The 72089-nt window shown below is 42.4% G+C and overlaps 1 protein-coding gene across 2 annotated transcripts; it reads right to left on the bottom strand.

Annotated features, from left to right (window-relative positions):
- Positions 1-33276: 33276 nt before the first annotated feature.
- Positions 33277-69265, bottom strand: ATP6V1H (ATPase H+ transporting V1 subunit H). Of its 2 annotated transcripts, none has more exons than XM_066623982.1 (14): positions 69162-69265; positions 62132-62254; positions 58410-58512; positions 55545-55634; positions 53338-53451; positions 52607-52711; positions 51280-51318; positions 46316-46413; positions 43787-43979; positions 42492-42670; positions 39766-39891; positions 37789-37890; positions 36980-37093; positions 33277-33649 (listed from the first exon to the last, which is right to left on the bottom strand). In XM_066623982.1, exons 2-14 carry the CDS (start codon positions 62233-62235, stop codon positions 33589-33591), a joined length of 1428 nt encoding a protein of 475 aa, XP_066480079.1. In that variant the 5' UTR covers positions 62236-62254; positions 69162-69265; the 3' UTR covers positions 33277-33588. The 2 variants fall into 2 exon arrangements, with proteins under 2 accessions (XP_066480079.1, XP_066480081.1); XM_066623984.1 differs by having other exon boundaries at positions 37030-37093.
- Between the last annotated feature and the right edge of the window lie 2824 nt (positions 69266-72089).

Below are 72089 nucleotides of genomic sequence, written 5' to 3'. Positions count from 1 at the left end.
TGGAGATAAGCCATTCAGAGGCCAGCGTGGTGAGCAGAGCAATGCTGTGGACTCTCCTTCCTACTGCTGCTTCTGATTGATCTGAAACTACAAGGGCCTGAATCTGGGATCTTCTTCATGCAAAGCATCTACCACTGACCTACGGCCCTATTTCCACATATGTCCTTGAAGTTCTTCCATCTGCTTAATTAGTAGCCATATGCCATAACTTTCACAAGCAACTTTGGCTGCTTTATGGCTACAGTACAGACTCACACTGTTCCTAGAGTCATTCCCTCTCCCCAAGGCATCTCCAAACTGTCATTTTGTAAGAGGCACTAAGGATTTCTAAGAGAAAAATCATCATTATTCAGTAGCATCACCAAGATACAGCATTCACAATCCCATTTGGAGGTACCAGTTAATCCAAATGATTCAAAACCCACCGGGAACTTCCCAGCATAAGCCCTAATTGAAATGAATGGGAGCTGCACAAGAAAACCTGAGCACAGGGATCTGCACAGGAGAACCCCCAGGTGGATTATCTATGACACAACTGACGGCCTGATCCTATTTGGCCCTTGCTCACATTCCAGCAGCTCATTCCATTTGCAGCAGCATGAAAGCCTGGCCACCATCTGGAGATCTCAAATTCTTACACAAGAGAGAAAATGATGCCTCCAAGGCCGGACAGCTATTATGGTGTAATGGTTAGAGTCTTGGATTAGGACTGTGGAAATGCATTGGATGACCTTGAGCCAGGCGCTATCTCTCAATCTAATCTATCTTGCAAGATTGTTGGGAGAATTAAATGGACTGGGGAGGGGGGGAGAGCCCTTTATTCTGTTTCCCAGAAAGAGTTTCCCAGAATGTCTTAGGAAGGACAGGCTATAAAGAACTATAGGGCTTTAAAAGCAAGAATCAGAATTTTTAGTAGAGCCTTGAACTGCAGTAAGCTCCTCTGTGTCAGAATAACTGATAAATGAGAATGTTGGTCTGTACCTGTCAGACAGGCAAACCTTGGCATTCTCCTCTGGGGGAAGTTTCCAAGCCTCACTCTTTATTTGTAGAATGTGAGTACCCTGACAGATCTGATGCTACAGAATCATTTGTTGTTGCTGTTCTGTAATATTAAACCTGCAGTAAAGAGCCCTGTCATCAAAACTGATAGCTGAAAAATTACCAAAAGAAAGTTTTAACTTCTCAGAATGACAGGTTTCCTATGGCCCCGTTCCTGGAAATAAGAAAGTTCAGGTCTTTTGTCAGTTAAAAATTTTCATGGGCTCATCTGCTTCCATGGAGACTGTGAAAGAGGATGCTCTTAGTAACAACAGGAAAGTAAGAACTCTCATTCATTCCTTCTGTTACAATCAGCTAAGAGGGGAGCATCTTCTAGTCTATGGAGGTCTCTAGCTTTCCAAACCCTGCATGGTTCTGCTTGGAATGTACGTATTTGACCAAAACAACCTGGGCCAATCCACCACTAGCTTTGTTGGACTTGACCAGGGTTTCAGGAAACCTGGAATTTCCTAGCAGAGTTTGTGAGCTTTTTTATTCTCACACGGAGTAGTCCAAGGAAAGGCCAGCAGGGATAGTGAAGCGCTCAAGCAGTCTGCTAGTATATTGTTGCTTCCAGAAATATGGATGGAAGGATGGAGCCCATTTTTGAGGACTGCTTTTGCCTTTGATCTCAGATGCTTTGAATCTGACTGCAGTTATGCAGTAGGAAGGATAAACACTTTGCCATGGTTATCATGCCTTGATCATATCTTGGTTGAATTATTGCAGTGCACTGTATTTTGAGGCTTCCCCTGAAAAGCCTTGGGAAACTGCAATTGCTTCAGCATACTGCAGACAGGTTGTTGCAGGGGGTCTCAGCAGCAGAACTTATTACAATGAGGGCATTCCATTGGCTTGAGCTGTGGCTGGGGGCCAGCAGGGGATACAGGCAGCTGATTCACTGATTAGCAGTGACTTCATTGGAAGGCATTGGAATTCCCCCTGATGCTAGCAGCCTCACAGTGGATGGCAAGGTAGGGTACCTCACCTGTGAAAAGGTGAGGCCAACAAAGGTGGGGAGGTTTAAATGAGAGTAAGGAAGATTAGCGAGGGGAAGAGCACAGAGCTGAGGTGGATGGTAGAAGGTGGATGGAGCTAAAGGGAACTGAAGGGTGGAAAGAGGAGGACCTAAGAGGCAAAAAGAAAAAAGCAGTAAGGAGGTGAAAAATATGGAAAGAGGAAGGGAGACAAGGATTGTTGGACAGAGCCAGAGGAGCAAGGGAGAGAAGAAAGAGAGAGCAAGGGAAGAAAACAGAAAAAAGCAAGCAGCAGGGGTAAGAAACAAGAATTCAGAAAGCAGATGAATGCTGGGAAATTAGGAGTGAAGAACAGTGTATCTCAGTGTATCTCAATTAACCCCTGCTAATTGGATAAGAGGCACTTTTTCAAGTGGGTGCTCCTTTTTTTTAGCAGGGGGAGAGTAACTGGCCCACCTCACCCCAGCACTGTCTGTTCTAGTGGCTGTCTGCTGGTATTCATTTGAATCTTTTTAGATTGTGAGCCCTTTTGGGACAGGGAGCCATTTAGTTATTTGATTTTTCTCTGTAAACCGCTTTGTGAACTTTTAGTTGAAAAGCGGTATATAAATACTGTTAATATAATAATAATAATAATAATAATAATAATAATAATATCCTAGATATGAGGGTACCCTCCCCAACCAACAGATTGGCTGGGGACAGGTGAAAAGTGGATCCCTTACTATTCTCAGGCATCCCTGAGCTGGTGCTGGGACCCAGAATGCCACCTGCATGCTGGGAATGTCAGGTGTCCAGGAGATATGTGCTTTGGGGCATGGTCTCCCTTCTCCCTGTCTAACAAAAAGTTGTATTGTTGTACAACCCCCCCCCCCCCATGGACAACTGTAAATAAAAACCCTTGCACTGGAAATCTTGGAGCTCTGCACATTATTTTTGGTGCATGATTAGGCAATGAAATCATTCCCTAACCCAACAACATAGAGGAACCCCACAGGATGAGACAGTAGGGAGGGGAGCCAGGAATGCTACAGGTTCACAATTTGTTTCTTTGTTCAAGGTGCTGGTAGTTACTTTCCTATACTGTTTTGGCTACGGATATCTCAGGCATTTCTTTCTGTCATATGACTCTACCCATCAGTTAAGATTATTAGGGGAGGTTCTGCTCTCTATGCTGTTCCTGAGTAAGATTCAGCTGGCATGTGTTTGGGCCAGAATATTGATTGTGGTGACCCTCCAGTTTTGGAATTTCCCAATACAGAAGGCTAGATGCCTCTTCTTCCCAGATTTTATAAGGTTCCTGAAGGCACGCTTAGTTCTTTCTTTAGCCACCAGGCCCAGTAGGTTCCCCAATTTAATTAAAGTGGGCATTACCAAGACACTATGCCATGTCTTAATATATTTTTGGCTGCTGGTGAAGCTGCCTTGCCTAGATAAATAATTATAAGAAACAGATTAGCTGGAGGATGGCTTGCACACACATTCACACTAATTCATAACTCCGTGTAAAGAATAACATTACCTGTCATAGCCTTAAAAAAAAAGGGAAAGGAAAAAAGAAAAGGAAACCAGTCTTCTTATAACTTCCTGTGTGCCTGGGCAAAGTCCTGAGCTATGCTGGCTCAAATTGAGCCCATTGTATGAGCTTCCAGAAATAAGTTCCCAAAGGTAAAAAATTAATCTCAAAAAATAGTGATAGCCAGTGGTAATTTTCCTGTGAGTAGAAGAAAGGAGGTTGGAGCACAGTATTACTTATGTTTACAGCAAAAGGGACTTTGCTTTTCTTCTGCTGCTTGTTAGGAGCTTCTTTTGGTAATGGTTTGCTGATTAAAAGCTCATTTGTCCAGCTCTCATTATTACATTTTTACTGTAATTTAATCAGGACGTCAGAAGTGCCATGTCCCTATTCCCATACTATTATTGATTCAGAGACACTGGTATCCAAGAGATAAATCTTGACGCCTGCAGGTTGCCTAGGGATCTAGCTTACACTGCTAAATTAAGATAGGAGAGATCTTTTTTTTTAATTGTACAATTATTTCCTTCTTTGTCTGACAAACCTTTTTATAAGTCTCCAAAGAGTCCAACAGAGATGCTGTGGTGCATGAGATGACAAAACTGATACACAGAGTCATCCTATACATGGCTATCCAGAGGAAAGCGCTACTAAGCTCAGTGAGAGTTCCTCCCAGGTGCGCATGCAATTGTAGTCACAGTTTTACAATGAGATAATGTTTTACTAGGGGTGGGGCCTCCATGGATCTGGCTCAGCACAGGACCCCAGACCCATCTGGACCCAGACTAGGCCTCACCTAAGCCCTCCGGAAGCAACCACAGCTGTGCTGCGGTCGCCTCTGGAGGGCTTTCTGAAGCCTGTTTCAACAGGATTCAGAATGACTGAAAAGGCCAAGAAAAGGCAACTTCCAGGTTCCCAAGGGAAATCAGAAGTGACTTTTTATGTCTTGTAAGGCATTCTGAGGCCCTCCAAGGGCTTCTTCAGGCCTCAGAATGCCTTATATGGCATTAAAATGACACTTCTGGTTTTCCAAGGGAAACTGTAAGTTGCATTTTCTCTGCCTTTTCGGTCATTCTGAAGCCTGCAGAGGCAGTGGCCAAATGTGCACTGCCTCTATGGTCTTCAGAAAGCTCTCTGGAGGGGACTGGAGCACAGCTCCATGCAATTATATCATTCCTACTACCTAAACTGAGGCTACACTTTTAAAAAAACAACTTTAAAAATGGCTGAGGCAGATTAAAATACAAACAAACAGATCACTGCCCCCCCCACTAAGTACAAAGTACTTTAAAATACTATAGGAATGGTTTTCCAAATTTATTCAATCTGATACTTTATTTATTTATATAATATTAATTACAATTAATTACAATTACAATGTAATATTAATATTATTTATTAATATTAATATAATAATATTAATAAATATTTATTTATTTATTTCAGATACAGGTAAGGAAAATAGGTCATACTTAGGGCTGGTACTACACAGGTTACACATGAGGGTATTGGCCCTAGATCACAACCTGCAATAGGTTTTTATGAAGAAGATATAAGTTTTGATAAAATATTTTTGATTGATGAGGGGAAGTATATAAAAAGAAATGTACAATTTTCTCCTTGAGATAAGAATGATGAGACAGTTAAAGATGCAATGGTGCGCTGAGCAAAAAAATTTGGATACAATATATCGATGGATGACTGGAAGCAAATTTGGAATATAAATATTAAGATAACTAAAGCAGTGTCTTTTAAAGAGAATTTATATAAAATGTTTTCTAGATGGTATCTAACTCCAGAGAAATTAGCAAAAATGTATTCTGGGTCATCAGGTAAGTGTTGGAAATGTAAAGAGGTTGAAGGAACCTTTTATCATATGTGGTGGACATGTGAAAAAGCAAAGAAATACTGGAAAATGATACATAAATTGTTGCAAGATATATTGAATTGTGTATTACCATTCAAACCAGAAATATTCCTCCTAAATGTGACATCAGAAATTAAAGACCAGTGTAAGAAATACCTTACTGTACATATTGCTACAGCAGCAAGAATATTGTTTGCGCAAAAATGAAAATCTACAGACTTGCCAACTAGAGAAAATTTAATAGACAAAATTTATGAAATAGCAGAAGTGGAAGTTTTAACAGAAAGAATGAAAGAGAGAGATTTAGATAGAGTAAGAAAATATTGGAAGCCTTTTTATGACTGGACAGATAATTTTAGTTAAACAATATTGAGTGTTTCAATAAATCTAAATTTTTATACTGATAAATATGATAGCCTTTGTATTGATGATTATTGTGTGTTTTTTCCAGTCATTCTGGTTGCTTTTTTTTTTTTTTTTTTGAATGATGCATGTCAACCTGATACTTTAAATCCACTTTGCAAAGGATGATTTGTATTGTAGTCAATAAGCAGATTTATAGAAAACAAATTCCTGGAAATACTATACGTAAATTCCAGCTCTGTTGTGCCTTGATTTTTTTTTTTCCTTATGTATTTCCCGTTTGTTAACTTTGTGAAGCAACTCTTTTCTAATCAATGGAAAAGCCTGTGCAGCTCCTGAGCAGAAATGTCAATGTCCGGCTTTGCATTCAGAATGCTTCCTCGAGCTGCTTACCAAGTGAGAGTCCCAATAGTGTTGCTGCAGTAAAGAGAGCGATTCCTTTGGGCTCTACTTAGCTACCTTCATTAAGGATGTGCGTGACTTGACAGCAATTATCTTAAAAGGATAATTTCGATTTCTGAAGACTTGCGTTATTTCTATTCTCTGATGGCATGGCCTCACTAAAAGTAGGGGCAGAGATATTAATATTCTGCAATAGTGCAATAATTATGATAAATGCTGTTGATGGTTCTTCGTCATCCCAGAGCAAATGTAATTTTCTGTCAAGGAGAGAGCATGAGAATCTTCTGAGGTTTGTATGAAGACCTGCTTTTGTACAGTTTCCAAGTAACCTTGTCAAGGAGTGCTCTTTCTGAGGTGGAACAAGTGCAGGATCTAGCATTAGTTCACGCAATATTACCATATCTACATTCAGAATAGCTGTTCCCGAGCTCCATTGCCAATACATTGTCTTTATGTATTTGATCCCCAAGGCCCATAACTTCTGGTGCAGCATTATTCCAGAGCTATACAGGGAGCATTGTGAGGGAATTAAAGTGGCCACATCAACTACACTAGTACTGACAACTGCACAGGGATTAGGAAGAAAAAATATAAAGGGGTTGCCAGTGGCACTGCAGATGGATCCTCTCTAAATGCTGGAACCCCAGCAATGTGCCCAAGGATATTATTATTATTATTATTAACAGTATTTATATACCGCTTTTCAACTAAAAGTTCACAAAGCGGTTTACAGAGAAAAATCAAATAACTAAATGGCTCCCTGTCCCAAAAGGGCTCACAATCTAAAAAGATGCAAATGAATACCAGCAGACAGCCACTAGAACAGACAGTGCTGGGGTGAGGTGGGCCAGTTACTCTCCCCCTACTAAAAAAAAGGAGCACCCACTTGAAAAAGTGCCTCTTACCCAATTAGCAGGGGTAGCACATCCTGACACTGGGATTGCCTTATATTTGTACTGATACTAATGATAATTCTGCCTAGGTTTAAACAAGTGGTTGAAAGCAGCTTCAGTTCCTCTTAATTATGCTGAAGAGACTAGAAAACATTATGATTGCATTGGGCCATAGTAACTTGTCCAAGGCTACTCGTAAGTTTCATAGGGATTTGAACTCAAGTCTTCTCCGGTTAGCTCTCCTCCCTGTGTATCTCATGTGAACAGATGAACAAATCAGACTTTTGGGTTAGGAGACTGAGCCAGCCATAGAAATATGTTATATATTATTTTAAAGAGACCATTCCATCACAAGCGTAAGAGTTCATATAATTTTTAAGCTCCATACCAAGCCCAATTAGTCTTGGCAGAAACGTCATCTTTGGTATGATATTTACAGTTTTTGTGAAATGAAGCAGAAGACAACTGTGTTCATACAGCTTAAGTTTCTTTAATATTCTTGTCCTTTGTAGCCATTTTCACTATGATTTTGTGATAATGTTGAAAACTGTGGCATCGCTTATCAAGCAAGCCACTTTAGCCCCCAGACAAGGTAACCATACAAACCAGTATGCACATGGTCCTGCAAAAGTTTGCACACTGTCACATCTTCAGCTCCTATGGTCTCCCTTATGAACATCCCAGTCATTGGTGGCTTGTTTCCTTTCTAATCCTTTTCCAACCAACAATGCTGTTCAAGTGCGCTGTTTTGCTGTACCAAAGTGTCCTCAAACTGCTGCCAGGGGCTGATGCTGCTGCAATAGCACAAACTGGATAAAATGTGCAGCTGGTAACAACTGCTTACACACCACACCAGCACATCAGTGAATTTAGCATCAGTAGTGACAGGATAGACATTGAATTTGTGCCATTGTAAAAGAATATTGGCAAAAATATTACTATGGAAGAATTAGGACTCTGAATGTGAAAAACCAGCTAGAGTAACATTGAGAAACAGGCCCAATCCTATACCCTGCCAGCACACAGGATGGCGGGCCATTGACACAGCATTAGCTACATCCTGCGCACCAGCAGAAGACCAGGCTGGCTGGGAGATACAAGTAAAGAAAAAATTTATTTACCTCTCCAGCCACTGCCTGGTCCCTTATAAGACTACTCAGATCTATGCCAGCTATTTTGCTGGCTGTAAAGGGCCCCAAGAACGAGAGGTCTTGGTTTCCTATTTACCACTGGGACAGGGGTTTCAGAAACGGCAGCTGCCATTGCCATCAATATCTGCCCCATCCTGGCCCAATCACCCTCCTGCCACCAGCAGAACTTGGCCAGCAGCCAATCTGAGTGGCGGTGCTGATGGCATGTGGCCTTCCTGCTCTTGCACTGGGAACAATACACTGCAGACTAGTGGAGTGGCTTCTGCAATGGTGAGGCCCACATAATGCTGGCATACCTAATGGCAAGCTGGCATTACATGATGATGCAATCAGTCCATCAGTGTCTATTTACCTTCAGATATTTAACACTACACTAATCATGGATATGGTGGGGGAACAGGTCAATATTTGTATTTTAGATATACAACAACGTGGCCCTGTGGAAAATGTGTATTTGAGAAAACCAAAATGCAAGACCCGCTCACCAGTAGAGTTGGTGAGCAATTGCTATTCAATAAATAGCACTTTCAAAACCCCTAACATCTGGAATTGATGGAGTACCTGGTCTGCAGCTTCCTCAGTTTTTGTAGCTCCTATACCTCAAGACTTGTGGTTTTTCATCACGGTATCAGGCTTCTGCTAGTGGAAAATTCAGATATTGCAAGAAAAAAAACCACCACTTTTCATTTTCTTCAGGTTCTAATGTGGTTCTCCCTCATAACAATATTTCAGTTCAGGAGACCCATTAAAAGCTGCTGTTACCACAGCTGAACATCAGACACAATAAGTAATTTTTACAAATTCTGCAGTTATCTGCCAAACATAAAATTTGGCAGTTCCTTTTTCCTAATGTGCATGGCACTGACTGATGCCAAGATACCTTTTATATTCCCTGCAATGCCCTTGTAATTTCACAGGTGGTCTTGTAGACCCTTCATTCCTCCAGCAGGTTTTTTTTTCATTCAACAGAATGAGTATGAAACAAATGCACAGCAGATTTTCCTCCTTGACCAGCTTCCTGTTCATTTGCTTATTTATTAATCCTGATGTATATATCTGTATATAACAGATCACAATTTTCAGTTCTTTCTCATGGCTTCATTTTCAGTCATTTGAAACAAATTCACAATGCATGAGCATTGCCATGTTAACCATATTCTTTTTCAGTCTCCTTACCTCTTCTTTTGCTTAATTGGACAGATTTGCTTTCCCATATGCCAGTGATTGGCAAACTGGGACCTGTGAGTCCCCGGGGAGCCACATAAACCAGCAGGGGAGCCATGAAAGCCTTATGAAAAACGTGCTGTCCTATACAATGTATAGGATTGTAGCCCTAATGGGGAGCTACAGCCAATGGCCCAGCATTTCAAGGGAGCCACCAGTCAAAAAAAATTGGGAACCACTGCCTTATGCTATGGAAAACCCCATGACACTACTTGTGAACAGTAAAACGGCTCAGCTTGGCCTCACTGAAGTCAGTGAGGACAAATCAGGCTTCTAATACTTTATGTTAACCAGGCTGCAGAATGGATTGTTAATTAATACCCATGCTTAATTTTTGGTTGGTTTATTGTGTTCTTCTTTAATATTTTAAGATATGGTGCTTGCATTTATATACTACCTCTTTTACAGAGTATGCTGAAGTCAGGCGGAAATCCACAACTCAATCCAATTGAAATCTGAGAATGCATTAAAAAAAACAAAACACAATTAGGAAGATGTACTGATGTCATAAAATCCGGAACAGTGAGTTGAGAAGAGCCACAGAAGATTCACCAGCAGTTTACTCAAGCTACAAATGAGGCACCAGGTAAGGCTGCTGCAGCAATTTTCAGTTCTGCCACAGAAATTTACTTGAGAACCCTTCCGGGATCATTGGCATATTTGGAAAACAAAATTTCTTATGAAAACAAAACAAACCAAAAGAAAGGTTGCTAAGAAAGACAACATGGAGGACAAGAGAGAGAAGAGAAGAGAAAATATGCCGAGGAACTGAGGGTCCAAACCCAACTTTCCAGTACTGATGCAGCCATGCTAAAGGAATGTGCACTGCATCCTGAGGTAGGCCTCCTCAAGGAAAGGGGCTGCATTGTGGCTGCATTGGTGCTGGAAGTTGGATAGAACTGGGCCCTCGGTTTACTGACTCTACACATTACATGGGAATTTGGTGATTCAAACTCCCAGCATAAAATTCTTATTACAAGAGCATCTGAGGAAGGAATAATAAGCTTGGACTGGGACAAAGCATGGGGGAAGGGGCTGTCCATTCTTTCCCCTCTACAGTACAGTTCCAATCCAAAGCCCTCCCCCCCCCCCAAGTTATCATTAGCTGCAAAGGGTGAGGGGAGGATAATTGTGCAGGAACATTTTCCTCTCCACAGTTAACTGCAGTTTCAAGGGACAATTTAATTTAGGACATTGAGCACCAGAACCCACTTTATAGAAAGAGTATCTGTCAGGACCCACCGGAAGTGATGTCATGACTGGAAGCGACATCATCAAGCAGGAAAATTTTTAACAATCCTAGACTGCAATCCTACCCACACTTACCCAGGAGTAAGTCTCATTAGCTGTCATTGTTAAAAGAATATACACAGTAGCTTGTTAAAAGTACAGTCTGCAGTCACATACCATGGGAGCATCAAGTTTACTCAAAAATAAAAATAAAAGTTTTATTAAAAATAAAATATTGAAATGAGTGGGGAGCCATCTGAAATTGCCTTATGACCCACCTAGTGGGTCCCAACCCACAGTTAAACACTGATAAAATCAGGAGGAAAGGCTGAGCCACTCTCCTCCCTGATGCAGCCCCACTCCAGATGTGGTGTCCCTGTGGCTGCTTTTACAAGAAAAAATTGCACTGGGAATGCCAGTTATGGAGCTCCAATATAACATGTTGCTTTGCCCTTCCTTATGACAGGTCTGAAGGCAAACAAGCCCTTGTTATGGACACAGATTGTAAAAAAAAAAAAGTCTACATTATACATTATAACGCTGTATATGTCACAGCAAGAAAAACCTTGTTGGAAAGAATCATCATGGGTCTCTTTACTCCCACCTTTATCACTTCTGAGTGTGGCCCTAAGAAAACAGAAATGAAGGGAAGAAGGAGCAGTCTCGGAACAGTTAAAAAGTTTGGTGTGCTGTGGCTAGGAATTAAGTCAGATAGAGGTTAAAAGAGATTTTTCAGACCTCATTGGTTAATTAAAGATCAATAAGTCACCGGGCCCTGATGGCATCCACCCTAGAGTTATTAAGGAATTTAAGAATGAAGTTGCTGATCTCTTGACTAAAATATGCAACTTGTCCCTCAAAACGGCCACAGTGCCAGAGAATTGGAGGATAGCAAATGCCACGCCGATCTTTAAAAAGGGAAAGAGGGGGGACCCGGGAAACTATAAGCCGGTCAGCCTAACATCTATACTGGGTAAGATGGTGGAATGCCTCATCAAAGATAGAATCTCAAGACACATAAACAAACAAGCCTTGCTGAGGGAGAATCAGCATGGCTTCTGTAAGGGTAAGTCTTGCCTCACAAACCTTTTAGAATTCTTTGAAAAGGTCAACAGGCATGTGGATGCAGGGGAACCCATGGACATTATATATCTGGATTTTCAGAAGGCGTTCGACACGGTCCCTCACCAAAGGCTACTGAAAAAACTCCACAGTCAGGGAATTAGAGGGCAGGTCCTCTCCTGGATTGAGATCTGGTTGAAGACCAGGAAACAGAGAATGGGTGTCAATGGGCAATTTTCACAATGGAGAGAGGTGAAAAGCGGTGTGCCCCAAGGAACTGCCCTGGGACTGGTGCTTTTCAACCTCTTCATAAATGACCTGGAGACAGGGTTGAGCAGTGAGGTTGCAAAGTTTGCAGATGGCACCCAACTTTTCAGAGTGGTGAAGACCAGAAGTGATTGTGAGGAGCTCCAGAAGGATCTCTCCAAACTGGCAGAATGGGCAGCAAAATGGCAGGTGCATTTCAATGTAAGTAAGTGTAAAGTCATGCACATTGGGGCAAAAAATCAAAACTTTACATATAGGCTAATGGGTTCTGAGCTGTCTGTGGGCAGGAGGTCTGGTCTAGAGAGTAGAGCCTCCGTTTGCCTGAAGATAACATCCAAAGGTCGCCAGTTCGAGGCCACCGGCACCGTGAATGGCAAGACCTTGAAGCAGCTGACAAGCCTAGCCGAGTTATTCCACCTGCTCTTTGGTCACCCTTCAAGTGAGATATGAAGGAGCTGCTGTCAGCCTGCATGGGAGGAAACTGGAGGCCAGAATGTGATGCCAGATCATAAAAGATCCATCTGAAATGTTGTGGTTCTTGAAAGACAGAACCTTCTTCAATTGTAAAAATCCCTACAGGGATTTAGTACAGCCTGCCTATGTAAACCAACTTGAATTAAAGTCTGAGGAGAAATCTGATGACCAAGGAAGGCGGTATATAAATACCTGTATTATTATTATCATCATCATCTTGGGGTGGTAGTGGACAAGTCGATGAAAGTGTCGACCCAACGTGTGGCGGCAGTAATGAAGGCCAATTCTATGCTTGGGATCATTAGAAAAGGTTCATTGTTGGCAACTTTCAGTTTTGAAAGACTATGGTATCGCGCTCTGAATGGTGGTTCTGGAACAGCGTCTAGTGTGGCTGAAAAGGCCGATTCGGGAGTGACAATCCCTTCCACACCAGGAGCAAGTGCAGTCTGTCCCTGGTCTGTCTCCCTGGCTATGGGCCTTCCTTCTTTGCCTGTTTGCCTTAGACTGTTGGCCAAGTGTCTCTTCAAACTGGGAAAGGCCATGCTGCACAGCCTGCCTCCAAGCGGGCCACTCAGAGGCCAGTGTTTCCCACCTGTTGAGGTCCACTCCTAAGGCCTTCAGATCCCTCTTGCAGATGTCCTTGTATCGCAGCTGTGGTCTACCTGTAGGGCGCTTTCCTTGCACAAGTTCTCCATAGAGGAGATCCTTTGGGATCCGGCCATCATCCATTCTCACGACATGACCGAGCCAACGCAGGCGTCTCTGTTTCAGCAGTGCATGCATGCTAGGGATTCCAGCTCGTTCCAGGACTGTGTTGTTTGGAACTTTGTCCTGCCAGGTGATGCCGAGGATGCATCGGAGGCAGCGCATGTGGAAAGCGTTCAGTTTCCTCTCCTGTTGTGAGCGAAGAGTCCATGACTTGCTGCAGTACAGAAGTGTACTCAGGACACAAGCTCTGTAGACCTGGATCTTGGTATGATCTGTCAGCTTCTTGTTGGACCAGACTCTCTTTGTGAGTCTGGAAAACGTGGTAGCTGCTTTACCGATGCGCTTGTTTAGCTCGGTATCCAGAAAAAGAGTGTCGGAGATCGTTGAGCCAAGGTACACAAAGTCATGGAAACTTCCAGTTCATGCGCAGAGATTGTAATGCAGGGAGGCGAGTCCACATCCTGAACCATGACCTGTGTTTTCTTATTGAGAACAAAACAGCTAATATTATAATGCTGTTGTACAAATCAATGGTAAGGCCACACCTGGAGTATTGTGTCTAGTCCTGGTTGCCGCCTCTCAAAAAGGATATAGTGGAAATGGAAAAGGTGCAAAAGAGAGTGACTAAAATGATTACTGGGCTGGGGCACCTTCCTTATGAGGAAAGGCTACGGCATTTGGGCCTCTTCAGCCTAGAAAAGAGACGCCTGAGGGGGGACATGATTGAGACATACAAAATTATGCATGAGAAGGATAAAGTGGATAGAGAGATGCTCTTTACACTCTCACATAATACCAGAACCAGGGGACATCCACTAAAATTGAGTGTTGGGAGAGTTAGGACAGACAAAAGAAAATATTTCTTTACTCAGCATGTGGTTGGTCTATGGAACTCCTTGACGCAGGATGTGGTGACGGCATCTGGCCTGGATGCCTTTAAAAGGGGATTGGACAAGTTTCTGGAGGAAAAATCCATTACAGGTTACAAGCCATGATGTGTATGTGCAACCTCCTGATTTTAGAAATGGGCTATGGCAGAATGCCAGATGCAAGGGAGGGCATCAGGATGCAGGTCTCTTGTTATCTGGTGTGCTCCCTGGGGCATTTGGTGGGACTGCTGTGACATACAGGAAACTGGACTAGATGGGCCTATGCCCTGATCCAGTGGGGCTGTTCTTATGTTTTTATCCATCACTGTGTTCTGTAAATATCTCCCAGAGTACATGTTTTCTAAGCAGTAAGAAAGGCCCTCCACAAATATGCTGACATAAAATTCCTAGAGATGACTTAGGAAAGAAAAATAATAATAATAAAAACATTTCACCAGAATGTGCTTAATACCTCTGCTGCTCACCTTCAGTGATTCACATGAACAAACTATTCAGTATGCAGTTATCAGATTCCAGACTATTGGTCAAGCAACAGTTATGGTAAGGCATGAATGACTCATGGAAATTAAGAGAACAACATTTATGGAATAATTTTAATTATCCATAGTGTGACCAGAAATCCAAGTGTGACCAGAAACCATGTGATTTCTGACCACAATTTATTGCTAATTTCCATGTTTATTTATTTGCAAGTTTATATTCTGCATTTCCCCAGGTAACAAAACCTGGTGTCCAGGGTGGTTGACAACACAAAGAACAATACGTAATGACATGACAAAACAGCAGTAGCCATAAAATATAAAGCAGCAGTCATAACAATGTAAAATCTTCCAGTAATAAAAAGTCCAGCAGTTCCCTCTCAATATTCCTTACCTACCAAATTTCCCCCAACCACCAAAAGGCAGTAAAAATTTTTAAAAGTCTTCAAACCGCATCAGAGTCTAGGGAGGAGACCATTCATAATTCATCTTAATGGAATTTCCACATTTTGGGGGCAGGGGTCACCACCGAAAAGGCTCTTGGTCTCAGCTGCTAGTGATACAAAACTGCTATTGTAGTTGCTTTGATAAAAGATAAATCATTTGGGACCCTATACAAATATATCAAAACAGCAAATGATGCCAATGATATACTTGCTGTCAATTAAAAAAAAAAATGATGATGACATATCTATATGAGATTTTTCAGATTATCAAGATGCTTCTTTTATAAAGTGAGCATGATGAATTACTTGTTTTCTGGATCAGACCATCAGCGCATACAGACAACCTTTTTATCATTAGAGACATACTGCTCAAAGGAATCTCATGAGTCATCACATCTAGTATCCTATCAAAAGCAGAAATACCATCTGGCAATCAACAAATCTATCTTATTCTCTTGCAAAAAAATATGAAAATATTCCCTCTCCTCTCAGCCAAATACATTTTTTGATAATTAGGATAGCCACATTTATATGCTATCATTATTCTGTTAATACTGTATACTTACACATTTTCAAACTGTGGTGAATTCCAACAAAAGTATTTCTGCATTTAACCATTTACTTATCTGATCTCATGATGATATCAATACAGTACCCTCACTTTCACTGGAGGGTACCCAAAGGGTACTTGTTATCCAGATTCAGCAGAGAAATACAGAACAATTTTGTTGAATTGCAGAGATGTGAAATCTTCCATTTGCATTTTGGTTCCAGTATACACTGATAATAATCTACCAGAGCCAGCCCATCCAATAGCCCAATCCTGTGCATGTCTATTCAGAAGTAGGTCTCATTCAGTTCAGTGGGATTTGCTACAAGTAAGTGTGTATAGAGAATCAGAGCCTAAGGTAGTTACCACAGGTGGTGAATTGACTGGGAGGAAACCTCCACATGACCACCTCTGCTACTCCTTACCTTCTTCTCACTCCCTGGAATAAAAATGGAAGAAGGCATGATTATATCCTGTTCCCTTCTTGAATGCAGGTAGCCCAAGATGTGGCAGAAGTGCAGTGCTGGGTAAGGGAGAGAGCAGCATTTAACACAACACCAGTGGTGTAGCTAATGATTATGTAGCCCGGTGCCGAGCTCAAAATGATGTCCCGGAAGTGATCGCACACTCAGGCTTTTAAAAAAGTGAAAATGAGGGAAAGTCCGCCTCCTCCCCCGAGCAACTCACCATCCACTTGCTCTACTGCCTGGCCAGGCTCTCCCCCCATACTAACACCTTATTGGTTCCCTGCTGTATCATAACACCTAATTGGCTCTTGGAATAATCAGTCTCATTGGTCAGTTTTGAGTCAGCAAAATACCGTTTTTGTTACACAATGTAGTTGTGTTTTTATTTTCTGATTATTTGGCTATACCTTTTGATAGAATAGAGATATTTTGTTGCTATTTGTTTCATTACATTCTGCATTAAATTCCACATCAAATGGTATATAGCATGATAGTATTATTCAAAAATACCAAGGTTTTCACAATTTTGGCCACTGGTTGCCCCCTAAAGCTTGTTGCCCGGTGCAATTGCTACCCCCTGCACCCCCCTAGCTACACCATTGCACACTGGGGACTCTAAAGCCAATCTTCTAACTTGGGGGATTGGGATTTCCCCCAAGGGGATTGGGGATTCAATTGTGCCTCTTTCTCTATGTGAGATACTGGACATGCATAGCTCACCACATGTTGTAGTATCCACTGAAGGTATTAGGCTAAGGTGTATGTTGTGTTTTTTTAAATTCACATGCATTTTCAAAAGTCTCACATCTGCATGTCTTAGCATTTCATTATCCAGCATAACAAATCCATCAATCCAAAGGAATATAATTTTAGGATTCAGCAAGGCTTTCAATGAATGATGTATCTTAAGTAATGCAGATGTGATTATGAATGAGCCATGCATAATTATTGAAAGAAATATGAAAGTGCTCTGTTATTTAGTTGTTTGGATGACTCAATCACTCTGCATGTATAATTGAAAGCAATAATTGTTTTCATATATTGCTTGCATCACAGAAATGTTAATTAAAATGTTAGACATGTCCTTGGTGATAGCAATCTTTGAAATGAATGAGGCTCTTAAGTCTATTATTTCTGGAACTGTAAAAGTCTATATAAACTGATTTTTTAAAAGTTTGTATTTTAAGCAGTGGATAACAGATAAAACTTGTTAGTCTTCAGACTGGTTTTGTAATGCTGGTGACAAGAATAGGAGCCATAGTGTTCCACAAGTGGTTGTACATAAGGAACATCATGTAAAGAAAACAAACTAGCAGAGCAGCCACCAGACAATCTGTACTCCGCAAAAACATAGCAGAGATCTCATAAGGGAGGGAGCCTATGCACAGGGGCAACCCAAGCCGACATGCCACCTAAAACAAGACGGCTTCTCCACTTCTGCCAGTGCACACTGCGTATTTCATCATCACCGTCCTCTCCAGCCACTGCTTTTTGAAAAGTGCCTGGTGGGAAGAATCCTGGCCTGGAACTTTCCATTCCCAGCATCCTCTCCTGTCTACATGACAAGGTGACTGGGAAGGAAAAGAGCTGCTGCCTCTGGCTCTGACCCCGATCCCCCTTCCAGTACTCTTCTGAGAGCATACAGGAATAGATGATGCTCGGGGCAGAGCTGGAGGATGATAATGCAGATCCCCCCCCCCCCCATCTCCAAAGAGAGTGCACAAGAGGAGGATGGTATAATAAAGTAGAGCGGGTAAGTAAACCCTGCAAACCAGGGGAACTCGCTGGCAGGCTGGTGGGTAGCTTAGCAGAGTGTAGGGCAGTCCCACAGTTGCCTCAAGCAAGAGGATGATCAGCCCAGCTTCTGGCTGGGCCACCTCTGCCTCTGCACATTTCACTTATATCCACATGAACTCTGTGGAGAACAAGAGGGGCTAAGGCAGATGCTGCTGCTTAAGAAGCAAGAACTATCTTCCTAGATCTTTGTCCCCTCTGACATATATTTATAATCTCAGTGGGTTATTTATTTATTTGCAAATTTATATTCTGCTCTATTTCCCTAGCGGGCATTCAAAGCAGCTGCACTAACACAAAGTATTGGCTGGGGGCAAAGAAGGTGCTAGAGGACAGCCCCTCATGTGAGCTGCTGACAGGAAAGCATCAAGAGCTCATTTGAAAGGGTTTATTATAATAAACAGTTTCACCTCCAGTTTCCTGGCTATAAATATTTCAAACAGCCCACTTTCAAAGTTCGTGCTATTTTGTGAAGGTTTAAAAGTGGGAAGAGCAGAGCAATTTCACATGTATAAAATTTCAAAAACTTGCCCTTATTTCATTTGAAGTGTTGGCTCTGCTTTCAAGGCTTGTTTCATCCATCTGCCCTGCTCAACTCCTAGCAATAGTTCACTGCTGCTGGAGGCAAATGGGTGGAACTGAGTTCAGGAGCTATTTACCTGCTGGCAAGCCCGTAGTGCTCACATTAGGCAAGTTTTGATATTTGTACTGTTTTATGGGTCCAGCAGCACAGGGTAATGTACAATTGATATCTTCTGCGTACCACTGTGAAACATCTGTGTGCTAGAGCAGACACACTCATTGAAAATGCAAAGCGACATGAAAAGTCAACAAATTGCCATTGAATTACATTGAAAGTCAAGCCTCAAGAAGGCCCTGCGTGAGGAACAACTTAATTTAAGCTGTATCTGTGCTTCATCTTTCTCTGCTTTGTAGGTATCGGCAAATGTCGCCATAAGGAGACAGAGTGGGTACTAGGAAGGAGAAAAATCAAAGCCTATAATGGGGCATAGAATGGATGATGTTGGTCTTAAAAATAATGAGACAAAAAGCAAATCAGTAGCTGATAGAATAAATAAATGTTTTTCCCTGTGCGCTGGTGAATTAAAACTTTTAACAGTTGAACTTCTTTGTGCATTACAGAAAAGCCCGAGTGGCCGGTTGTGATAAAAAATTTTTGGTCTGTTAAGACATGGACATCCTTGCAGAAGATGCAAAAAGTAGTTCTAAGAATCTAGTCAGCCCTTCCAAGTGTATGTAGATTGGACTCTAAATGCACTACATGCAGTGGTTCTCAAACTTTTAGCGCCAGGACCCACTTTTTAGAATGAGAATCTGTCAGGACCCACCAGAAGTGATGTCATGACTGGAAGTGACATCATCAAGCATGAAAATTTTTAACAATTGTAGGCTGCAATCCTACCCACACTTACCCAGGAGTAAGTTCTATTTACTGTCATTGTTAAAAGCATATACATAGTAGCCTGTTAAAAGTACAGAGATGTAACATTTCCCCAGATACAGTCACATACCATGGGAGCATCAAGTCTAATAGAGTAAAAATAAAATATTGAAATGAATGGGGACCCACCTGAAATTGGCTCATGACCCACCTAGTGGGTCCCGACCCACACTTTGAGAAACACTGCACTACAGCATCATTTTACAGGACAAGTATGATTTGTATGCAAGATAATTAAATAATTCTCGGTGACTTTTCATCTTGAGTCAAAATTATATGCCCAGCTTCAGACCTACCTAGATGGCTGGAAAGGATTCACAAGGTCAGCAGCTGAAAAGTCTGCAGGCCTGAAGCAAAACTGAGCAGGCACTGGACTAGTCTTCCTCAGCTGATGCAAATCAGCCCTCAGGGGAACATCTGAGAGACCAGGAAGGAGGCAGGAAGGGGAGGGGAAAGCCAACTACAAAAGAGTCTGTATGTGTGTGATGAGGAATCTTTGGAAGCAGCTAGGGGTGGCAAAGCTTGCTGGGCTCCAGGCAGGCCTCCTGATCCTCCATGGTGGAGAAACACAGGGTGCCTCAAACCTGTTACCACTCCAGATCTGAGGTGGCACTGAGGGTTCTGCCTGCTCCCTAGTGGTTTACCACCCCCACAAGTGCTCGGTCCTGAATGGGGCACATTCCCCAGCAGCATGGGCCTCTTGCTGTGGTATCTCAGGGTGGCAACAATCCCTGCTGGTGGCAGAGTAGCAGCAATATGCCCTTACATTATACTTGATTCAGGCTATGGATAAAACATTTATTTTTGTGGGTCATGAACTAGCAGAAGAGAGTAGTGAGCTGGGCTATCAGAAATGGAGACTCTCTGGCCATCACTCTCCACTTTTCCACATGGCTCCGTTTACTTATTATTTTTTGAATCCAGGAAGCAAGAGGAGGTAGACGTAGGCAGGTACCTCTTGCAAATCCACTACCTGAGGCAACTGCTTCAGGGCCCAATCCTATCCAACTTTCCAACTCTGGTGTAGCCGCAATGCAGCCCTGTGGTAAGGGAACATATGTTACCATACCTTGAGGAAGGTCCCAGTGACTGCCCCTCCACCACAGGATACAGTGCACACCTCACTGGCACAACTACACCAGCACTGGAAAATTGGATAGGATTGGGCCTTCAGTTGGCTTTAGACTTACAAACCATGGCACTGCAAACTGGATGTTACCTTGGAATTCCCTGACAGACAAACGCATGGGGATTTCCATTTTCCAACAGCAGGCTGTTTGGCCTCACAATGCTAAGGATTTCTTGGCCTTCCGTATTGATCCCACAGCTTAAATATCCCTGGTCCGCAAATCTGCTATTAGTCATGGATCAGAAACAGGCATGTGTTTTTACACTGTGGTGCAAAATGAAGGAACCAGTTGTGTTATTAGTGGATATTCATAATAAACTACTTATAAAATATTGATCAGCTATTCCTCAACCCTCTTCTGAATATTAAGAACACTCTGGGTCAAATATATAGCCTTTCCTCCAAAAATGAGTTCCAGTTGTCAATTTCTCCATTGAGTATTCTCTCATCAAAATGAACAGGCCACAGAAAAGCCAAATTAAATACCTTCCCCCACACTCAAAAATCCTTGAGAAATCAAGACCGCTTTGTCGGCATCTTTGTTTAACATGGCACTTTGCTGTTTCAGCATATGCTTAATACAATTACATACATATTTCTAATTTCTGATAGTAGACTGTTGACGCCTAGTGTGGCACAGCCTGGAGAATCCTGTCAATCACTTTCTATTCTGTCTTTTATTCCAGGACTATGACCTTTCAAAAGCTTAGGCAGTTAATAATACTCCAACAGCAAATATATGTTTAATACCCATAGGCCCACTCTTAAAGTTCACACCATTTTGGAAACATACAAGGAAAAGGGCAGGTAATGTTACATATATAATTTCCAAAGCTGCCTTCATCCTTATTTCATTTCAAATGTTGGGTCTCTTTCGTACAGCTCGTTTTGCTGACCTGTCCTATATAGTTCTTAGAAATGAGTTCCGGTGTAACATGTCTGTTTTTTTAATATCTGGTAGGTAGTAGCGCAAATGCACGCATGTGTATGCTCCACTGCCTGCCCGTCCATGAGGTGGATTGCCTCAGCAGCGAGCTGGGAGGGGTTGGAGGGCGCAGCAGGTCTGGGATGTGCTTCAGCTCAAGTTTGCTGCTGCCTCCCTCTAGCCTGCCTCTGCTGCAAGCAGCAGTGATGCACTTCCCACTTGCCCATGTGAGAAGCAATTTATCTGCCTCTTTACCTTGCTTCCAGTGCAGGTGACTTAGTGTGCAGTCCTAACCAACTTTCCAGCACTGACATAGCTGCGCCAATGTGCTGTGCACTGCATCCTGCAGTGGGGAGGTAGTCAAGACGCCCTCCTCAAGCTAAGGGCATGTTTGTTGCCTTACCTTGGGGGCTGCATAGTGGCTACGTCAGTGCCGGAAAGTTGGTTAGAATTGCGCCCCTAATGTTGGAAATGCAGAATAGCGTATGCCATCCCATGAAATAAAACCAGAAGTCACACTTCTGGGTTTCACAAAACCACATGAGAAGCCCAGTAAGGAACTTTCTTGTCTACAGTGCCATGGCAGAGGGAGCAGCTGTGGTATCAGCCTGGGACAGTGCTCCAAGTTGTGCTGCTCTGGTATGCACTACCATTTGACACGTTTTTCCTGGCAGTACTCCTATGCTTCCAACAGTTGCATGAATGAGGGAAACTTTATGTGTTGAATTCCTGCCAATCACACTACTCTTAGGGTACAATCCTAACCAACTTTCCAGCACCAAGGTAAGGGAACGAACAGTGCCTTGCCTTGAGGAGGCCTCCGTGACTGCCCCCCAACTGGCACATCCCCCACTGGCACAGCTATGCCAGCTATCTTTTATCCCCAAAAGATAATCTTACCTGCTGTAACCGTAAACTTTTTGACTTATACAACATATACTCTGGGATGTGGCACCAGGTTACTTGAAAGATCACCTTCAGCCATATGAGCCCACCTTATCTCATTGATTGGCTACAGAGGTCGTCCTGCTGTCAGGTCTGTGAGCGTTGACAAGTTGGCAAGTGCTGACAGCAGGGCCTTGTCATTGGTGGCTCCACAACTGTGGAATCCCCACACTGATGTGATCCACTCCTTGCCTACCAGATTGTTCAAACATGTTTATTTGGAGAGCCTTTATTATTAGGCTGCTTTTACCATTGTTTTGTTGCTTTTTATTGTTAATTCTAAGGACTGCGTATTTAATTAATTTACTAAATGTTTGTATTATTTTGAACTTGCAAGCTGCTGAAAGGCAGCTTATAAATAATGTGAAAAAGTAAAGAATACTTTAATAAATAAAAGTAGTATAATTATTTTATAAATAATAAAACTTTATATGGAGCTATTTGCTCAGTAAGTTTTGTGCAACATAGATCTGTACTCTGCTGTAGCATCAAAATAGACTGAAAAAGATAGTCAAAGTCTTACGAGTTTATCTAGCCATTGGTGGACTGTGTTTAGCTTGGTTTCCCACAAGTTATACCTACTGTATGGCATACTGGGCAGGATCTGAAATTCCAGTAAGGTCAATAGTACTCACAGAAAACTGATGTCAAAATATGTAACCCAATTAAATAGAGAGGTAGCGTTGGATATTAAGTGGGCTACCTTCCTGTGAACTTGGACGCATGACACTGCTATCTACTGAACCAAATTTCTGGTCTCTCTCTAGGTCATAAGAACATAAGACCAGCCCCACTGGATCAGGCCATAGGCCCATCTAGTCCAGCTTCCTGTATCTCACATCCGCCCACCAAATGCCCCAGGGAGCACACCAGATAACAAGAGACCTCATTCTGGTGCCCTCCCTTGCATCTGGCATTCTGCCATAGCCCATTTCTAAAATCAGGAGGTTGCACATACACATCATGGCTTGTAACTCGTAATGGATTTTTCCTCCAGAAACTTGTCCAATCCCCTTTTAAAGGCATCCAGACCAGATGCCATCACCATATCCTGCAGCAAGGAGTTCCACAGACCGACCACACGCTGAATAAAGAAATATTTTCTGTTGTCTGTCCTAACTCTCCCAACACTCAATTTTAGTGGAGGTCTCCTGGTTCTGGTGTTATGTGAGAGTGTAAAGAGCATCTCTCTATCCACTCTATCCTTTCCTTCCATAATTCTGTATGTCTCAATCATGTCCCCCCTCAGGCGTCTCTTTTCTAGGCTGAAGAGGCCCAAACGCCGTAGCCTTTCCTCACAAGGAAGGTGCCCCAGCCCCGTAATCATCTTAGTCGCTCTCTTTTGCACCTTTTCCATTTCCACTATGTCCTTTTTGAGATGTGGTGACCAGAACTGGACACAATACTCCAGGTCAACATTGTCTACATCAGTAGGCAGCGGTTGCCCAGCACTTACTATGCAATTGGGATCATTCTGAGGTGGCAGGGACTGAAGCAAGGACCAGGAAGCAAACTAGGTGCTCTGCCACTGAACTGCAGCCCTCGCCATCTTGTTAATCTGATGTCATCAGGATTCCCATCTGCAAGAGGGATCTGAAGGCCTTAGGGATGGACCTCAACAAGTGGGAAACCCTGGCCTCTGAGCGGCCCGCTTGGAGGCAGGCTGTGCAGCATGGCCTTTCCCAGTTTGAAGAGACACTTTGCCAACAGTCTGAGGCTAAGAGGCAAAGAAGGAAGGCCCATAGCCAGGGAGACAGACCAGGGACAGACTGCACTTGCTCCCGGTGTGGAAGGGATTGTCACTCCCGGATTGGCCTTTTCAGCCACACTAGACGCTGTGCCAGAACCACCTTTCAGAGCGTGATACCATAGTCTTTCGAGACTGAAGGTTGCCAATACTATCAGGATTCCTGACCGTCTTTCTTTAGCACATGTTTGTTTGGTAACCTACATGCTATATAATGTGACCCTCTTTGGAGAATGGCAGAACTATGTGACTAATGCTCAGCAGCAAGCAGATATTTCAGCCCGACCTCACACATTGCAGAATGTCAACAACTTGGCTACCACAGTTTGGTCCTGGATGAATTGGCAGTTCTGAAAAACATCCACCATTGGTGCCAATGCTCAATCAATAGCTCTCCCAGGGGCCTTTCTGTTATGCCCTTTTCCCAGCTGAACACCTTATCAGCGGCATAGCTGTCATTTACTTCCAGGAGGCTGAAATCAAATGAGAATGCCTTTGCGAGGCTTGGCTCACACAAACCAAAATGCAATTAATTCAGGGGTCTGAGACAAGCTGTTCAAATCTGAGGAATTGAAAACAGAGTGCATGTCTGGATCATCTCCCAGTTTGCAATGGAATTCGTCGCTACCATCCTTGAATCAACAATTCTGTCTATAGGCAAAGAAAACCAAATTGTCTTTATAGATAGTAAAATTAATGACCAACTGGGGGAAAACAAAAAACAATCCACATAACACAGCAGGCACAAACTGCGGGCATCTGGCAGTATCTCTGAGAATACAAGGGGAATAACTGGGTTTTGATTTGATTTTCAAACACCCTTCACTCTGACTTTTGACAAAGAACAACCCATTAAGTAGAACTCAAGGGGTACTCCGAGAACCATTTGGCAGCCGCAACCATTATATGACAATAAGGAAAATCAGAGAGCCTGCTGAGCCTGCCTCCTCCCCCCCCCTCATTAAAGTTATATTTGCATAAAAGTGATGGAATTTCTTGGGCAAACTGATGCTTTGTTTGGTTTAATTTTTGGTTTCAGAGCCATTTCAACAGCCTACAGTAGGGGTGGTACCATGGTGATAAAAGCTCGAGGTTCCAGAAGAGAACTGATTGTGCATGGCCTGAGACACAGGTCACAGAGGTATTCTCCCCCACATCTGGTCCCTCTTCACCACCTAGGAAGATATACTATAGAATTAACAAGCTGCACAGGAAGCTGAGGGCATAATTCTTGCATCGCCAGCACCAGGTGTCACAAAAGTGTTGTAAAGTGCTTTACTGCAACATGCAGTGCTGGCACTGAGGCTGCCAGTTGACGCTGGGTTTCAGTTCCGGGCAGTGCTTTTTTTGTAAAAAAAAAAAAAAAAAGGTGCAGGAACTCACGACTTGTTAATCTTTTATTTATTTATTTATTTTTAAATTTATTTAAAATAAAATATTTTATTTAATATATATATAAATATATAATATGTATATATAAATATATAAAATATTTTTTATTTAAAATAAAATAAATCTTTTATTTATTTATTTATTTATTCATTCATTCATTCATTCATCTCATTTCTCGATACCATAGTCTTTCGAGACTGAAGGTTGCCAATACAATACATTTCTCTCTCTTTAAATCCCCATTCCCCAACTACTTAAGAACTAGAAAATGAGGGGAGATCTTCAAGAGAGAAGAACAAAAAGAGATGTCGGGAGCGCACACCAAGGATTATATCACGGCTTGTTGCATGTATTTGCAAATATGTAACAACCAAAAAATTTAAACATTTAATAAATATTGGTTAAAACAATTGATGAAGGCAAAATATAAAAAATGATTACATTACATCACTCTACAGATTTGTTTGAACCCAAATCAATTGGCACACAGGGGAGAGGGGGCACAAAAGATGGGTTAATTAATTGATTAATAAACAAGTTATGGATCAAAAATCATGTGGTCACATACCCCCTATTGGCTCAAGACACTGAAACATGATTGGTGCAAAAAAAAAAAGAGAAATATGTGATCAGATAACAATGAATGCGCAATATAAGCACACAAGGGGGGGAGCAGAAGAATAAACACAAAAGATGAATTGTAAAATAGATAAATTATATAATACCGGAATATAATCTATTTTACAACTCATCTTGAACCAATAGAGGGTGTGTGACCACATGATTTTTGATTCATAACTTAATCAATTCATTAACCCCTCTTTTGTGGTTCCCCCCTTTCCCCTGTGTACTATGTCCCCATTCCCCATTATAATAGTGATTATTAAATATAGTCTAAAAAAACCAAAAATTAATAGACAACAATGATCTGACCTACTGCACAGAGGAATACATATTTCCTAAGTGTTATTATAATGCAGCAAAGACACTTAAGCTTCCCCATTTATAGTTAAAAACCTAAATCTCCTGTTGATGACATTACAAAGCTACTAAATTATTAGTAATAATTTTTGTTTAATTAATTTAGATCAGCCAAGCCTTATATTAATAACTATAAAAATGAATGAATTACTTGCTTCTGAGTAGACCTGCATAGGCTTGGACTGCAATCCCATCCACATTTTCCTGGGAGTAAGCCCCACTGAACACAAGGGGACTTACTTCTCAGTAAACCTGCATAGGCTTGGGCTGCAATCCCATCCACATTTTCCTGGGAGTAAGCCCCACTGAACACAAGGGGACTTACTTCTCAGTAGACCTGCATAGGCTTGGGCTGCAATCCCATCCACATTTTCCTGGGAGTAAGCCCCACTGAACACAAGGGGACTTACCATGCCTAGGCTGTCTCAGGTGCAGGGGCTGCACTAGCCAGCTTCCTTCCCCCCCTCCTCTTGCCAAGCCAGTACCTGGGTGCTGCAACCCGTCTCCCTGGCTTGCTGTCCCTCGTCGTCGTCGTCGTCGTCGTCCTGCTCCACACATGTCCCCGCGCCCTCCACCGCTTGGAAGCAGAGCGGGGAGAGGAAAGGCGGGCTGGGCTCAGGCGGTGAGTGAGTGCAGGGAGGCCGGGGCAGTGCTTTTTGTGTAAAAAAAAATAAAAGGTGCAGGAACCCACTTACAAGAACAAGTTTAAGATTAACAAGTGTAATCTTTTATTTATTTACCTCCCCACCTAAAAAAAAAAGAAGAAAAAAAAAATTATTCCTTACAGGGATTTGAACCCCCAACCTCTGGCTCCACAGACCAGCACTTTAGTAACTGAGCCACTGGAAGTCTTATGCTCAAAGTGTTTGGAACTAATACTTGAGGCACTGATGGCCACCAGCTGGGCTCAGGACCTTATATATTAGTTCTGAACACTTTGACAATAGGCTTTCCTATAGCCCAATGGAGAGAGAGTGCTGGGCTGTGGAGCACAAGGTTGGAGGTTCGAATCCCTCCTTAGCCAGCAGTGCAGGGGAAAAAGGTGGGGGCCAGGCGGAGGGGGAAAAAGGTGCCGGTTCGAATCCCTCCCTAGCCAGCAGTGCTGCAGGGAGGGGGAAAAAAGGTGGGGGCCAGGAGGAGGGGGAAAAAAGGTGCTGGAATGCTGTTCCATTACATGGAACGTTCCTATTGGTGCGTTCCATTACAAAAAAAGCCCTGGTTCCCGGAGGACCTGGTGCAGGAGCAGCCAGCAGTAAGTTTCTTCACTGGCCGACAGAGCAGCTTTTTGGTGTGTGAGGGGGAGGCCAGAGGAAGGCAGGTGGATGGTGGAACTGGGCAGAGGGAGGATCATGCCCAGGAAGGGTCGGAGACAGCAGCAGATTCTGCAGCAGCACCCTATACCCCCTCCCAAGCCAAGAGACACTACATGGGCCTCCTCAGTTCTGCACCAGCAAAACAGTGTCCTAGAAGACCCATTGGGGCCACCAGAGCTTTACACGTTCCCTTATCCTGAGGAGACTCCGGCAGTTACCCCAGGCCCACAGGATATAGTAGCAACTATTTTGGTGCTGCCTGATCAAATATAGTGTAACCACACTTATTCTAGTTTATTTGGAAGCACCCTTTCAACATACCAGACCTAAGCTCCTAGATTCTCATGATAAGCAATACAACTTCTTTTGAGATAAAAATGTCTCTCTGGACACACCTCACTCTCTTCCCCTCTTTTTTCTTTTTTTTTCTTTTTTTGTACCATCTCTGGCTCACACCACCTTTGGTGGACAGTTGCCCCCCTTGTACTATAATTCATGGAGACCTTCTTTTGCCATTGCTTTAACCAAAACATTTCTACCAGCACCATCAACCAATAGGTGACTAATGACATAATGCACCCCACTGAGCTCCTCTTGAGTTGCTACTTAGTGCCAAATTAGAAGAGATGCTCAAATGCTGCGAGGTAGGGGGTAGGCATGTGCTTGCACATACAGCTGGGGGAGGGAACAGGAATGAGAAATCCACCTAAGGAAGTGGAGCTGGAGGGAAGAGATATGCAAATCTGTGGCTGAGCTATTTTTCCAATTTAAAATGGCACACCCCCATATAGCACCTGTAGGGCAGGTGGCAACTTCAGGACTTTGATTATCTCCATCAATATTTGTTCTGCTATTTTAGTGCTTTTCCATCCTTTTAGCATATTTTAATTGTACCCATTTTATCGTCCTTTATGAATTGTTATTTTAAAGGGTTTTTTTTCTGTAAGTCACTTTGGGACCTTTGCTTTATGAAAATAAGCACCCAGATTATAATGTTTAATAAACACACATTTAAATTAGGCAAATAGGGTGGGGGGCATAAATATCCCCCAGGTTAGCTCTGAACAAAAAAGAAGTCTGCAAGAGTTCCAGGCGCAAGGCTCTTACCTAGTCTGGCCCTTCCTCTTTGAGAGAAGCCTTCTGGGCTGTAGAGTGATGTGCAAATACTTCTGCAAAAGGATTTAATAGGTTTATTGGTTGCTGCTGAAGGCCAACCAGAATATCTAGCAGGTGGGTAGACCTTAGCACTAGAAGGAAGCACTCTAGGAAACTTAAAGCATAGGTGGCTGCGATAGCATCCCTGACAAGTAGTTTTTCAGCTTCTGCTTGAAAACCTCCAAGGAGGAAAGTCCACTACTATACAAGGCAGATTGCTGCAGATTTAGATAGCTCTACTTGGGAAATTTTTCCTCATATCTAGCCTAAATCTACTCCCCTGTCATTTCAGCCCATTGGGTTCTCGTAGTCCTGCCTTTAGGAGTCAGAGACCGTGAGTCCTCCCCTTCTTTTGTATGACAGCCCTTCAGATACTTGAGGATTGATCTTATGGTCCCTCTTAGTTTTGTCTTCCCCAGGCTAAACTAACAAGTTATTCAAGTGGTACAGATCAATTTTAGATAATTATACAATATGGAAGTGGAGGGTGGCACCGTAATGTAGAGGAATGCTATCATATACCAGACATCTGTTCCAGGCAGCAGTACATTTACTAATATAAGTACCCAGAGGAAAACATTTTAAATTGGTTCTGCCCTGAGTATTCTGACACCTGTTCTGTGAACACTCTTCAAAATCATTTAGGTCCTATCTACATATGATGAATTCCAGTAATACTTAAAATTTTGCCTTAGTTTTGCCTCTTCCAAGTTGAATAATCTTATCTTTAACAGTATCAGCTCTGCATGCATGACATAATCTGAAACAAAATGGTAAACTGACATTTTATATTGACACAATACGTAGCATTGCAATGAGTGGCATCTCAAGTCACTTTACTTCAGTGAAAGGGCCACTCTAGATCCATCCCACTGTCTCCCATGGCAATGCATTCTCTTCTGATAATTGCATAAGTTGCATTTGCAACTACCTAATGTTGCAAATGTAAAACAAGGATCTTTTTCCATTTTTCTTATACCAGCTTCTCAGTCAATGATTTTACTCTGGTTGAGAAAGTTAGCCTAGCCTGATGTACTAGCTTTCCACAAGCAGAGAGTTTGTTTTGTCATGGAGAGAACTTAGAGCCCAATTCTATGGGCTCCAGCACTGGTGGTACAAGCACACCACCTGCGCTGGGTACTCACTGGCGCAATGCTCTCTAACTGGTGCTGGACCATAGCCTGCCCTCCCTCCTCTCCTCGTTCTGCAAAGGTGCTCTACCAAGAAGGGGGCCTCCTCTGCCAGATCCTAAAATCCTAAAGGGTGTTTAGTGTGTGCCAGCAAAATAGCACAGACTTGAGAAGCCCCATTGGGAGGCCTAGGGCTTTACTCGGAAGGGGACAAGAGTCCCCTATCCCCGAGAAGACTTCCAGTGGATTCCCTGCGCCCACAGGATACAATAGTCACCATTTTGGTGCCACTGTTCCTCCAGGCCCTGGGAAGCTTAGGAGGGGGCTGTCAGTCACCTCAAAGTGAGTATGTCAGAGTTAGGAATGCAGCAGGCTAAACTGTAGGTGATTTGTGAGTCTCTTATCTTTGCTTCATCCAGATACCCAATCCTTCTTCCTGAGGGGAAATACATGTTACAACCTTTGTTTCACCCCATCCAATGTTTTAAAGCAGGTTTTGCCATTTTGTCAATTTTGCATGCAAGTTCCTAAAATGTACAACCAAGTCTCACAGATCTTTGCAATGAGTTAGCAAGAAGCTCTGTTCCCTGAATTCCATGTTGCATATTCTTCTTGGACAGCAGATTGTAACTCTATACCCCAACCAGATCTCTCCTCCTGAAACAAGGAAGAATTTCTTACTCTTTAACTCAGTAGGTGAGACAGGTATGGGTATTTGGATATTTTAGGGTGGATCTAGTCCCATTGGTACTGCTAGAGTAGCTAGATACCTGACTAAGCTGGTTTACCAGTAACCCCTTAGAAGATGGGTAAAGAACGTCTGAAGAGCCCCAGGGACAGCAGGCTGCACTACAGTCTTTATGCACATATTAAAAGCAATTTAATTGCAACATCATTGCCCAAATGGTGTCTTGAGCTACTTGCAAGTACACAAAATATGACTGGCATTCAAAAGGGGTGGTGAGGGGTGGTGGTTATGGTTGTGCAGCATGTTATGTGTAGATCAGATCTAAAAAGATACCAAAACAAGACATGAGAAAAAGTAGACAATAATTTGGAAATCACTGGACCCCCATGACTAGATTTGGAAATCACTAGACTCCCAGATTAGAACAGCCATTTTCAACCTTTTTCAGCTCACGGCACACTGTCAAGGCACTAAAATTAAGGCACATTCCCAGTTTTTTTACTTATATTAAATTACTACATTACAATTAATTTTTAATTAATATAATTAATACAATTAAATCATTACATGACAAAGGGCACAATCCTAACCAAGTCTACTCAGAAGTAAGTCCTATTTTGTCCAATGGGGGTTACTCTCAGGAAAGTGTGATTAGGATTGCAGCCAAAGACTAGGGGGGACATTGGAGGGGAATGTGCCTGTGGGTCTTACTTCTGAGTAGACATGCCTAGGATTGGGCTTTTAATTGCACTCTTCTTTCTCAAATACAGGAGCAGGCAGTTGGCACTTCTCTCTCCTCCTCTCCCCTACCCCACCCCCTCCCACAGGCACATTTCCCCCATCTCATAATTGCAGTTAGCACCTCTCTTATTGTCCTTCCCCTCACTCATCCCCACCTTCCAAAGGTCCAGAATCACTTGCCTCACATTCTCTCCCTCCCTGCCAATTGCCTGCTCCTGTATTTCAGAAAAAAGTGTTACCAAAAGCCCAATCCCAAGCATGTCTACTCAGAAGTAAGTCCCCTTATAGTCAATGGGGCTTACTCCCAGGAAAGTGTGGATAGGATTGTGGCCCAGCACCCTTCCTCTGAAAGGCAAAAGAAAGGCAGGGAGGGTCGCTTTGGGGAGCTGCAGGCAACTGTGGCAAGGAAAAGGGACTTTTGTGGACCCTGAGCCAAGCCATCCCATTCTTAGGCTGGTGGCCTCAGCAGGCTCCCTGGCTTCCTACCTGCTTGCCTGCCCCTGGCTCCCTCCTTCTCACTCACTCCGCCCAGACCTCCAGGCTCCTTTGGCTGCCCAATCAGGCAGGCAACAAGGGACTTAATACCCAATCCCAGGCTTGTCTACTCAGAAGTAAGCCCCATAATAGTCAATGGGACTTACTTCCAGGTAAATGAGGATTGGGTTGCAGCCTTCCTCTTGCAGGAGATGCAAAGCAGCCGCTGCTGCTGCTGCTCCTCCTGCTCCTCCTTTTTCCGCTGCTGCTGAGTGAGGGTTGCATAAGGGTCGGGCTTGGCTGCTGCCTGCCTAATCTGGCCCCGCGGCACACCTGAGGCTGCCTCACGGCAGTTGAAAACCACTGCATTAGAACCATGAAGTTTTTAAGGTCCTAAAGCAATGTGGGAATGAAGAAAAGAAGTGGATTGAAATTCATTTGAAATAGTAAAACTTAGACCAGCCTTGTGGCTCTCTCAAATTAGTATTTATAAACTGTCAGGCTGGACATGGGCAATCCATCTATTTTATATTAGGTATTGGCAATCCCTAAGGTTCTTTACAGCAGTATTAAACTTCCAGGCTGTTCATCTGGGCACCAACCACTGTTGCCATGTGTACTCAAAAATCTCAAAAGTGCTAGTTTTTCCTCCACATGTGACCTGCACATTTGGAAACATGTACTCACATACTAGGCAGTTGTTAACTCCAAAATTAATTATCTACAATATTGGGTTCAACAGGAACTTTTGTTTGTCTAATTTACAATTTTGTTTTATGTCTTTAAATTGTTCTTATTGCAAACCCTCTTGTATCTTGGAATAAGAGCAGAATATAATTTTTTTAATAGGCATAAAACATAGTCCCATAAGCTTTCAAACTGCAAAAATTAATCTATCAAAAGTTCTAGGATAAAAGATCCAGAAAATTATAAAACAAATGCACCCTGTTTGTTGCCAAATTCTGTGAAGTTGATAGAATTAAGTATTATTGTATCTGCTATTTTGCCACATATGTGATCAGCTAACAAGACAGCACTGTATGAAGTATTATTCTAATAAAACCAAAACAGATTAAGCCTGAACTAGAGCACAAATCTCATTTTACTTTTTATTACATTAAATCACATGCTTGTTAAGTAATTAGTAGCAAAGTGTAGGAAGAACCACAATGTATAACATATAACTTACTATAGTAAAAAAAGAAACAAGTTCTTGTTTGCTAGTTTACTACTGAATCCTATAGTTTACAATTCTGAAGAATCCAGTGAGGTTTATAAATTTGTTTTATAGCTTACTATATTCATAGAGCTTTACTCTATTAGAGAGTGTTTGAATACTGATTTCCCTCAGTGAGTACCATTAATGGCAAGTAGAGAACAAGCAACAGTGAGACAATTACAATATGGAATGACTATTCTTTAATGCTTTTTCATATTTGGAGACAATAAATACATAAAATAAAAGGCAGCACATATCAGCTATATTTCTTGGATATTTTCACAATACAGAAAGATGCCAGCTAGCAAACGGACATAAACTGTTTACTAGACATTAAGTTTTACTCCAGACAACAACAGTGGAAGAGTAATTGGAAAGAAATCTACACCATAGCAGGAGAGACTGTGAGAATCGTAACCACATTATTTTCTTGCTCACACTTCTGGTTCTCTCTTCGCTGCTCCAATTACATCCATCAAAACGAGAGTCTCAGCTTCGTGCTGTGGCTGTTTGAGGTTGCTCTGACTGAAGCTGCTTCCCAAGATACTCCCTGAAAGAAAGCAGGGGAAAGGACTTTTTTTAAAAGGTTGAAGAATGTTTAAGGAGGCTTTCAGAGTTTTTTTTAAAAAGGAGTGGTTACCATTTCCTTTGGAAAGAAGTATGCACAGTGCCTAACAGTTCAAGGACATGCCAATCTTATTAATGCAGTACTGTATAAGCAATGTACTCGTAACACTGATCCCTTCAATAGGCAGTCCGCAATGGCTAGATGTCTACATGTCTAGGCTTATTTCTGACATAAAGGGTTGTAAAATAATGCCAATTACACAGAAACCAGTGTTGTAGTTTTATGAATTTTATCAGTTTAATGAAAAAGGAATTTGAATAAAGGGCTCCTGTTTAAGCAGAATGTAAGCATGTTTATAAATATTCCATTCATTTCAGGAAGAGAGTACGCAGGAAGAGAAAGTGTATTGTATTTTATGTCCCACTGATTTAAAGCAAGGGTCTCCAAACCCTGGGCCGGGGGCCAGATGTGGCCCACAGCAAGCCTATATCCGGCCCGTGGCCAGCCTCTTCTCCCCTGAAAGCCTCTGGCCCACTTGACTGAACATGACCAGAGCTGTGCTCTGATTGCATCTGCAGTGTGTTCAGAGGGCCGGAGAGGCTGAGTGAATGAACCCACTCATTCATTTATTCATTCATCCAAGTTCCATCTCTAATTTATTTATTTGAATTTTATATTTAAATTTTTTTCCGGCCCTCAGCACTGAGCCAGATATTTCATGCGGCCCTCTGGCCAAAAAGTTTGGAGACCCCTGATTTAAAGGGTAGGTTCAGTTAAAGTGGCTGAATCATGCCCAGTTATTTTTTACTTGTCTGGTATTGTGTAGGTTTTCACTTATACTTCAAGCATTGCAGGAGTCCCAGAAGGTCCCAGGTTCAAATCCCAACATCTCCAGGTAGAGTTGGGAAAGATCCTTCTTTGAAACCCTAGAGCAGGGGTGTCAAATTCATTTCATATAGTGGGCCAAACAACATTCATGCTGCCTGCTGAAGGTCAGAAGTGATGTCAGTAAGCAGTTGATAACCAGCAATAAGCAATTTTTTTGCTTAGGAACTCATTAGCTGTAAATGACAGAAGACAAAATATGCAAAGCTTGATCATATTTTCAAGATATAGGAGAGCCCAATTATTATGTGAGCTGCCTTTTCAGCAGCACCACTTCTGCTGATGCATCACTTCACAGCTCAGCAGCTGAGAGGAGCTGATGGTAGTGCTGGGAAAGTCCAAATATCATGGGAGCTAGATAAAGAGATTCCACAGGTCATATCCAGCAATCGACTGGTGCTGGGAAAGCCCAATTATCATGGGAGCTAGATAAAGAGCTGCCACAGGCCATATCCAGCCCACAGGCCTTGTTTGACAACCCTGCCCTAGAGAGTCTCTGTCAATATGTACAGTCAACATGAAGCTAAGTGGACCAATGGCTGATCTGCAGTTTCTTCTCCTAATATGAAGGTGTGTCCTCACATCAAGGACACCAAAATGTTGACTTGAACAACAAAAATTGATTAAGCAGAGCAAAATCCCAAAATAAAACCCTGGAAAGAGAGAAGTCTAAAATGTCTGTTTCAGCAAGGGAAGAGTCATGAATTATAAAACATGCATAGGATATACACAGAATATTTCAGATCCAAAAATATATTTATGCAGCTTCATAGCACCACAGTGCTATTTCCATACAGGAAACAAACATGCATGCTTGTCCAAAAATATATTTATGCAGCTTCATACCACCACGGTGCTATTTCCATACAGGAAACAAACATATGCATGCTTGTTAACATAGAATGAGGCTTTTTTATTTTTAAATAACCACTGATGTATTAAACCACTTCAGAATCCTATGCAAGTTTTATTGAGAGTTCTTAAAATTGCTCGTACTGTATTTTTAAAGCCAGTTAAATTTGTAATTCACTGTGCATTTTATCTTTTTAACAGGAATCATCAGAGCTCAAGATGAATACTGTGCAAAGCTTGGACATTTTATTACTCCCACCCCTCAGAGGGGCAGAATTATTTATAGAAATGTCAATCGCTACAGATCTGTTAGTTAATGAAAGGCAACTTGATGATCCTGCCGATTACCAAAAACAGATACAAGCTGCACCAGGACTTTATTGACAAAAAGCTTATCACAGTGCTATGCTCCTTTTATGTTCTAGCATTCCATGTAGCCATCAATGGTGGCTTGCAAAGAAAAATGGGAAACTGGAGACAATAAAGGTCTCAAATGCCTATTGAATCACAGATTTTGGATAAAGTGGCATTTTTCAAACACCATAGTGTTTTTGGTACAGAAACGTCGGTGATGGCTAAGGAGCACCACGCTATAGAAGAAGCAAATGCTATGAGACCGAGCTGTAAATCAGAACTCCCAGATTTGAATCTTGCCAATGCCATGAATTTGCTAGGTAGCTTTAAATCAAGACTCCACTTCAATGCAAAGCTACAGTGTGGGCCAATATGCACTTACCTTACAGAATTATAAGGATGACAACAAGATAATACATGTAACACTCTGCATGCTCAGCGAAGTGCTATCTAAATACTTATTAAATAAGCAAATCACAGGGACTTATATTTACTGCCACCAGAAAGATGAAAGATTTGAGCTACAGAGAGAAGTTCTCTGTATTGCCAGCACTACTACTTTGACTGCAGTCTAAAAATGTTGGCCCTCACAATGAGATCCTGCCACAATTGAAAAGGACCACTAACTTTACAGTGTTGCATGGTATCTGCAGGTCAATGAAACTCCTGTTACACATTTTCCCCAGAGCAGTTGGCTAGCTTAAGAGAAGCCTTGCCTTTCTTTTTGTGCAAATTTAATGATAGCTGCACTTTGCTTGTAAATCTGAACTTGTAAACAAAGGCCACATCCTGGAACCTTCCTGACTTGGAGTAAACCAAGTTGTTAGTGACCAAAGAAAGTTCCTCAACCCTAGCAATAAACATTGTTTTTAGAAAAATAACACTTGTCAAGGGACATAGTTAACTGCATTCATTTCATAAGGCAGCAAGCAACAATTCTATATTATTCTGGGTGAAACATTAGTGTAATGTGTCCGAGACAGTTACCACTTTTTAAAAGTTAGTATCTGAACTGGAGTGTTTATAAAAAATAAAATATTGATGAACCTGTATAAGAACCAAACTCAAAATGTTCAATGCTTTGGTTCCTGGTACCAACAGTTATTGTTACAGCGGTCCCAAGTCATTATGTGTTTTAGTGATAAATTATAACTATGGATTCTGGCTTTACACATCACAAAAGTAATTCATGCTACAAAGTGGAAGTTAGTCTTCACATACCAGTTGTGGACCATCAACTTCTGAACAGCAAGTAATGCATTATAGCGAACCTGCTGGTCTTCATGATGCATGTGGTTCATTACAAGTTGTTTCCCACCAAGCTGCTCAATCACACTGAAAAAAGAGGGAGAAGCATGGATAGAAAATAGTAGTGAGAAGGTATATAACAGCCCAATCCTATGCATGTCTACTAAGGGCACAATTCTAACCAATTTTCCAGCACCGAGGTAAGGGCAATGCAACTCTGAGGTAAGGCAATAAACATTGCCTTACCTTGAGGAGGCCTCCGTGACTGCCTCCCAACTGCAGGATGCAGCACATGCCCCACTGGCACAGCTATGCCAATGCTGGAATGCGCCCAAGACATGCATTAAAGTCAATAGGACTTACTCCCAGTTACGTGTGTATAGGATGGCAGCCTAAGCATGTATCTATTTCATCCTACTTCCGATTACTGAAGGCACCAACCTCGCACACTACTTTGCTTCACAACCCCCAAATCATAAACCTGAAATGGTAAATCAGTGGCAGTGAGATAATTTTGTAGTCTGCTAAGCTGCCTTTTAAAATATTTTCCAATGGAACAATCACATTGTCTACTAAGTAAGCCTCAATCACTTCTCAACTAACTTCTGATTTTGCTTTTCCCATTTCAAAGCTCCAAGGCATATCATTTAGACAGCAATCAAGTGGGCACCTACATTATATCTTGATTCCTTTTAGACCTTAAAGCAGTCAAACAATCCCTTCCACATCTGCAGCTTTGGCATTAACTCTGATGCAAGACCCAAGTGAAAAGGCTTCCATACCGTTTCCCTCGAGGGTAGTGTCGCACATATTCTCCCACATCGTGGGCAGCTACAGCAAGGACCTGTGGGTCATCTGATACTTCCAGAAGTTTTGTCAGAATCCTACAATAGTATTTTAAGTTTAAAGTTAGATGTTCACTCTCTACAAAGTGCTAGCTTAGAAATTTACTTCTAGATTAAAAATAAATAAATCACACTGCCTACAGGAGAATTGACAAGTGGTCAACTATTCCAGCTGTATTTTCTTAACTTTCAATGTATCTGACTAGTATTAAGAAGAGTACGCATGAAGAGTTTTCATTGCTAAGCTATCCCAAGGACACAAAGAATGAGGGCAGCAGACATCTAGATCAGGGGACGTATCTAGCAGGTCCACTCTTGGGACCTCTCTCTAGGAGCAGTTCACAACTGTGGAAGTGCTAGCAAGAACACCAAACCCCAAAGCTCTGAGTGCCGTAACACAGAAGTAATTGGCAGTGACATCATCACATCACATCACCGCAACTACTTCTGTGTCAGGCACTTTTGGAACGGGATGGAGAGTCACAGCCCCCGGTGCCGAGGGGACAGCTATGCCACTGGCATGACCCAATATGGCAATATGACAAAAAACCTACTTGTATTGATATGATGAATAAATTTAGCTCCTAAACAGTTCTTTTGTTGGTGTATGGCCACAATGCTCTGATTGTACAAAATATAGATTAGAAGATTTAACATAGGAAATCCTTACAGTTTCCATTTTAGCAATCCAATATTATGCATATCCTTTGAAAGAAGAGCTAAGTAGCTAGCTACTCCAACCAAATTACAAGATCTCAGTATTACACTGGTTGCCCTCCCTCCCTACCCCTCCCTGTTTTCACACACAATTTTTCATTTTTTTTTTCCTGGAAGGACAGAATAAAGAGCCAGTCATGTTCTTAGTACATCTGTTCAACTTTGAGAGAAGGTCAATCAATATTATTGATAAATAATATTCATGCACAGCTAAACCTACTGATCTATATGATAATTCATGCATATCTATAATCAGTCTAAATTTCAAAGCAGAGAAATCAAACTACAAATTAAAGTATCATAGACACTTGAACAAACATGAATGATCAATATTTGCCTTTTCAGGAATACACATGAAGCTTTACTGAAGAGTAACCAATGCAAAAATATTATAGGCAGTTCATGTCACAGCCATTATGTTAAAATACAGAGTCAAGTCTTTACTAAGAACACCCAGACATGAAACCTAGAATCAGTCATTGTTTTCAGCAGTTTTCTGAAAGTAAATAGTAGTTTCTGAAGCACATGGTTGATATTCTGGAATCAAAAACTCTTCGGTTTAAAGGGAAGAGTTAAGACAACTGCATGCTGTGAGTCTCATCTATGCAGCAAGGAGTATTAAAAGCACTGGGTGCTTTCCATGTCATGCAGCAGTAGACACATTCCATAGTCTCACAAATTGTGTTTGTTTATAGCTGAGGCTTCATGTACACATGATGTTCCTTGGACTTTTACACCCAAGCTTACAGGTTATAAACCTCTGTTTGTAAACATGCTCTGACCATGTCCTGCATTGCCTGCCCCCCAAAAAGTGAGGACCAATTCCCATTAATATACCCAAATAGGCATTGAACTTTGGGGGGGGGGGAGAGAAAGAGTTGTTGTTTTAAAAGCTCACCATGTTACATGGTTAATCTTCCTGAAACAGAAGAGTTTCCAGATAGTATGCAATGGGACATGCTTGAAAAAAGTCATGTACTCGACTGTATATGGTGAAATCCTTGGGCATGTCAGGTCTAAAATTGTTCATTGGATCTCAGTCCATATTTTCATAAAGAAGTATTCTTTAGAAAATGAAATAAAAATCCTTCCTCCTCATGTAGATAACCACAAAACATTAGTTTATTCAGAGCAATACGATAACCATTAGACCTATTTTTAAAAATTGCAGAAAAAACAAGAATCAGAATGACTTACTTCAATAGTTCATAATTCTTTTCATTTAATCGAACAGCATTCTCTCGCCAAAATTTCTCAGATTTGTGAACAGGGCTCCACTCAAGTCTTCCTGACTTAAGCTCAGAACTGTACTCATCAAACGAGCTGCAGAATAAACCCAACATAAGAAGCTGAAGAAGGAAGCCAGTACTCAAGAGCTCAAGATAAACAGGTAACAATTGTGACAAAAAAGAGAAAATTCAATGGCCAGGTAACATCTGAACAAGGAAAGTGTCTGCTTGTAGCCATGTTGTTAGGCCCAAGTGCAGGGCCCCAGCTGCAACCAACTTCCAATTAGTGCATACCAGGCCTGGGAGAACTGTGGAGTAGGCTGCTTCACAGGGCCCTCTGATATCGTACCAAGCTACCAAGTGGGCTTCAAGGCCAACTTGATTAACAACAGGGTTCAGCTGTGAATGTCTCAGGTTGGGAGGGGGGATTCCACCATGAGTAAGAAGGCTTGTGGCACGTCCACCCCTAGAATGTTCGGCTGGAACCGAGTTCTGATTGGTGGTTGGGTCAGAAGACCTATAAAGGTGAGGGAAAAGAGTTTCTTTTGTTCTAGCTTTGTCTCTGGCTGAAGGGGCCTGAGACCTTTGACCACGCTGGCAAGAGCGACCCAATTTGTCTGTAGCAAGATGGGTCAGATTGGACTTTGGAAAGCTAAGACTTTGGTGAGTGATAGATTTAGGAGTTAGTTGTTATTGTTTTATTAGGCTGGGTGTTGTATTGGTGTGCTCTTCTCTAAATTCCTAAACTTTTGACTGATGCAGTGCTGTCTGCATAACTATGCTTTAAACATTTATTCAATAAACTGGCTGGATTATTGGGATTGGAGAAGTCACAGGGACTGGTTGTGGGAGGCAATCCACTTTGTCTGGGATGTACCCTGGAGGGCTGGGGTATGACGCAGGGGAGGGTTCCTCAAATTTGACCTGGCTACCAGGATTGGAAGCTCTGCGGTTTAAGAGCTATTTCGCAACTGGTCTCGGATAGACCCGTGGGTGCCAAGTGACCATAAGGGTTTATGGCTACTTGATCACCCTGAAAGCAATAAAGAGATTACACGGCCATTAAGGAGTGTGGTCTGGTTTTTTCTTCACAACAATGACTAGCATTTATGTCATTAAGAGCTCTATCTGTGAACAGAAGCTTCTGGTTCACAGGGGAAGCTCCTGACAGCAGTGACCTTAGTCATGATGCTCCTCTTGTGCTCTGTGACGTTGATTGGAGTGTGGGTATTAGAGCCTAGATCAGCCACAGCCTCTTGGCCTTTATTTCTGAGCTCGGTATTCAATAAGGCTTTCTTCTGTTGGAAGGGTTTCCTGAGAGTGTCCCTACCCAGAGTCAAAGAGTTCACTCTTGCAAAGGAACTGGGAGCCACTGCCACAGCTCTGAGTTGACCCATTTTGCAGGCTGCGGCTTACCCAGAGGCAAGGGGATGAATGTCCCCTTACCTTGATAAGACTATCCACCTGCTAAACTTCCCATAGGATGCAGTGTAGCCCAGGCATGCACCACTGCATCGGTGTGGGGCAGGGGTCTCCAAACTTTTTGGCCAGAGGTTCACATCAAATATCTGGCATGGTGTTGAGGGCCGGAAAAAAAAATTTAAATATAAAATTTAAATATATTAGAGATGGAGATGAGTGAATAAATGAATGAACGGGCTCATTCATTCAACCTCTCTGGCCCTCAGAACACCCTCCAGACACAATCAGAGCACAATTCTGGTCATGTTCAGTTGAGTGGGCCAGAGGCTTTCAGGGGACAAGAGGTTGGCCGTGGGCTGGAAAGAGGCTTGCTGCGGGCTGCATCTGGACCCCAGGCCGGGGTTTAGAAATCCCTGGCGTGAGGAAATTAAGGTAGGACTAGGCTGTTTATCTATTACAGAACATATCTACAAATTTAAACTCGCAGTATAGGTACCATTATATTTTCTACAAATTTTTTTTTTGTTTGAAATATTGAGGAATTCCTGAATGTCTAGATCAGTGGTTCTCACACATTTAGCACCAGGACCCACTTTTTAGAATGAGAATCTGTCAGGACCCACCAGAAGTGATGTCATGCCCGGAAGTGAGGTCATCAAGCAGGAACATTTTTAACAATCCTAGGCTGCAAACCTACCCACAGTTACTCAGGAGTAAGTCCTAGTGACTACCATTGTTAAAAGAATATACATAGGAGCTTGTTAAAAGTACAGATCTGTAACATTTCCCCAAATGCAGTCACATATCATGGTAGCATCAAGTCTAATATATTAAAAATAAACTACTGAAATGAAAGGGGACCCACCTGAAATTGGTTTGTGACCCACCTAGTGGGTCCTGACCCACAGTTTAAGAAACACTAGTCTAGATTGCTTTAAAAAGCCAGTTTGTGATAGGCAATACCTATGCTGGGGTGGGGGGGTGGTGGTGGAATTTTAAAGTAGAACCATCTGAGGATGCAAATTAGAGGCTGGAAATAAGAGCTGCATCCGAGGTTGCAAATAAGAAAAAAAAAAAGGTGCTTGACTCCAGAGCTTCCACAAGCGATGCTTTCTTTTATAAAATTTTCAGGCCAGGCTTATAACCAGGCTTTCATAACCAGGCTTATACTCCAATGGACATGTGGTTGGGAGCTTTTAGCCCAAAGAAAGGTCAGCCAATGACACATATTCACATATATAGCTTGACAATAAATACCCAAGAAGAGTTTACCTGAGGTCCTGCACACTCTCACCAAGCTTGTCTAACAGAAACTTGATATCCTCACTGATGTCCTCATCATCATATTTCTGTTGTTCCAAGTTCTCTAGCTGCTTTAGGACTTTGCACTGAATCATGGCAAGAGCATACTCTTGACGGGTTTCTCTTTCTGTAGATTTTTCTAGAAGATTCTGGAATGGAAAGAATCAAAAGGAACACTTTGACTGTTATTGACAAAAAGGTATGCTGTAGTTAGTATCTCCTTTGTAAACTTTGCACTAGCATCCTTTTGCAAGTCTATAATTGAATGGAAGACATGACTTACTGATGCCATCCCAGTTTCACATTTTGTTTTGGGGGGGGGGGGAATGAGCAAGCTGCTAAGATCTCTCTTGAAAGCTGACAGAGTAGGAATTTCAGAGAGCAGTATTTTAACTTAATTGTACATTCAGGTTACTGTCCATAATGTGGATTTGCCTTTGCTAACTAGGTTAAGTTGGAATCTTTTAAAATGGTGGTTCTCATACATTTAGCAGGAAAACTATTTCTAAGTCACCTCAGCATTGGGCCTTCACAATGGCTGTATGTTGGTGCCTTTTAGATTATGAACCCTCTAGGATAAGGAACCATCTTTTTACTTATTTTGTGTATGAAAACTAGTTTGTTTAAACGCAGCATATAACTTCTTTAAAAAAGCAAGAGCAATATGTGGTTTACAAATGTCCGTCATTTTTTTTCTTGAGCACGAGGATCACTATGGTGGCTGTCAGCATCCGGAGTACTTGGCAATGACATCATCACCAAGCTCTGCAGCCATGGAGTTGCAAGTTATGCGGGGCTTTGATTTGATAGGTGGCCACACAGCTGCACAGCTTACAGGGAAGGCTGTAATATATAGGTCTAGGAATTTCTAATTGAGCAGTTTATGAATGGTGGATTGAGCAAGCTTATTACAGCACTGAGAAAGGTCCCTGGTCCAGTTCCCTCTACGTCCATGAAAGTTGCACAATGTTAGGGAAGATTTGAGGCAACCTGGTACAGTGGATTTCAGTCACAAATTTTCACCCATGGCACCATTAAGTACAAAACTGTCAGGTTATTGTACCAAGAACCAAAAAGGTATGTGAAACAGGCCTCCAGGTAACAGCCTGCACTGATTTTTGACAAAGTTTCGCTCCAACATTCAAGAGAAACGGTTTTCAAAGTTTGGGCCTCATTGCCAGTCTTGTTTTCTGGGCTAGGATTTACAGCTGACTCTAAAATGGTTTCCACCCCCTTTGACTTTCTAACACACATACTTCACTCACCCGAAACGCGGCCAGGATGATCCTGGTGACTTTCTCTTTCACAGATTCCTGAAGGATGTCGGACAGGACTGGGACAATATTATACCGCCGCAAATATTCACACATTTGAGGACTGAATGCCAACAGCCAGACAGAGAAAATCATCTGATACTGAAGCTGGAAACCACATTTATTACTCAACACTCCCATGATACTGAAGAAAGGGAAAAACAGACTCATGAAACCATGCCGTTAAGTAGAAAATAAGCAACTGACATTTGTGATGCCAAGTGTCAGTGTCCTAAAAAGCTTCTTTAAAAGCTACATGCTACCCAAAAAAAAAGGTTATAAAAGACTAAATGCCACACAGGGTGAACCTATTATATTAGAAAGTCATTTGGCAGCACTTCAGGTATAAATATTGGTTTATTTGGAACATACATTCCTGCCCCGAAAAAGAAATGAAAGAAGCTTCAATGTACACACTGCCTGAGGAAATCAGCAGACAGATACTAAAAAGAGCCAAATGGTGGGAAATAATTCAGTTCAGATTGTTAACAGAAGTTTTAGAAGAGCTACACCTGCTTCAGAATTGCAGAGAGGAGCTCTGTATTGCTATGGTAGTGGTATCCTTTATTTTTTAATATATGCTGCAGGGTATTAGGCTAAAGCACTCTCAATGCACAGCTATAAGCAGGAGAAGCAGACTGTCTGGAGGATTGTTTATGTATTTATATGTAGATTTATATCCCTCTCCAGCCCAAGACAACAACCACCAGCAATGCAAACAGAATAATAAATTCTATTACATTAAATTCTATTGTATACAATAAATACAGGATACTAGAATGCATAATTTAACTGGTAAAAACCTGAAAATGTCAAAGAGGTTTGTCAAACTAACTTTGGAATAAACTTCTAAAACACACTTCCCTAATCAACTTACATTAGACATATTTAGTAGAGCAATAATACTTTGCTTGTAAGAAGACAAATATAAAAGATAGCACAATCTTAAACATGTTGATTCAGAAATATATCCCACCAGGTTTAATGGAATGTGCTCTCCAAAGTGATTGCACTATTAAAATGAACTCTAATTCAGATTTATGACTCAACACACCTCTGCTTTTCTGGAAAATATGCCAAGAGGAACTAGCCTTTTCACCCCAATATGGTAAACTGATTCCTTTAGTACCTCCTACTGCCAAGCCCTGCCTAACAACGTAGGACACATCCCCAATGTATTAGTTAAAGCACATAAAATTGCAGGTGCTGCACTGTAATTGTAAACCTGAATCCTGGGCCACCGTTTCCAATCTAAAAGTAAAGATATGACATGAGGAAGAATGGAAAGAAGAGAGGAAAATCAATCTGAGAAAGGCAGGATGAATAGTTGGCCAAACAGACCAGCAGAGGGCTCTCCTTCACCCTTTGAAAGGTGGTTAGCTGGCACTGGAATCAGATGGAAAATGCCAGGTGACAGCTGAGGCAAAGGTCACTGCCCCAAAGCGACACTATACAACAACAGTATTTATATACCGCTTTTCAACAAAAAGTTCACAAAGCGGTTTACAGAGAAAATCAAATATCTAATGGCTCCCTGTCCCAAAAGGGCTCACAATCTAAAAAGATGCAACACCAGCAGACAGCCACTAGAAAAGACACTGCTGGGGTGAGGTGGGCCAGTTACTCTCCCCCTGCTAAATAAAAGAGGAGCACCCACTTGAAAAAGCACAGTCCTTTGTCACAGTCTTAGCCAGTCCTTTGTCAATGGTGCCATTATCCCCCAACACCACCACCTTGTCCACAAATACCCATTCTAAAACATGTCACTGCAATTCTCTAGCATTAATAAAACAGCAGTATTCTCAGACAAGGACTCTGATCCATTGGCTTTCGGGGGGCAGGGGGGAGGTCCAAATCCTATAAATAGTGGGTGCTCCTTTTTTTAGCAGGGGGAGAGTAACTGGCCCACCTCACCCAGCACTGTCTGTTCTAGTGGCTGTCTGCTGCTATTCATTTGCATCTTTTTAGATTGTGAGCCCTTTTGGGACAGGGAACCATTTAGTTATTTGATTTTTCTCTGTAAACCGCTTTGTGAACTTTTAGTTGAAAAGCAGCATATAATACTAATACTAATACTAATAAATACCTTCTCAGAAAATAGTGAAAAAGTGTGATTCAGACATAGGCCCTTGAAAGAGTATTTGTGTGTTTACCTGAATTTTGTGCCTCCGACACTAAATTGCACTGATACAGTTTGTTTGCAGTGTACATTGTGTAACACCCCCCTCCCAATAGGTACAGGAAATAATTTGGGAATTCTATTAAAGGCCTCCAGCTCCTTCATAGAAATATAATACCTAGAGTTCTGCAGAAGAAATATACTTTCCAGGTGTGACATGTCAAACATGCTCCAAGGAAATTATTTAAAAAAACACACACACACACACAAGCACAACAGGCTGCAGTCTGAAACAGAGTCACTCAGCAAATACTCCCTTTACATATCAGAAGTTTAGCATTTTCTGTGCAACATATACTCACCAATTCACCCCATCGGATTCTACCCATGCGAACCTGTATTCGTTGACCCTGAGCATCAACTGCAAGCATCCAGCAACACACTGGACATACTGCGAGCTCTAAAACAAAAGAACACAGCATTGCTAAATATACAAAAAATATTAACTCCCTGCTTCCCAATGCAGATGTCATTGTAAGAGTGTAGCAAAATGCCAGGGGTGGGGGAAGGAAGCATTGCAAGATCATGCTAACAAGTCCCACCCCTGGACTGATGTATGCTTTCACCACTGCTAATCATGGAGAGGATCTCTTCCCAAGCACACCATTTCTCAATGCAGACAAATGCTGTCCTCATAGTTGTTGGGGAGGGGACATACATCATGGTGTTTTGAGAGCACGTGCTTGGGAGATCCATCAGTGTGGAGGGCAGGCATGCTAGCACCCCCCTGCACATTATTCTATACACTTGTAGCAACAGCTACACAAGGGGAAACGTGAAAATGTTTAGGGGTACTCCAGATGCCTACACTGCTTTCACTGCAACTTAAACCAAATCTGTCTTTGTCAGTACAAATCGCTTTGCTACAGCTGAATTCACCCACCAACACAAACACACACACACACACACACACACACAACACCAGTTGTGCCACAGTGTGGGCAAAGAACCCTTGAGGGGAAATATCAGTAGTTAGGCCAACAGATCAACTTATTTACCAGTAATTTGGCTTCAACAGATTTGTGGATCCTGCACAAATTTGTGGATTCCAAAAGCATGATATGCTCTGTATGCTTCGGGGGGGGGGGGGGGAACCTGCTCTGGGATGTTGAAATACCCACACATTTAGATGGTTTTGAGATGACATTCAAGGTATGTCACAGGCCATTGCAATAACAACCATATGGAGTTGTGCTCATAGGCACCATCTACCTCCGAACACCAACTGCTGGGAGGAGCAATGTGTGTTTCCCCAAGTCATTTGGTTGGCCACAGTAGGTAACAAAACACTAAAATGATAAATCTTTTGTTGGGTCTAGCAGGTGGTTTTTAGAAAAACCACCAACAAATTCAAATCTTAACAATACTGTGTTCTACTTTCTATTGATTTCTCTACATCCCTAGATAAGCATATTTTAGAAAGAAAGAAGCCAAACTTTTCAAAATAATTATTAGAGAAACAAAATTTCAGGGGATATCCAATACTGGTTGAAACACTAGTAAGCAAACTGATACGGCAACAAACAACATAGTCTGAGCAACCTTCCTGGTGAAATGTGTGGCAGCACAGCTGCAGTGGAAGTGCCACACTACTGAAAAAGGCTGCCACCCACCGTGAGAGGGCCGTGCGGCAGTGAAATGGCAGCCGCTGAGCTCAGGCTTAGTTGGGCTGAATCAGGCGGTAGTGCTTGAGTGCCCCTACCCCAGTCTCTGTCAGCTTTTCTTCCTGGAGCTCAACAAAAGCAATTCTATCACTGAGAGCTCCAGTGACAATAGCTGCCATAGGGTTCATGCAATAAAGGAAAAAATAGAAGGAACATTAGCCTATGAGATGAGTGAATGCAGATTACATTTCCCATAATTTTATATAAGCAGCATAGGAACAAAGATGTACCCCCTAACCAAGGACACTTGAATCAAGAGGCAATCCTTAACCAAGGACACTTGAATCAAGAGACAATCCTTTATTTTTCGGAAGCAAGATATAACTGAAACCAAGGGCAACTGCTTTGCACCTGTGGCACATTATAACTATACAAGCCATGAACTGCTTAAGGTTGAGCCTACATTAGCACACATACCTTCCTCAGAGCAGTTATGCAACCGTTATTGTTTTATACATAACTGTCAAAGGCCATCTTCCTACACCGCTTCTGAATGAGTCCCTGAACCTCAAACAAGCAGCCACAGATTAAACAGATGCTCTCCATGTAAGACCCAACACACAATACATACATATGAACTCGGAGATCAGTGTTTATATTGCCCACAAGTACAACGGAAAATATTCCATTGCAAAATTCACAAAAGCTAATGCTACAATTCACGGTTCACATTCTTCCCTACACCAAGATTATTTCAGTGTAGAAAAAAAATACAGTCCTATGCTTCGAAACAGGCCTTCTCACATCACACATGCAAGCTGCAGAAAAATTAAATCAACTCAAAGGCCCTATTTGATTTTTCTCTGTAAACCGCTTTGTGAACATTTAGTTGATAAGTGGTATATAAATACTGTTATTATTATTATTATTTCCTAAGATATCCATATCAAAGAACATGAGGAAATCAAAGGTAGTTAAATGTGACCAAAATTCAGATTATATGCAGCCCTAATATACTAGCTAGCATTTTTTGCAATCCCAACTACCACGTAAAATAATGTTTCAAGTCATTATGGTTACCAATATACTTTAAAATCTTCAGTGGCATTCAGGAGTAGTAAGATTTTACTAATTTATTTAACAAATCATTCCCAAATATCCAAATCAAGATTTTTCAAACTATTCCATAGTTGAAGGTTCACCATTCAGAAAAATAAACTGACCCACCTGGTTACTACCTTAGCATTAGTGTGGAATGTGTCTCGTAAAGAAAAGATGTACATAATGAACATCCAAATTAGATTCAGGCCTTCATCAGAAAATATATTTATGATACAATCTCATAGCTAAATAAACTATCATCTCTGTTTAGAACAATTTCAGATTAGTCTACAAACCCTGCTATGGAACAGGTTTTGAGTAAGAACCTGAAGGTCTCAAAAACAGCTTGTTAGCATCTGGTGCTCAGATCAGATTGACAACAACTCATGTAATAGCTGACAAAGCAAGGGCTAGACTTTGAAACGAGACACACAACCCAATCTACCTAAATTCTCCACCCCACCCTGCCAAAAAAGCCATGCTAATAGAACATGTGCTGCATCTGCGGAGGGGAGGCAGTTGGAAAGGTCTCCTTGGGGTAAGTGAACTTTTGTTCGCTATAGGACTTCTCGGATCCACACCTGCTATTTAGCAGGCATGTCCTAGACATGCAACAGTGACAGTACGGGAAACAGAAGGGGTTAGAACAGGGGTGCTCACACTTTTTTGGCTCGAGGGCTACTTTGAAACCCAGCAAGGCCCGGAGATCTACCAGAGTTTTTTTTACAATGTTCGCGCCATCATAACATATAATATTTATGTGTACAATGTATGTTGGTGTACCTTGAGCCCCACTGAGTATAACAGGACTTACTCCTGAGTAGACATGCCTAGGATTAGGCTGTGTGGCTGCAATCGTAGCCACACTTACCTGGGAGTAAGCCCCATTGAGTACAATGGGCCTTACTCCCAGCGTTTCCTCCCAGAGGCACCTGAAGGGGGGGGCCGGCACTCCACGATCTACTCATTTTGCCTCGCGATCTACCGGTAGATTGTGATCCACCTATTGAGCACCCCTGGGTTAGAATATCAGCGTACATGAGTGCCACTGATCCTGCACCCAGTTCACCTCCCTCCCTTCGCATGCTGCTGCCAGTTGTAGCAATGTGCACAAAATGGCCACGAGTGGCAAGTTGTGCAAGCTGCCAAAACCCATTTAACAACAGTGTAACTCTATTTCACTGTTGTATAAACCCCTCCATGCGCCAGTCACTTAAATAACTCCTCTTACCCCTCCCCTTCATCTACTATATTTGCTGTGGCTATATAGACTGTAGACTCTTTGGGGGAAGTCTTGTCTTCTCACTCTCAGTATAAAGCATCATGTACACAAACTGTGCTACATAAATAACAGGAACAGAACAAGCAGCTTAAAATTCTGCTTTCTTACACACATATTGGAAAACGAGTACTGTAATTTATTTTAAGCATTCATTTCCCCTTCCATGCAACTGGAAAAATATTAATGAGCCCATAATAGCATCACACCAAATTATATTAATTGATGAGCAACATCATCTTTTTCCCCTCCTTTGCTATTTCAGTATTGTACACAGACTACATTTGATGGGAGTGTTTTTATTTCGTAGGGACATCAAGTGGCAACACTGAGCAGTACAACTTTGAGATGAATGGCATTTTTTAAGACTGACTTCTGAACTGTCTGTAATCCTAACTTTGTGGAAATGCTGATCTTTGAGCATTATAATATTAATGTATCTAATGAGCATTCATAGAAATACATGTTGAAAGAGGAGTATTTCAGAAATGCCATATCAGTCTACGTTCTTTGCTGAGTTTGTAGCAAAGCTTGAGGAAAAATAGTCAAAATTATCATTTTTTTAAAATCAGTTTCATAAAACATTTCTGCAGAATGCCAACAATAAATGACCCCTGACAGCTACATTTGTTTACATCCTGGAAAACAGAATCACATACTACAGTTTTATAATATAGGTATCATTCAAAATTTAAAAAAACTAGAGTAAATAGGGGGGAAAACATCTATGTTGGAAACACATTTTCTTCTTCTCTACCCTCTCAAAAAAATGGTTTGGTTCTGGTCTATATCTAGGGTCAAGTTCCTGTACAAACACCTGACATTGGAGGTGGTGGTTGGAATCTAATCCACATCTCCCATCTATGAAAATGGAAGCCAACCAATACTGAAGTCTTCAGAAAAAAGTAGAGGACACAGAAACTAAATTCAGACACAGAGAAACCTTAGTTTTCACTACATAAATGAGGCCTTGAGAGTCACAAATTTACGCTCTTTCATCCCACTCCTCGTACCTCCTCCACTCCATTGTGGAGCCATGATGTCAACCACACAGTTTCTTAGTTTAAGCCACAGCATCATGGCTTGGCAACACTAGGAACTGTGACTTAATGTAGGCTTTCAAACTAGGACATAAAACTAAAGTTTGATGTTGGCTTCAGATTTCAAATTCCAAAAACACGAAGATACATTTTTATATTGGTTATTTAAAGAATACTTCCAGGGACAGTTTCCAACACTTGACAAAATGCCCACAAAGCGATAAATACAGAAAGAAACTTACATCGGTTCCAGCTTCATTAGCACTTCCAATTCCACGTTTCTAGTGTGCAAAGGAGAACAACATAAAGAAAAAGATAATTAGCAGTTGTGTGTAGCTTTTTTACTGTACAGACGTGCCCCAGCATCTGCAGGGATTCCATTCCAGAACCCCCACGGTTAACGGAAACCGCAGATACCAGGAAACGCCCCCACCCAGCCGCCAAAGGCAAGGGGACCTCAGCTCCTCTTGCCTCTGGAGGGTCCTCTGAGTCCAACAAAGGCCATGCATGTCCGTCCAGTGTCTGTGCCAGGCTCAGCCTGAGCCTTGCAGTAAAAAAACATGACTTCCAGTTTTATTTAAAAATTGAAGTTGTTTTTTTTACTGCAAGACTCAGTCTGGAAAAGGCTGCAGACAGATGTGCATGGCCTCTGCTGGGCTCAGAGGACCCTCTGGAGGTGAGGGAATTGAACTCCCCTTAGGTCGGGAGGAGGCGCGGGGGGGCACAGACCTGATCTGCAGATAAGTGAATCTGCGGATACAGGATCCACGGATACAGGGACCCCGTTTTAGATTGAGGAAATCCTTACAAACACCTTATAAAGCAATAAGTTTTAATTCTTCCCCCTCCCCCATATTGTAGCTATGGAGCAGAGACTGAAGAGGAGTGACTTACCTAAGGCCACCTAATGAGCTCAAGGCAAAGGCAAGATTCAGAATCCAATCCTATCCAACTTTCTAGGGCTGATGCAGTCATAACGCAGCCTGAGTTAAGGGAATAAACATTCACTCACCTTGAGGAGGCCTCCATGATTGTCCTCTCCCACCACAGCATCAGCATTGGAAAGTTGGATAGGATTGGACCCTCTGTGGCTTTGCCATTGTTACATGAGAAAATCAGGTTCTAAAGGCTCTCAGGTAAGATACAGTAGTGTATAATATCACATGTACATATATGGGCATATACATAGGCCAATTTTAACACACACAAATGCAGACAATTAGCAAAAAGCTCTATTTATCTTTGTTTCCTTCTAGAATAGCAAGAAATCTCTTTCCATCTTTGGAATATGGTTTAATGATCCTTGCAATTAATCATACATTGGTGGGAACTACACTTAGGATAAAAGTGGATTGACATGGTACCCCTACTCCTCCAAAGGGAAAACAGAAAATACTAATTTCTTTATTCTGTCTTCTGGGTCCTGTCCTTATTTACTTATATCACACCACTTACACTAAGCCACAGCACATCAGTCAAAGTATCGTTTTTCTATCATCACAGCATTTATTTACATAGTAAAATTAGAATGAGATAAGTAGATTCAACCTGTACTATGTACACATTTACCTGTGAACTAAGCTGAGCTTTAATCCAGTTGATGTAGTAATTTAGATCACTGCCTTCCATCAGTTCTCTTCCCCAAGCTGCTAATTTAGCAATAATTCTGGCTGCCTGAAAGAAAATAAAACCACAGTTGTATATGATCTGGATCATAATACTGGCATCCGCAAGATGTTCCTTAACAAGGCTGTATCTGAACCAAAGTTACTTCAAAAAACCAACTACCAAGTCATTCATTTACATTAACGAGTTTTCTTCACTGTAAACCCCAAGCCTAGTCAGAGGAAGTGTACGGTATAACCAGTGCACTGAAAAGCAATGAACCATCATTTTAACACCTTCATCACTCTGCTGCTTTAATTGCAATATCCTAAAGTTGGTCAAATTGATCTTGCAGCATCAATGTGGACTTTAAATCATTCTTTAGTGGAAGAGAATACCATAAATTAAGGGAAATTGCTGAGGATACTTCTCTTTCCATGAAAAACGTAAATCTTTAAATTGTGTTTATTTGGAGATTTACATAGCCCTTCAGACACACTGTTATATTTAAAATATAGTTCACTGTACAATGTTTTGCATGATTTTTACAACTAGACAGCACCACAGCCTACACTTCATGCATCAACACAGATTTATAAAAATAAAACATGCACTCTGTAAATGTTCTACTGATGTGCCTTTGGAATCTACAGCTCCTTCCCAAACCCAGAGTGTTAAACCAATTCAAACCTTACCATGTGCACAGTGAAAAAATCTTGACGATTCAACATTGGGAGAAAATAGGACCAAGCAGTGTTCTTGCCCCGTCTGGCATAGTCAAAGAAAATGCTAACACGCTGGTGATTTTCCTGCAAGAAGGTTTAACAGAAAAGTTCACAGCTGATACCAAACTGGAAAGGTCTGCAAGTACTTTGAAAGACAGTGTCATCATTCAAAATGTCAGCAAGACAGAAAAAGCGGAGAGAGAGCCTTTAATAAGAAAGATCTTGAAGGGAAAAAAACCCCGCCATAATGGTAAGTACTTTAAGAACAAAAATGTGATCTCATGTCTGAAGAAAATGGCATATGATGGAAGCAAAAGAAGCAAACCCAGAAGACTTCCATCAAATCTTGCCCAATACGTGCGTAGCTGTCTTGTGAAGGATAATGATAAGTTAACTTTGCCCACTGCAGTCAAGACAAGAAATAATCTAGAACTGCTAATAGGAAAAAAAAGTTGCAGGGCAATGTAGAACAGATGCTTTAGGGGTGCAATAGAATATTGACTACTAGAAGTCTTTATAAGGTAAATATTTGCATGCTTTAATTAAAAGGGATGCCATCCTCAAAGCACAAGAACAGACAAAGTAGCTGTTGAGATCACTCCACCAGTATCGTTGGCCTGCATCTCAGGCATACTTTCCTTGAGTGAATTCAAATATATGTGCTCAACAGACAAAAAAGAAAACAACAGATTGAATACTGCATCGGATGCCAATTCCGTCCACCATTCGACTTACTAAGTACAAGCTGGAGAGAGTGCAAGATTAGAAAATGAAATTCCTGTTTCCTCATTCGGTTTCAGTTCCAACCTCCTCTCATAATTTTTAATGGGAAAGTAAGGGATTTTCAAGCATAATTTAATAATTTTAAATACACCACATTTTTAGCTTTTCATGCTGACTCCTGAACGTAACCCTCATGTAAGTTGAGGGATGCCTCTATGACCACCAGTGAAGATGGACAAGTAAGGCAGTTGTGGTCAGTAGCCAAAAGATGGTCAATAGCCCCCATGCTTGGCTTGTGAGCTTCTCAGAAGCAACTAGCTAGACACCATGAACAACAGGATGCTGGCTTAGATGGATTTCTATTTGTTCCAGCAAAGAAATTCTATGTCTCCTAGCTTTGTCTGTAATGACCCTTATGTCCACCATGTGTTTACACTTGTGCATTTTCCACTTGAAAACTTACAATGTTATTTGTGCGGATAAATACAAAGACGTTATGCTGTAAACATGAAGCTGCAGTTGCACATGATTGTTCCACTAATTCATAAAAGCAACCAATCAAAAGCTGGCTGACTTGCTTTTATACAATTAATTAGTTGATTTAGCAACCTGTAACAGTGTCTCAAAATAAATGATCTTGAGGCCTTTTGAAACTACTATGCTCTAAAAACTACATTAAAACTAAGATCTGGTGGGGTCTCAGCTGTTGCAATGCACTTTCAGAGATAGCAGGCAAACCACCATCTCTCAGAGCTAAATCCTATCGGCTGCAACACCGGTGATATGAGTGGACCGCTGGTGCTGGGTGTTGCAAATGTGCTATAAAATACATTTGCAGCACCGGGAGAGGAGGTGACCATCAGCACCAGAAGGATGTCATAGGAGAATGCCCAGAGTAAGTCACACCACCAGTGGTGCAGCTTGTCAAAGTGACTGGCCCAGGTGGGGAGTGGGACCGGTGGAGGCAGGCAGGCGCTGGCATTGGGGATGGAAGGGTGCACAACTGGGCAGGGGGGAAGCGATTTTGAATGGCACCTTTGGGCTTTTGCCCAGCTTGGTTCCCCTAGGAATGCCACTGCACAGGGCTGGCTGGACAATGTGGTAAATGGATGCCCATGTCTTAGATTGCAAATTGCTGTTAGTAAGCATAAGAGCCTCACATGACCCATTTCTGGCACGCTCTTACATGAGATCAGTTTCATCTATACATTCTACCACACACCCTGCAAGTGTATTCCACCAGATTCTGCTGCTCTGTATCTTCCATTTTCTTCCGGGGAAAGGAAACACACAAACTCTAAAGAAGTCCGGCTAAATCAAGGAGGGCCGTTTGGTGGGTTGCCTCTAGTCTTTCTAAACAATGCAAGGCAGATTGCAAGTAGAAAGTCACCTACATGGAAAGAAAACACCCACATATCAACAAGCATTAGAGTTGAAAAGGTTAATTAACTTACCTGCAGCATATCATCAACCATAGTTAAAATGTACTGAACTGTCTGTTCCTTGGAGATATGAGTCATCAGGTTTATGAATGTTTTAGCACACTGGGGGGGAAAAAGCATTTCAAGAAATTAAACCATTAGCAACTGTTTGCATTCTCATTTCACAGCATAACTTGGCAAACTCAGGCTGCATGGCAAACACCAAACATGTTCAACTGTAATATCCACAAGGACTGAATACCATGGAAACCTTGACCCAAAACTGCCCCTGCACAGGGTTCACTCTTTCCACTTGCACTCCCAGAGGAATAAACGCAGACTAAGCAGCAACAATACTTGCTTGATTGCTACCTCCAGTACATAAAGGAGCATAGCACTGTGTTTAATGCATGCCCTATGAATTGAAGACGGCAGATTTTGGAGACCAAATTCACACTGATACACTCCCACAGGGTAAGAGAAGTTTATATGTGTTTTTATTTATTCAAAGGGGCAGCTATAAGGCAGTCTCCACAATCAACATGCTTAACTATCCACACCAAATCAACTTGAAAAGAACTAAATGTGCACAACCAATGCAAGAAAAAGCAGAAGGTTTGTTCTGAGTTCAAAAAGTGGTAGGGATATTCATGATGTAATTTCTTGGTTGTTTCTCTTTTACTTGCCACAGTATGGGTGTTTTTAGGGGGAGGAGAAAGGAGAGAGATAATTTATACACAGTGAGCCCATATTTGAACACAACACTTTTAAATTAGATTTACAACATACTGTGTCACTGCAGATGGAAGGAAATCCTAAAAATCACCCTCTGAGCCCTTGATCACACACACAAGCACATACAGAACAAGTAGCCCAACTTGCAATTTTGGACTAGCATTTCCATTTTGAGGCAAGAGTGTAGCAAGATTAAAATATCTGATTATAGCAGCAGGTCCCATGAACACTCAAGAGCAAGATCACTGTTTTACTAAGTAGTCCAAGTAGTCTGATGGCAGGGCCTATGAGAGGAATTTTGTCAGGGGGTACAAAGTTTCTTCTGGGCCCCTTCCCAAAGGGGGAGGGGGACAATAGGGCAGGCAGAACAGGGTACAAACTAAGGCAGGTGGAAGGTGCTGACAGCCACAATAGTCTTTGGAGCCCAGGTCTACTCAGCTTCTTGATGCAGAGCCCAGGTCTAGTTGATCATGTGGCATTGGCAGCTAGATATGGTAATATGGAAAACCAAACAAACTCCTCTCTAAAATCTTTGAAATATAGAAAATCGATAGCAGAAGATGAGCATCATTGTGTTTAGGCTTACACTGGACTGGACCACAATGAACTTCTGCAGCAGCAGTAGCCCCACACCTGGGTCACTGAGCTTCTATACACTCCTTCATGGTTATGGGATCCACAAGCCAAAGAGCTACTGTAGCAAGCCAGCTTCCTCCTAGATTTGACACTGTGTTCAGGATGGTCATGGCTGCATTCCTGAGCCCAGTGTGTATGGCATCAGTTAACACTGCATGCACAGAGCATCATAAGCAGGCAGTGAGTTCAGGTGAGACAGGAAAATGTCAGATCCCAAGATTTTCTGGGCCTCCTCCTTTGGCTCCTGGGCCCCCTTTCTGACCCTGGGCCCGGGTACAAATTACCTTTACCCCCCTCTCCTAGGCTCTGTCTGATGGTGCCTGGAACTGCTGGATAAAATTCCAATTTTTAAGGCTTGCATGAAGTAAGTTTCTTGCCCTCATGACTGAAGATGGCAAGAGATGAAGTCTTAGGATGGATTCACCCATGCAAGCTTATAATTCCAGGCCTGTGTCATTGTGATGATCTTCCATGTGTAGAACAGCTATCATAGACTATGCATCGTATGCACATCATTCATAAAACAAAATTTATGCTTTCACTATGTGTTCTGTTTCACAGTGTGGGCAGTTTAAATGTTCAACTGCAAGGTGAGATTCCAAGCCATTGTATGGATGAATCAGCTCCAGAAACCAGCCGGTTATCAACTACAATCTGATTTGATTACTTTATGTTGCTAAATAATGTCATTGCCTGTGGTTTCTTTAAATATATTTATGGCCAACAATGCCAAGATGAGAGCAATTGATCTGGCACGTTTCAGATGGCATCCACATACACAACACATATGGCTTGAAATCAGTAGGCCTTGAGCCCAAAATGCATCCAATTGAAACAGAGCCTCATTGTGCTATTTCTTGAACTGTGCCCATTGCTCATAAAGAACTGCATATTTAAAAAAAATCTCAAGTAGACAGCATCATACTTCCACAAATCACCTTATATCAGTGCAGACAAATGTAAACCTTTTCGAATGAAAATGTCAGAGAGAAAATTTTTTTTAAGATTAAACTTCTAGATCAGGGGTGCACAAACCCCAGCCCTGTGGCCACTTGCAGCCATTAAGGACTCCCAATGCGGCCCTCGGGGACACCCCAGTCTCCAATGAGCCTCTGGTCCTCCGGAAACTTGCTGGAGCCCGCACTGGCCCGACACAACTGCTCTCAGCACAAAGGTAACTGTTTGGCCTCTCACGTTAGCTGTGGGATGAGGGCTCCCTCCACTGCTTGCTGATTCACATCTGTGATGCAGTAGCGGCAGCAAAGGAAAGGCCGGCCTTGCCTTGTGTGAGGCCTTTTATAGGGCTTGAGCTATTGCAAGACCTTCATTCATTCATATAAGTTCCACCTCTAGTATATTAATTTATGTAAACTAATGTAAATTTATTCAAATTTTAAATGTAAATTCTTTTTTTCCCCAGCCCCCGACACAGTGTCACAGAGATGATGTGGCCCTCTTGCCAAAAAGTTTGGACACCCCTGTTCTAGATCTACAAAAGCCCTTTGCCTGCAAGAGATGCTGGTTTACCTGGTTGCCTTCTGTCTGTAACAACTCTTGTTTCTCCTCCGGGGTTCTTTTCTGCTCAAACCTTTGAATGAATTCACAGTCTTCAGATGAAATCATCTGCCCCCTAGAAATGAAAGGAAAAGATAAAGCATATGAAGACTCCCAATATTATTAGGTTAATACCCCCAGGCATATTTCCTGAGAGGATACTTTGTTTTGTGAACATATTTCCCTTCCCAAATGTATAAATAAATTAAAAACCCAACACCTTCACATTTTGCCAAAAGACAGGAAACTGTTCTGCGCATGCACCTCCCCTTACCTGTGCCAAGAAGCTTCAAAAAAGAAACACTTGTGCTTCTCAATAGTTAGCGCCTGCAGATCATGGGCAAACTTTCAGATCTGTTTCTCATATGATGGTTGATTATACTGCTTATTTAAAAAGTCTTACAATACAGAGGATAAAAACCATGCATCCAAAACTGGACGCAAGCCCTACCCATGAGCAGAACTCTAGAATGTGCCTCTGTACAGTTTGTACAATTCCTCCTCTCTTCTCTGCAACTCCCCATTCCCCATCTTAACTCATCCCCAAGACCAGCAGTGCCTTTCGAAGGGTATGTTTTTTTTTGGGGGGGGGGGATGCCAGGGGTAGGAGGGGGAGATCCATTAAATGGAAGTGATCCAAGGTAGCAGGAAAAGCAGTGCTTGCAGGAAAACAAATTGTTTCATGACAAGAGCACATGAACAAATATTCGTGGCAGCCTAAAAAACGCTCTACACTGCAGGTAGTCCTCACCACATTGCAAGTAGTCTGCAAAGAGAATAGCAGAAATGGCAGCCAAAGTTTCTCACCATCATCTTCCCTGTAATGCACAACTAGAGGAGAGTATGTTCTATATGTTCTAGAGCACATCCTCACATTGCAAAGTGTGGTGGAGATGTACAATATGCCCAACCACTGCCTTGCATGAACTGTAATCTTTTGTAAAATTTTGTAATCTTGCAAAATTCATGCGTCAAATTCAAGAAAGACATTCACAGTAATAAACATGACACTTTCTGTCCCTACTGTTTCAATGTGTATGACACATGGGGATTCACCTCATTGTTAGCAGTTATCCTTGTCTAGCAGGATGCATCAAGGCCGGTACCAGCAACGCAGCCCAGCTCGCTGTGGTGCATCCTGCTCACACATGGATGCCTTCAAACTAGTTGGCAGCTTTCCCCTCAGGACACTATTTTACCTTTCCTAAAATTTAGAGTTACTTAGCATCCTGCTCATTACCAGTCATTACAGCCTAAAGAATGAAACCTGTTTCAATAGTTAATCTTTTTAAAAAAAAATCCAAGATAATATAAATAAATATATGTGACCAAACTAACCAAGTGGGAAAATATTTCAGAGTTTTGAGAACTAGTCCTGTACAGACCCGGGGGGGGGGGGCATAGGCATTACCATCTTTAGACACAGACTTTGGCTTGTTCCACCCTGATCCCACCACAGTTTTTTAGGCTCCTCAACACTTGAGGATTTTTCAAACCATGGTAAAAGACATTATTCTGATACCACAAAAGAAAGAAGCAGCAACTGACTACAGATTAAATACAGCCCTAAGCACTGCAATTTAAAAAAAAAAAAGAACTAATACTCTTGATCAGTAAATGACACAGTAGCTTGTGATTAAGTTTTCCTTTTCATTAAGCATCAGTGGAAAGCTAGTTCCATTCCTCTTCTTTGCACATGGTGTGGCCACCCTGCTCCCTTGTATCAGTGCATTTTATCAGAACATCTCACTTCTGCTGTTAATTGCTGAAAAATTATCAGTTCATTCTGTGATCATTCTGTTCTCTTATGTGATGTGCAGACAAGCTGGGGGAGAATCTGGGTTGCATCCTCTCCTAGACACTCATAAATTAAAGCAGCCAATGGAAATCCTGGTGGCAGGGGCCAGGACTCAGACCTCCCAAACTATTCATTGTATCATTTTTGACTAGGAGACATTCTTTTCCTATAGGTTTTGTTTGCTACTTTTATTATTCCCCAAGAGTTACCATGGTTTTATGGACAATGGAGGTCACGGAAGGCTTTTGCCTCCTGGTTTCTTGGATCTTTCAATCCCTCTTTAGAAGCTGATTTTGGCTTACCAAACTCTTATCTCTAGTCTGTAGAGAGTTTTTAGAAATATACTGTCTCCCTCTCCCCTTTTAATTAAGAGACCTGCTTTCTATTAAAATGTAATTTTATTTATTGTGTATACTATAAAACTGCCTCTGCCCATGCCTGCCAACATGTATAAATTCTATCTTACAAGTTACTGGAAATGTGATTACTTTGATTTTATAGGAAAATATGTTTCCCAGCCCTCACACACAGCAGGACCAGGAAAAAACCAACACACAAAAAAGAATTAAGGCCCATTCAGAGTCATAGCAACCCCTGTGTAAAGCTTGCCTACTAGGACAGCTGGAAAGTGTGCATATGTGTGTGTTTAAACACTTAACAGGGAATGTTGGAGAAAGGCAAGGCTAGGCAATTGGGAGAGGGGAAAAAGTCACACTTGGGTATGAAACACTAGCGTAGCTCTAAAGAGCCACATGGTACCATGTGGTACCTGGCAGCACTTCAGGTCTTCCCTGGGGCGGTAGGCACCTCCCTCCCAGTGATTTGGCCCATGCAGCCTTTGGCCACTGGCTGTAAGAGTGGCAGACAGTAGGACCTGCTTGCTGTCTCCACGGCAGTCAGTCACTTGGAGCTATGCTACTGGCTTCTGAGAAATCGCCCAAGGCGTGCAATTGCCCTGAGCCTGGCTGTGGCTTCCTCCACTGCCATAGCCAGTCTCAGTGCAGTCGTCCTTGAAGCAAAGCCGCCCGCTTCAGAAGAACATAAGAACAGCCCCACTGGATCAGGCCATAGGCCCATCTAGTCCAGCTTCCTGTATCTCACAGCGGCCCACCAAATGCCCCAGGGAGCACACCAGATAACAAGAGACCTGCATCCTGGTGCTCTCCCTTGCATCTGGCATTCTGACATAACCCATTTCTAAAATCAGGAGGTTGCGCATACACATCATGGCTTGTACCCCATCATGGATTTTTCCTCCACAATCTTGTCCAATCCCCTTTTAAAGGCGTCCAGGCCAGTTGCCATCACCACATCCTGTGGCAAAGAGTTCCACAGACCAACCACACGCTGAGTAAAGAAATATTTTCTTTTGTCTGTTCTAACTCTGAAGCGGATGGCATCATTCCAAGGTGCAGTCACTGGGAGTGAAGGTGGCTGCTTCTTCCAAAACAGCCACCTTAGCACCCAGTGAGCATTCTGAGACAACTGGCTGAAGAAGTGACAGGCAGGTTCTCATGCCCACTGCCTCCTCAGTCATGCTCAGAGCAAAGCCAGCCGCTTCAGAAGTGGCCTGCCTCGCCCTGAGTGTTCCAGAGGTGATTGCAGTGACATCCTCATGTCACCACAATTACTTCCAGGGCATCCAGGTGGGTGCAGCATCTGGGGGTGTGACCTGGGGTGGACAAGATCCAGCTTGATTACTACTAACCGTCTATTTTTGTACATTTCTTGTAGTTCTTGACACAGACACTTTCCCAAAAATTTCCACTGATCCAAGATTTTTCCAGTTCACATAGACCAACTTCAGACAGTTTACATTAACACTACAGATTGCAAGAAGTCTATACAGCCTCTAGAAATGCCTTTTTTAGCCATTTATGACCAGTTCATAACTTACTGGAGATACGACTGCCAATTTACTTTATTAGCCCGAACTTCAGCAGCTTTGGCAGCAATGATATTGGTGGGGACAGCGGCATCCACAGCACCCCGGATATCCATTTTGATCTCAATTGAAAATCTGTAAAGAAAACTAGAGTAGTCAGTATCTGTTTCCAGAAAACATGACAATGCTTCAGCCTTAGAACTGGCATTAGAACAGGTTTATAGTCACAGTAACATCAGCAAACCAAGGCTGACTTATGCCATTTTGTGGTTCACACCATAAGGTGTAAAAATTCATCAACATACCTGCAAATCCACATGTTTTTAAAGAGGTTTTGCTGTACAAGTGTGTGAGGGACCATCCAAATCCACCGTCACAGCTGTGAGCAAACATGTCCATCAGGGGGATAATGGGCAGGGGGACAGGAACACCAGCAGCCCCCTACTCTTATCTTAAGCCCCTCTCACTGTTCAGCCTCTGTCATCAGTACAAGTCCTTTTTCAAAGAAGCAGGCTGGGTTCCATGCTCTGCTCCTCTTGTTCATTTGAAACAGGAGTGACATGGAGGATGAAGGTTACACACCAACAGCAGCTTCAGGGAAAGGAAGGAGAGCACAGGAAGGCTCCAGAATCTCTGTCCAAGCCCATGGGATGCTCTTATAAGCAGCTGAATGGGCAAGGAGAAACACTGTGGAGCCACAGCTCCTGCCAACCTCTTCCTTCTCAAGTAGCACTGGGGCAAGTAGGGGATTGCTGTTGTTGCTGTTTCTGCTGTAGCAATCTTCTTCTGACTCCTGCCAAGCAACTGGACCAGCTCCACTGACAACAGGCTGAAGAAAGAGGCAGATGGGGATGTCAGTTTCAACCCCTCCAACATTATTGCTTGATACAATGCTTTCAAGTCATTCTTCAAGCCAGCGTTTCCATGAAGTGTTAAGAACTAAGCTCTACGGTAGGGAATATGCAAAATTTGAACATGTGATCAAAACATGTAACCACTTTTAAAAGCCCAAAAAGAGACCAAGCCTTGAAAGATTTTTTTTTTAAAGGCTCTATAGCTACAAAAATTGAACATAATTCAGTCAGTAGATTGAAGCCTCACTGATTTCAATCAAAAGCTGAGCATCTCCTTAACTTTCTCTCACATCAATCAAGGAAATTGACAAATTTGGTTGGCTCATTCTCAGCACAATGTCTAAAGCTCACATACAAGCATTTTATCATATTATATATTATAGTAATATAACATGGTCAGCTATCAAGAGAATTTGATGCATTGCATGAACATTTTAATCAATAATAAAAATATAATACAGTGATGCCCCGCGCAACGAAAAACTCGCAAGACGAAAGCGTTTTGCGATTTTTTTGGTGACTCGCAAGATGAATTTTTCTATGGCCGCAAGACGAATTTTTTTCCTTTTTTTTTGGTTTGTTTTAAATCGCACTTCGCAAGACGAAAATTTTGCAAAACGAAACGACTCACGGAACGAATTAATTTCGTCTTGCGAGGTACCACTGTATTAGGAAACTTTTGGCAACAATTTAAGCTCTTTTACCTTTGAAAAGAGGGGCATAAAAGTAGCTAATTATTCAAAGTTGATAACATAGCTATTTTAAGTAGCTGTCCATAGGGAAGACCACATCAAAGGACGTTCACACCAAGGCAGAAACTGCAAGCTTCCAACAACTGCAAATTAATTTGTCATTTAACTTTGCATTGTTCAGACTGAGTAATCAGATCCAGAAAAAGAAGTTACTAAGGCTAGACTGAAACTCGGAAAAAGCACACATACAACAGTTTTAACAGTCAGAGTTGACGACAGGGTCCAATGGGCCCCATGGAATAAACACATGCACACAGTCGCTTACTGGCTCATCTCTCCCATCATGCCTGGCTTAGTCCCTCCAGCTAAGCCCTTCCTCCCCCCAACTTATTGGACAGGCTTGGCAGAGGCAATAGGAAGTTGCCTCCTACCTCCTGGTCTAATTTGCTTCAAGCAGCTGTGCAGGTCCCACAGCCACTCAGAGCATCCGAGTTGCATTGACTTCAGGAGGGAAGAGAAGAGAAAGTACCCAGTCAAACTAAGATGACTACAACTCCTCCTCCCTCTCTTTTGTTCCCTCCCTGAAGACAACAGGGATTGGCTGCTGGGAAAGTTGCAACAGCCTCAAAGTTCACTGAGGAAAATCTAAAGTCAAATGGTGACTTGTCATATGATAGCTCTAGATTTTTCTAAGTGTACTCTTGAGGTGGCTGCAGCTCCAATAGTAGCCAATGGGGGAATGGAACAGGTAGGGAAACCAGGTCCCTATAGAAGTTAAGAAGTCCCCAGCATGTGCCCAGGTAGACCCACCCTGATAAGAGCCTCATTAAAGAGACATGCTACCAGGTACAAATACCTCATCTACAACTGATAAAGGAAGCTGAAGCAAGCTTGGGAAAAATATGAGGTATGTCTTTGCTGCTCTTCCAATTTATGTGAAAAATTGAGAAAAACATTAGGTGCATCATGGAAGTTTCTGATGTTTCACTGTAAAATGAAAATGAATTCATTGTGGAAAATATTTTTAAAAAGCTAAGATCAGTGAATTTCTATTTTGCGCATTTGCATCTGTAATCCAGGGTAGTGGCTAAGCAGCCTCGCAGCAAATCAGGACTTCCAGGGTTCAAATTCTGTCTTGGTCATAAGCTCACTAGGTAGTCTCAAACAAGCCACACCCTCTCAAACTCTGCACTTGCAATAAGGGGATAATGATTATACTTGGGCTGCAATCCAATTTACTTGAGACTAAGGCTCACTGAATTTAGACATTCATAGAATTGCACTGTTACAAGATTGGTGTAAGGACTACATCAAGATAATGCAGATGAAATGCACACTCTGAAAATGTTATGCAAATGCAATTAATAATAAAAGTTCCCCAACTGCAAGCAAGAATCACCCAGGCAATTGAGCAACATCACAATTAAGAAACTTACTAAAGTAGTAACTATTTCCAAAAATACCACTTCTACACATTAAAAAAAGTCAGCTGACTTTGAGTGATTCACAACTGAATGCTTATCCCATTTCAGTGAATCACTGGACTATGGGACTGCACAGCATATATAAAGATATAAATAAGGATAATCTGTTTCAACCTGGAGCCCTAAGGCAAGATTTCCTCAGAACTGGTGTTGGCATTATGCTATATCTTTCTTCTAATTCTTGAAAGATAACACATCTCACTCACCCTATCTAGAATTCCATCACTTTATGTAAAGAAAAGGATTTGGAGTAAAACATTCAGAATGAGGAGAGAATCACAGTTGCTCCTCACAATCTGATCTGACAGTGTTCAGTACAGAATTTGTTTTGATTTTTTTTTTAATCTGCACAGCAGAAAGTGCTTCTGAACACAATCCCCTCTTTTTCACTTATTCAAGGACTCAGAATGAGGTTTTCTTTGGTATGGCTCCTTCTTTGTGGAAGCCTCTTCTTAGAATCATGGAATTTGTTCTGCCCCTCCATTTGTTCAATTCTATGGAACTGAAGCAAAAATTCCCAGTGGAATTATTATTTGGCTGTTATAATGTCTCCAGTGGCAATTAGGATGGTTTTTTAAATCACTGTTATATTTATTTTAAAACTTCTGTATCACCTTTCCTAGTCCAATCAAAATCTCAAGACAGCTCACAAGCTCACAGCTCACTACCAACACCACCAAAAAAAAAAAAATTCAACAATCCCCTCCCCCAAAATACAAACTGAGCAACTGTCACCAGCGAGAAGAAACAAGAACTCAGAGAGGAGACCAAAACCAAAGGCCCTGCAGAACAAAAACGTGTCAACCCCCCCTTCAAAACGCCACCACAGAAGAAGCTAATATCCAACAGGGCGCATTTCCACAAGCCCAGTGATGGAACAGATTGGACACTGTCATGTCACCACCAACCACATTTCCAAAGGTAAGGGCAGCTGCAACAGAGCCTCCCTTTAAGATCTTGCAAATAAGAGATGTTTCTTCACAAATTTAGGTCACAGCCTGTAAAAGTCTTTATAGGTCATCACCAGCAATTTTAATTGTACCTAGAAATGTACCATCTGCACTGACTGCTTGTACAACAGTGGTTTGACATGGTCACCACCTCTGACCCCAGTCAATAAGTAGGTGGTTATTAATTTCAGAAAAGCAAATAATAATAATGGGTGAAATACCTATCTCTCTCACAGAACAGCCACTGCTATTCCACATAAGAAGATTGCTTTATGAAAGAATCTCCAATTCCTGCATTTTTGTGTGAATTAGATGCTACATTAGTTGGAACAACTAATGAGGCAGAATAAATCTTCCCTTATGAGGCAAGAGTTTCCTGAGCATATTATTTGCAGCTCAAAGTACAAATGCAACTCTACTCATGAATGACTGACTAGTTGAAGTTCTTCATATGTCCAATGAGCAAAAATGTTTCCCTTTTCCAGCTAAAGGATAACTCTTCAAACAAAATTATCTTTACATTTTTTGTTCTATCAACCATTTGTTCTAATTAAGGAACAACGGAAGCACAGCTGAACACCACTGTGTACCAAAACCAGTGACCTTCACCATTTCTGCTTTGTCCTTGTTTGGATTGCTCTCGCTCTAATCCAACTGTTTGATGCCAAAACAAGTTGCCTGGTCTTAAATGCATCAAGCCATGGTTGGGACAGAATTTTTCATAAACATCAACCAATTCTGCCTGACCAAAGCAGCTCAAACCCCATTTGCTCACACACAAGAACCAGAATAATCCCTTCCAATTCTCCATTGGAGATGTGCAATGTATGTTATTAGATGAAACACAGCTTCTGCCCTCTGCATTAAAATGGCAACAAAAAGAACAGGCCCCACCTCAAAGACAAACAGCTGCACACTCTTTGTTATTCTGACACACAATGTTTTTCAGGATCCAAGTTCATCCATTCCTTGCAAATAATTAGGAGTGCCAAGATCTTCATTTAAAGAGAAACAGAATTCAAACATTCATCAAATTGGTGGAGGACAGGAGAAATGAAGCAAAAACAGATATAAAAAGTCTGGCCAAAAGCTCTCCCAGGAAGTTTATAAGAGCCACTTCCCATTTCCAAATCAGATTGACTCTGTGTTACTGTTTTTTACTTGTATAGAAACATCTATGTCTTGATGTCTTGGCCTTTTAATGATAATACTCACCACTGGACTGTATAGTGCTTTGAGCATGCAAAGCACTTTGCATGTATTATTGTGACATTATTTCACAACAAGATAAGAAGCACAACCCCCCCCCCCCAAACCTGGCAGCTGGAATTCAGAAGTAGCAGCTTGCCTAAGGCCATCTAAAAAGTTCATGGCAGAGGCAAGATTCAAAATAGGGAAGTCCCAGTTTGCAACTTATTTGTAACCATTGTGCTGCACCAGCTTTATGGCAAAGTGTTCTGCAGAGCCTCTGCTGTAAACTTGTAGAATACGGTTAAGCCAGGATTCTTAAGAGTCTCCAAGAGGAATTTTATCAGGAGGCACAAAGTTTCTTTTGGGATGCTCCCCAAAGGGGAGGGGAGCGAATGAAACAGAGCAAGGGAAGGTGGTGACAAGGGTGGGAAGAACAGGGGTGGGGAGGGGGAAGAACAGGGCAGGGGGAAGTGGTGACAGCCTGAAAAGTCTTTGGAGCCCAAGTCTACTGGGCTTCCCAATGCAGAACCCAGGCCTACCTGCTTGTGCAGTATTGGCAGCTAGGTACAGTAATATGGAAAACCAAACACACTCCTCAGACTCTCTGAAATCTTCTGAATATAGAAAATCACTGCAGAAAATTAGTATCATCGTGTTTAAGTTCACACTAGAATGGAAAGCATCCTGTGTGTACCAAAACTTGCTTCTTTTATGCCAATAAAGGTGGAATGAATGAATGAAAAAACTTGCTTCCGCAGCAGCTGTAGCCCTGCAGCTGTTTCCCTGAGCTCCTATACACTCCATCATGGCAAGCACATCCACAAGCCAAAGAGTTACTGTAGCAGGCCAGTTTCCTCCCAGATGTGGCAGTGTTAAGAAGTGTCATGCATGCATTCCTTGGCCCAGCACATATGGCTTTCAGTAGCAGCAGCAGCGCACCCAGCATCCCTCAACGGCTGCGAGTCCAGGTGAGAGAGGAAAATACAAGATCCCAGGAAATTTCTGGGGCTCCTTCTCAGGTCCCCTTTTGGATACTGGGCCTGGATGCAAATTACCTCCTGGGCCCTGGGTATATGGGGTATGGGAACCAGATGACAGAGGCATGGAACTCAATCTGGTGGTGGTGATGAGGAGGACAGGCTGACAAAGGTGGCTGGGGGGACATACTGGGCAACGCATTTGGGTTGTGTGTGTGTAGTACAGTAGTATGTGTAGCAGTGTGCATTTGGGGTGTGTAGTGCAGATAAGAGAGGAAAATATAAGATCCCAGGAAATTTCTGGGGCCCCTTCTCTGGTCCCCTTTTGGATCCTGGGCCAGGGTGCAAATTACCTCCTGGGCCCTGGGTATACATACCCCTTGGGGATATGGGAAACAGATGATGCAGGCATGGAACTCGATCTGGTGGTAGTGATGAGGAGGACAGCCTGACAAAGGCGGTTGGGGGGACATGCTGGGCAACGCTTTGGAGGCAGCTAGGGGCGTGTATGTGTGAAAGAAGGTCAAGAGCCCTGGCTTCAGAGGGAGCCAAGACGGCCACTAGCAGCCCCTACTGGAGAGGGCGGCTACAGAGGAACCTCCAAGGCCAGAGCCTGGGGGTGAGGCGCTCTGCTCAGGCTTGGCTCATCTCCCTCCCAGGGGCGCCTGGCCGTTCACCACAGCCGGAGGCCTCGGGAGCGCTGGACAGCCGAGGCCCAGCAAGGCTCGGACACCGCAGGGTCCCTCCCAGCTCGGAGAGGCACTCCCAAGCAGGCAGCTGAGGCGCCCCCAGGGTCCGGCACCCCCTCCCCTCCAGGCCGCCCCCAAGCTCTCCTCCCTCCCTCCCAAACGCGCCGCCGGGCTGAAGGCCTCCCTCGTCCGTCCCCCCCCTTACCTCCTCCCGGCTTCCTGAAATCCGCCGCGGCGAGTGACCCACACTCAGCCGCCCAGCAGTGAAGCGAGAACGAAGGCTCAAGGTCATGTGATCGCGTCCACCTGACAGCCCGCCACAAGGAGCTCGGCGCTACCGGTCCCCGGAAGGCTCAGTTCGCGAAGGAGGCCGGGGAAACAGCCAGGGCTGCGCCGGTCTTTGCACTCGGCAAGGACGTCACCCTGGCCACTGTGTGAACTCAGGCTGACTTGCTGCAGAGGCTGGGGCTCTGAGGCTGCAGTCCTGCCCACACTTTCCTGGGAGGAAGCCCCGTTGACTATACTGGGACTGACTTCTGAGTAGACCTGCATAGGACTGGGCTCTAACTCCTCATCCTTGATTTCCGGTTTAGCTGCTAAATCTGAGAACATGGGAATATTCCTCCCCCCCCCTTAACTGTTGCATTACAGGCCAATCCTATGCAAGTCCCATTGGGTTCAGTAGAGCCTCCCCCAGGAAAGTGTGTATAGAATTGTAACTTTAGCAGTTTAAGAGATGCTTTGCAAATCATCACAATACACCACAACCAATCCTATGCATGTCTACTCAGAAGTAAGTTCCACTGAGTTCAATGGGGCTGACTCCCAGGAAAGCACACACAGGATTGCAGCCACAGTAACGCTGAATGTGACAATTCCATAAGGCTTAAGCCATTTCTGCCCAATGGTGCATATACGCAACAGGGACCAAAAGTGTACACCCGTGGACCAGGCAAAAATGGGTTCAACCAAAAAGTAAATAAAATCAATATACTGTACAATAAAATCATTAAAAATAAGACACATAAAAATAGTAAATTAAAAATGATATGGATAAGAGGACCCCTGAGAATATGCAGAATGCAGTTCCCTCATCGTTTTGTTTTCCCTGGGGGCTGGGGATAAGAATAGGCCCTCAGTTTGGCTGTACTTGTGGTAAGAGGCAACTAAACAGCCACTGGGTAGATGGGACTCATTAGCCTGGGAAGGCAGCTCATCTGAGAGAAGGAAAACTCTGATCCCAAACCTCCACTGCCTTGTGGCTACATCCAGTTATGGAAAAAGCTTCAGGAGACAACCTCTGGGCAAAATCCAGAGCCAGAGTCCCTGAGGCAATTCATGGCTGAACACAGTCACATTCTGGCAACTCCTGCGATGCTGCTGGAACCAACGTATTGGCTTCTGCCTTTCCATTGGACCATTTCAGTGACGTGGAGAGGGGAGATTTACTGCATGGGTTAACAGTCTATCCCCCATATCTACTTTACCCAGGCTTCGTGCACTGGAGAATACTCTGTTCCAGAACCACTATTCAGAGCATGATACTTTAGTCTTCCAAAACTAAAGGATGCCAACAACATCACTTTGTAACAAGTGGTTCTCACACATTTAGCACCAGGACCCACTTTTTAGAATGAGAATCTGTAAGGACCCACCAGAAGTGATGTCATGACTGGAAGTGATATCATCAAGCAGGACCATTTTTAACCATCCTACGCTGCTGTCCTACCCACATTTACCCAGGAGTAAGTCCCATTGACTATCATTGTTAAAAGAATATACATAGTAGCTTGTTAAAAGTACAGGTCTGTAACATTTCCCTAAATGCAGTCACATACCAGGGTAGCATCAAGTCTAATATATTAAAAATAAAATATTGAAATGAATGGGGACTCAACAGAAATTGGGTCGCAACCCACCTAGTGGGTCCTGACCCACAGTTTCAGAAACACTGAATTCTAGCCCAATCCTATGCATGTCAACTTAGAAGTGAGTCCCATTAGAGTCAATGGGGCTTACTCCCAGGAAAGTGTGGATAGGATTGGGCTGTCAGTCTATTCCTAAATGGCAGTGCTTAAGGGGCAAAGCTTTGTGAGATAGAGACAAACTTAAGTCTTGGCACTTTGCTTTCTATGAGGAAACTAAGACATTGTAGATCTCCAATACAGGGTGCTCTCTTGGAAACACAAACATTAATTATGGTGGGGCGAGGGAGTTCATATTTTTATACACCTCTCATAGAAGAGTTGGAAGGGATCACAAACTTACGTATCTAGTCCAACCCATCTCTTGCAGAATATCTTCCTATAGCAGCATTTCTCAACATTTCTTCCCCGCTGTATCGCATCTCTTGGTCCACTTACTGGAACTCCCACAGAAGTAAATGGTGATGATGTCATCACCAGTTATTTCTGGAGTGGGAGGCCAGACAAAATGTGATACATGGTAAGAAGTTCAGAGCAGATGGGGGAGCTTTTTCAAGTGCACAAAAAGCACATGCTGGAGCTCTGCCCACCTAGCAAAGCCTCCTACTGCTTGTTGCATTGCTGGTCTTGCTGCCAGGCAGTGGGGGCCCTAGGGGCTCACATGTACCACTTGACACCACCTCAAGTACCACCAGTGGTATGAATGCCACTGGTTGAGAAATGCATCTCCAACAGGTCAAGCGAAGGAGATTCGCTTGAGAGATTCGAAGATCTCCAGTGAGGAAGAATCCACCACCTCCCTTAGCAATCTGTATTCATCTCAAGCTAGATAACAAGTGTGAGTGCTGCAGTGGTATAATCTCTGTTTCACCTTGATTCCCACAGGCAGCTGTCCCACAGCCAAAGACACTGTACAGATCTCAAAGGAAACCTACAGTCTGCCTAAAATGACTAGTGTGAGATCAGTTGCAGCTTGGTGAAGTTGCTGACCTACATGTTCCAGTCAGGTCCCTGTGACTTTGCAAATTCCATGACACATAGTGAACTGACTAGTGAAGCCAGACCTCACAGGCACTTGCTACTTGTTGGATAACTTGCAAAGGCCCAATAGCTGTACTGGAAGGAGATAGCTGGCAACACCACCTGTGTGTTTCTCTTTCAGATGCTACTCTGTCACTAATGCAGTTCAATAAAACCTTTGGATAGAT

This window comes from Tiliqua scincoides, chromosome 4 (genome assembly GCF_035046505.1).
Source record: "Tiliqua scincoides isolate rTilSci1 chromosome 4, rTilSci1.hap2, whole genome shotgun sequence".
NCBI classification, from domain to species: domain Eukaryota; kingdom Metazoa; phylum Chordata; class Lepidosauria; order Squamata; family Scincidae; genus Tiliqua; species Tiliqua scincoides.
Note: the sequence above shows the minus strand (reverse complement) of the source record. Positions and strands in the feature narration are given on the sequence as shown.

Bases quoted from the DNA above. Each gene is read 5' to 3' on its own strand.
- ATP6V1H (XM_066623982.1), bottom strand. From the start codon at position 62,235: ATGGATATCCGGGGTGCTGTGGATGCCGCTGTCCCCACCAATATCATT. The intron at 43,980-46,315 runs GTGAGTATATGT...CCCTTTCTTCAG, and splicing joins GAATCCGATGGGGTGAATTG to TATCATGGGAGTGTTGAGTA. The intron at 37,094-37,788 runs GTATGGAAGCCT...CTCTTTTTTCAG, and splicing joins CACTACCCTCGAGGGAAACG to TGTGATTGAGCAGCTTGGTG.